Source organism: Aegilops tauschii, chromosome 1, assembly GCF_002575655.3.
Source record: "Aegilops tauschii subsp. strangulata cultivar AL8/78 chromosome 1, Aet v6.0, whole genome shotgun sequence".
NCBI classification, from domain to species: domain Eukaryota; kingdom Viridiplantae; phylum Streptophyta; class Magnoliopsida; order Poales; family Poaceae; genus Aegilops; species Aegilops tauschii.
The window spans coordinates 277,326,908-277,398,996 of NC_053035.3; the positions used below are offsets into that span (position 1 = coordinate 277,326,908).

At 43.3% G+C, this 72,089-nt stretch overlaps 2 protein-coding genes, 2 long non-coding RNA genes and 1 other non-coding gene across 16 annotated transcripts; 4 read left to right on the forward strand and 1 right to left on the reverse strand.

The window, feature by feature from the left end:
* Window positions 1–23,099: 23,099 nt before the first annotated feature.
* On the forward strand, window positions 23,100–24,604 carry LOC109770302 (protein SAR DEFICIENT 4). The gene has a single exon (XM_020329007.4). It carries the CDS (start codon window positions 23,220–23,222, stop codon window positions 24,216–24,218), a length of 999 nt encoding a protein of 332 aa, XP_020184596.1. The 5' UTR covers window positions 23,100–23,219; the 3' UTR covers window positions 24,219–24,604.
* Window positions 24,605–25,700: 1,096 nt separating this feature from the next.
* On the forward strand, window positions 25,701–25,772 carry TRNAH-GUG (transfer RNA histidin (anticodon GUG)). The gene has a single exon. It is a non-coding gene; the product is annotated as a tRNA-His (tRNA).
* A 145-nt stretch (window positions 25,773–25,917) lies between these two features.
* LOC109770303 (GDP-mannose transporter GONST3) lies at window positions 25,918–28,467 on the forward strand. The gene is made up of 2 exons (XM_020329009.3): window positions 25,918–26,134; window positions 26,955–28,467. The coding sequence occupies exon 2, from the start codon at window positions 26,955–26,957 to the stop codon at window positions 28,059–28,061; it is 1,107 nt and encodes a 368-aa protein (XP_020184598.1). The 5' UTR covers window positions 25,918–26,134; the 3' UTR covers window positions 28,062–28,467.
* Window positions 28,468–29,996: 1,529 nt separating this feature from the next.
* LOC109770304 (uncharacterized) lies at window positions 29,997–33,700 on the forward strand. 5 transcript variants are annotated; one of them, XR_006671745.2, is made up of 6 exons: window positions 29,997–30,360; window positions 30,436–30,502; window positions 30,792–31,008; window positions 32,082–32,136; window positions 32,420–32,543; window positions 33,224–33,700. It is a non-coding gene; the product is annotated as an uncharacterized lncRNA (long non-coding RNA). The 5 variants fall into 5 exon arrangements; XR_012181269.1 differs by having other exon boundaries at window positions 32,483–32,543; XR_012181258.1 differs by lacking the exon at window positions 32,082–32,136.
* Window positions 33,701–36,049: 2,349 nt separating this feature from the next.
* Window positions 36,050–41,975, reverse strand: LOC109770308 (uncharacterized). 8 transcript variants are annotated; one of them, XR_006671757.2, is made up of 9 exons: window positions 41,769–41,974; window positions 41,470–41,620; window positions 41,037–41,105; window positions 39,795–40,009; window positions 39,371–39,690; window positions 38,878–38,961; window positions 38,211–38,461; window positions 36,888–37,089; window positions 36,050–36,461 (listed from the first exon to the last, which is right to left on the reverse strand). It is a non-coding gene; the product is annotated as an uncharacterized lncRNA (long non-coding RNA). The 8 variants fall into 8 exon arrangements; XR_006671756.2 differs by having other exon boundaries at window positions 41,470–41,701; XR_005772056.3 differs by having other exon boundaries at window positions 39,371–39,467; window positions 39,596–39,680; window positions 41,470–41,972.
* Window positions 41,976–72,089: the final 30,114 nt, after the last annotated feature.

A 72,089-nucleotide genomic window follows, 5' to 3' on the forward strand; every position in this document is an offset into this window, starting at 1 on the left:
CCTCAGCAGTGGGATGAGTGGATGCCCGCTCCTCAGTACCCCAACTACCATCTAGGCTACCGACCTTTTACCAAGTTAGGCCAAAAGCCTAAGCTTGGGGGAGTACGTGTTTTCCACAGACATTACATTCATGTTCACATATTTCATTTCATTTGTCGGTGTTCACACTTTTTCATTGTATCATCCATGCTTAATTTTATTTTCTTGCTTTCTTCTTGTGTGTTTGAAAAACTTTAGAAAAACCAAAAAATTAGTTGTAGTTAGTTTACTTTCAATGCATGCTTAGTTGTAATATTAAAAATAAAACCCAAAAAGATTTCCTTGTTCTTCTTTTGCTTGTTGGGAGCTTTCCCGTGTAAATAGTTTTTCTCGTTTTTGCTTTTCCCTTTTATTTGTTTGTTCAGGAAAACCAAAAAATCCAAAAATATTTTAGTGTGTTTCTCTCAATTTCTTTTCTTTTTATTTGAGTCTTATCAAGGTGAAGACCACGATGAAAATGTTGATTGGCTCTCATATGAATAATTGTTGATCTAATAAAGAGCCCATTTTACCTTGTTTTCTCCTGTTGAATAAAATGTTTGCAGATTCCAACTTAGTCCACGGCACTCTTGCACTATTATTATTTTCATATCGTTCGGTCGTGCAAGTGAAAGGCAATAATGACGATATTCGATGAACTGGCCGTGGCAGAGAGAAACTGGTATGAAGTCCTGTTTGTGTAATATGTTTAACCTAGTATCCATGATTCAGCCCATTATGATTAAACATGTTTGTAATGACAATTAGATAATATAGTTTCTCATGCCATGCATAAGTAGCTAGGAGTGGATATTGATTTATCTTGGATATCAACATTGCATTAAAATGATTGTGATGTAGTATGATGATATGGCATCCTCCTCTGAATGTTCAAGTGGCTTGACTTGGCACATGTTTATGCATGTAGTTGAATCAAAACCAACATAGCCTCTATGATATTTATGTTAATGGTGGTCATATCTTACTCATGCTAGTGTCCAATGTTACTTATGCATAATGCATGTTTATGACCATTGTTGCTCTCTAGCTGGCCGTTTCTCAATCTAATTGCTAGCCTTCGCCTGTACTAAGTGGGAATTCTACTTGTACATCAAAAACCTCGAAACCAAAGTTATTCCAGATGAGTCCACCATACCTACCTATATGCGGTATTATCCTGCCGTCCTAAATAAATTTGCATGTGCCACCTCTAAAAACTTCTAATAAATATCCTTTTTGTGTGCTTGGTTCGTTCATGGAACAACAGGAGGTGGTCAGTATCTTCCATGCTAAGCGGGTTATTCTCAGGTCGAGTGTTTATTCACTCGCCATCGCACGAGAAAAGGGCGGTAATAGGGATTCCCAGTCCCAAAATGCAAACAGAAAAAGCTTACAAATAATCAAACAAAAACTCCCAATGGAGTCAAAACCTCTACTTTTATCACTTGGGAACCGCCACTAGCGTGCTTAGCATGGAAGATATTAATAACTGATAGTCGTGAAGTAAATGAGAAGGGTGCATGTCTCAAAATATCATTTACCTCTGTTTTAAAACTTGAGCTCTGGCACCTCTGCAAATCACTGCTTCCCTCTGCGAAGGGACTATCTATTTACATTTATGTTGTGTCATCACCTTCTAAAACAAGCGCTAGAACCTGAGAGCACAGTTTTCAAGACTTATGCATTGTGTGTAGCTAATGTTGGGTGCATCATGACTGGATCTTTTCTACCATGAACTACAATGTTTAGTCGTTGCTTGAACTTTGGAGGTGCTCTGCATTTATGTTTTGCGGTCTCAGAAAGGGCTAGCGAGATACCACTATTGTCATATTATATCATGGTTGTTTTGACAATGTGTTGTTGTTTGAGATATCTTATTATTGCTCGCTAGCTGATTATGTCATTGATATGAGTTAATATAATCTTTAAGAGTTATTGTCGGCATGGTTAGTTATAATGTTGGCTGAAAACCTGGGTGTTGTTTAAGCTTATTTATGCAAACAAGAGCAAAAGAGTTCGTAAAAGTTTTTCTTTTTCACTTTCAGTTTATCAACTGAATTGCTTGAGGACAAGCAAAGGTTTAAGCTTGGGGCAGTTGATACGTCTCCAACGTATCTACTTTTCCTAACGCTTTTCCTCTTGTTTTAGCCTCTGAATGAAACTAACCCCGGACTGACGCTGTTTTCAGCAGAACTACCATGGTGTTGTTTTTGTGCAGAAATAAAAGTTCTCGGAATGGAACGAAACTTTGTGAGGAATTTTATATAATAAACAAGAATTTCTGGAGCCAAGACCCACCGGAGGGGGCACCTGGGTGGGCACAACCCTGAAGGAAATATGCCCTAGAGGCAATAATAAAGTTATTATTTATTTCCTTATATCATGATAAATGTTTATTATTCATGCTAGAATTGTATTAACCGGAAACATAATACTTGTGTGAATACATAGACAAACAGAGTGTCACTAGTATGCCTCTACTTGACTAGCTCGTTGATCAAAGATGGTTATGTTTCCTAGCCATAGACATGAGTTGTCATTTGATTAACGGGATCACATCATTAGGAGAATGATGTGAATTACTTGACCCGTTCCGTTAGCTTAGCACTTGATCGTTTAGTATTCTGCTATTGCTTTCTTCATGACTTATACATGTTCCTATGACTATGAGATTATGCAACTCCCGTTTATCGGAGGAACACTTTGTGTGCTACCAAACGTCACAACGTAACTGGGTGATTATAAAGGAGCTCTATAGGTGTCTCCGAAGGTACTTGTTGGGTTGGCGTATTTCGAGATTAGGACTTGTCACTCCGATTGTCGGAGAGGTATCTCTGGGCCCACTCGGTAATGCAAATCACTATAAGCCTTGCAAGCATTGTAACTAATGAGTTAGTTGTGGGATGATGTATTACAGAACGAGTAAAGAGACTTGCCGGTAACGAGATCGAACTAGGTATTGAGATACCGACGATCGAATTTCAGGCAAGTAACATACCGATGACAAAGGGAACAATGTATGTTGTTATGCGGTTTGACCGATAAAGATCTTCGTAGAATATGTAGGAGCCAATATGAGCATCCAGGTTCCGCTATTGGTTATTGACCGGAGACGTGTCTCGGTCATGTCTACATAGTTCTCGAACCCGTAGGGTCCGCACGCTTAAAGTTCGATGACGATTGTATTATCATTTTTTGTGTTTTGATGTACCGAAGATAGTTCGGAGTCCCGGATGTGATCACGGACATGACGAGGAGTCTCGAAATGGTCGAGACGTAAAGATCGATATATTGGATGACTATGTTCGGACATCGGAATGGTTTCGGGGAGTTTCAGACATATACCGGAGTACCGGGGGGTTACCGGAACCCCCCGGGGAGTTTAATGGGCCAAGATGGGCCTTAGTGGAGAAGAGGAGGGGCGGCTAGGGCTGGCTGCGCGCCCCCTCCCCCTCTAGTCCGAATTGGACAAGGAGGGGGGGCGGCGCCCCCTTTCCTTCCTCCCCTCTCCTTCCCTTCCTTTCCCCCTCCTACTCCAACTAGGAAAAGAGGGAGTCCTACTCCCTATGGGAGTAGGACTCCTCCCTGGCGCGCCCTCCTCCTGGCCGGCGGCCTCCTCCCCCTGATCCTTTATATACGGGGGCAGGGGGCACCTCTAGACACACAAGTTGATCTATTGATCTATTCCAGCCGTGTGCGGTGCCCCCTCCACCATATTCCACCTCGGTCATATCGTAGCGGTGCTTAGGCGAAGCCCTGCATCGGTAGCAACATCATCACCGTCATCATGCCGTCGTGCTGACGAAACTCTCCCGTGAAACTCTGCTGGATCTGAGTTCGCGGGACGTCATCGAGTTGAACGTGTGCTGAACTCGGAGGTGACGTACGTTCGGTACTTGCATCGGACGGATCGTGAAGACGTACGACTACATCAACCGCGTTGTGCTAACGCTTCCACTTTCGGTCTACGAGGGTACGTGGACAACACTCTCCCCTCTCGTAGCTATGCATCACCATGATCCTGTGTGTGTAGGAATTTTTTTGAAATTACTACATTCCCCAACAGTGGCATCCGTGCCAGGTTTTATGCGTAGATGTTATATGCACGAGTAGAACACAAGTGAGTTGTGGGCGATACAAGTCATACTGCTTACTAGCATGTCATACTTTGGTTCAGCGGTATTGTTGGATGAAGCCGCCCGGACCGACATTACGCGTACGCTTACGCGAGACTGGTTCTACCGACGTGCTTTGCACATAGGTGGCTAGCGGGTGTCAGTTTCTCCAACTTTAGTTGAACTGAGTGTGGCTACGCCCGGTCCTTGAGAAGGTTAAAACAGCACTAACTTGACGAACTATCGTTGTGGTTTTGATGCATAGGTAAGAACGGTTCTTGCTCAGCCCGTAGCAGCCACGTAAAACTTGCAACAACAAAGTAGAGGACGTCTAACTTGTTTTTGCAGGGCATGTTGTGATGTGATATGGTCAAGGCATGATGCTATATTTTATTGTATGAGATGATCATGTTTTGTAACCGAGTTATCGGCAACTGGCAGGAGCCATATGGTTGTCGCTTTATTGTATGCAATGCAATCGCCCTGTAATTGCTTTACTTTATCACTAAGCGGTAGCGATAGTCGTAGAAGCAATAGTTGGCGAGACGACAACGATTCTACGATGGAGATCAAGGTGTCGCGCCGGTGACGATGGTGATCATGACGGTGCTTCGGAGATGGAAATCACAAGCACAAGATGATGATGGCCATATCATATCACTTATATTGATTGCATGTGATGTTTATCTTTTATGCATCTTATTTTGCTTAGATCGACGGTAGCATTATAAGATGATCTCTCACTAAATTTCAAGGTATAAGTGTTCTCCCTGAGTATGCACCGTTGCGAAAGTTCTTCGTGCTGAGACACCACGTGATGATCGGGTGTGATAGGCTCTACGTTCAAATACAACGGGTGCAAAACAGTTGCACACGCGGAATACTCAGGTTAAACTTGACGAGCCTAGCATATGCAGATATGGCCTCGGAACACTGAGACCGAAAGGTCGAGCGTGAATCATATAGTAGATATGATCAACATAGTGATGTTCACCATTGAAAACTACTCCATCTCACGTGATGATTGGACATGGTTTAGTTGATTTGGATCACGTGATCACTTAGATGATTAGAGGGATGTCTATCTAAGTGGGAGTTCTTAAGTAATATGATTAAATTGAACTTAAATTTACCATGAACTTAGTACCTGATAGTATTTTGCTTGTCTATGTTGTTGTAGATAGATGGCCCGTGCTGTTGTTCCGTTGAATTTTAATGTGTTCCTTGAGAAAGCAAAGTTGAAAGATGATGGTAGCAATTACACGGACTGGGTCCGTAACTTGAGGATTATCCTCATTGATGCACAGAAGAATTACGTCCTGGAAGCACCGCTAGGTGCCAGACCTGCTGTAGGAGCAACACCAGATGTTATGAACGTCTGGCCGAGCAAAGCTGATGACTACTCGATAGTTCAGTGTGTCATGCTTTACGGCTTAGAACCGGGACTTCAACGATGTTTTGAACGTCATGGAGCATATGAGATGTTCCAGGAGTTGAAGTTAATATTTCAAGCATATGCCCGGATTGAGAGATATGAAGTCTCCAATAAGTTCTATAGGTGCAAGATGGAAGAGAATAGTTCTGTCAGTGAGCATATACTCAGAATGTCTGGGTATAACAATCACTTGATTCAACTGGGAGTTAATCTTCCGGATGATAGCGTCATTGACAGAATTCTTCAATCACTGCCACCAAGCTATAAGAGCTTCGTGATGAACTATAACATGCAAGGGATGGATAAGACGATTCCCGAGCTCTTCGCAATGCTAAAGGCTGCGGAGGTAGAAATCAAGAAGGAGCATCAAGTGTTGATGGTCAACAAGACCACCAGTTTCAAGAAAAAGGGCGAAGGGAAGAAGAAGGGGAACTTCAAGCAGAACAGCAAACAAGTTGCTCCTCAGGAGAAGAAACCCAAGTCTGGACCTAAGCCTGAGACTGAGTGCTTCTACTGCAAACAGACTGGTCACTGGAAGCGGAACTGCCCCAAGTATTTGGCGGATAATAAGGATGGCAAAGTGAACAAAGGTATATGTGATATACATGTTATTAATGTGTACCTTACTAATGCTCGCAGTAGCACCTGCGTATTTGATACTGGTTCAGTTGCTAATATTTGCAACTCGAAACAGGGACTACGGATTAAGCGAAGATTGGCTAAGGACGAGGTGACGATGCGCGTGGGAAATGGTTCCAAAGTCGATGTGATCGCGGTCGGCACGCTACCTCTACATCTACCTTCGGGATTAGTTTTAGACCTGAATAATTGTTATTTGGTGCCAGCGTTGAGCATGAACATTATATCTGGATCTTGTTTGATGCGAGACGGTTATTCATTTAAATAAGAGAATAATGGTTGTTCTATTTATATGAGTAATATCTTTTATGGTCATGCACCCTTGAGGAGTGGTCTACTTATATTAAAGCTCGATAGTAGTGATACACATATTCATAATATTGAGGCCAAAAGATGCAGAGTTGATAATGATAGTGCAACTTATTTGTGGCACTGCCGTTTAGGTCATATTGGTGTAAAGCGCATGAAGAAACTCCATTCTGATGGACTTTTGGAATCACTTGATTATGAATCACTTGGTACTTGCGAACCATGCCTCATGGGCAAGATGACTAAAATGTCGTTCTCCGGAACTATGGAGCGAGCAACAGATTTGTTGGAAATCATACATACAAATGTGTGTGGTCCGATGAATGTTGAGGCTCGCGGCGGGTATCGTTATTTTCTCACCTTCACAGATGATTTAAGCAGATATGGGTATATCTACTTAATGAAACATAAGTCTGAAACATTTGAAAAGTTCAAAGAATTTCGGAGTGAAGTTGAAAATCATCGTAACAAGAAAATAAAGTTCCTACGATTTGATCATGGAGGAGAATATTTGAGTTACGAGTTTGGTCTACATTTGAAACAATGCGGAATAGTTTCGCAACTCACGCCACCTGGAACACCACAGCGTAATGGTGTGTCTGAATGTCGTAATCGTACTTTACTAGATATGGTGCGATCTATGATGTCTCTTACTGATTTACCGCTATCGTTTTGGGGTTATGCTCTAGAGACAGCTGCATTCACGTTAAATAGGCCACCATCGAAATCCATTGAGACGATGCCTTATGAACTATGGTTTGGTAAGAAACCAAAGTTGTCGTTTCTTAAAGTTTGGGGCTGCGATGCTTATGTGAAAAAGCTTCAACCTGATAAGCTCGAACCCAAATCGGAGAAATGTGTCTTCATAGGATACCCAAAAGAGACTGTTGGGTACACCTTCTATCACAGATCCGAAGGCAAGACTTTTGTTGCTAAATTTTGATCCTTTCTAGAGAAGGAGTTTCTCTCGAAAGAAGTGAGTGGGAGGAAAGCAGAACTTGATGAGGTAACTATACCTGCTCCCTTATTGGAAAGTAGTTCATCACATAAATCGGTTCCTGTGACGTCTATACCAATTAGTGAGCAAGCTAATGATGATGATCATGAAACTTCAGATCAAGTTGCTACTGAACCTCGTAGATCAACCAGAGTAAGATCCGCACCCGAGTGGTGCGGTAATCCTGTTCTGGAGGTTATGTTACTAGACCATGATGAACCTACGAACTATGAAGAAGCGATGGTGAGCCCAGATTCCGCGAAATGGCTTGAAGCCATGAAATCTGAGATGGGATCCATGTATGAGAACAAAGTGTGGACTTTGGTTGACTTGCCCGATGACCGGCAAGCCATTGAGAATAAATGGATCTTCAAGAAGAAGACTGACGCTGACGGTAATGTTACTGTTTATAAAGCTCGACTTGTTGCAAAAGGTTTTTGACAAGTTCAAGGGATTGACTACGATGAGACTTTCTCACCCGTAGCGATGCTTAAGTCTGTCCGAATCATGTTAGCAATTGCCGCATTTTATGATTATGAAATTTGGCAAATGGATGTCAAAACTGTATTCCTGAATGGATTTCTGGAAGAAGAGTTGTATATGATGGAACCGGAAGGTTTTGTTGATCCAAAGGGAGCTAACAAAGTGTGCAAGCTCCAGCGATCCATTTATGGACTGGTGCAAGCCTCTCAGAGTTGGAATAAACGTTTTGATAGTGTGATCAAAGCATATGGATTTATACAGACTTTTGGAGAAGCTTGTATTTACAAGAAAGTGAGTGGGAGCTCTGTAGCATTTCCGATATTATATGTGGATGACATATTGTTGATCGGAAATGATATAGAATTTCTGGATAGCATAAAGGGATATTTGAACAAGAGTTTTTCAATGAAGGACCTCGGTGAAGCTGCTTATATATTGGGCATCAAGATCTATTGAAAGAACATGCGGTGCCCCCATGTTTGGTTTTGGTAATTGATGACAATCTCTATGGACTAATGGTTGCCTTGAGTTATATTTGATGGATTTGTCCATAGGCATTTCTTGAAGTTCATGTGTTGGTTTCAAGGAGTTTATGTGGTGACCAAGGTGTTATTAAGGAATTATCCAAAGATTGGTCATGTGAGAGTTGAGCTTATTGCAAGCATGTCTTAGAGAAGAAGATTGTGTGATCATTCATGTATATCTTCAAGACATCATCCAAATGAAGAGAGTTGGAAAGATTCATGGTTGATCAAGACTAAGTCAAGAGTGAATCAACTTGATCAACTCACAAAGCGTAGAAGATGTACCGAGAGGGATCAAGCGATCCCATGGTGTGATCATTCATGTATATCTTCAAGACATCATCCAAATGAAGAGTGGAAAGATTCATGGTTGATCAAGACTAAGTCAAGAGTGAATCAACTGGATCAACTCACAAAGCGTAGAAGATGTACCGAGAGGGATCAAGCGATCCCATGGTGTGGTAAGCATTGTCAATTACGCTTTGTGTACTAACCCATGATCTTCGTGAGAGTTCTTTGTGGGGTTAGGTTGCGGTGTGCAAGTTCAAGTGAAGCATCATGAAGAGATCAAATGCTTGAAGCTTGCCATCCATTGTGTTGACAATGGACTTGTGAAGATGTGCGGAAGAGTGGCTCACCCATGGTGGAGCATGGGGGAGCAATCAACTAGTCTTCATCGAGCCAACACAAACAAGAAAGGTGATCCAACTTGAGGGAGTCAAGATCGTCATCATCTAGCTCAAGTGGACCATGTGCAAGGCAAAGGTTTGCTCTTGATAGGTTTTCTATTTTACCGGTCTCATGATGGTAGTTGGGAGACCGGGTTATAGGATCGATTGCCGTACTATCAAGGGGGGCTCTCGATGAGTAGCTTGATCGTATCGTTCATAGAGAGCTCAAACCATTGCATCCTTGCATCATCTTTATTGGTTCTTGTTTGGTTCTTCTCTTTGTGAGTTTTGGAGCTTATGGTCATCTTGATGACAAGCTCGAGTTCATCGAAAACGGAGTTCACTCGCATCTTCTATGATGTTTTCGATGTTGGAGGTTATGTCGGTTCTTCTCGGTTGGAGGTTTCACTCCTCTATTTGTTGGCATACCTCCCCTGCCTCTTCTTACTATGCTTTTTGATGCTACTCGTCTTCCTCTATCCAACAAGCTTGAGTTTGCTCAATTCGGAGCTCATATGCAGAAGTTATGGCAGTTTTGGTTTCCTAGCGGTAGTACCGCGGGCCGGAGCGGTAGTACCGCTTGGGTGCTACAAGCGGTAGTACCGCTCCAGAGCGGTAGTACCGCTGGTAGCCCCCAGCCGTAGTACCGCTGCGGTCTCGTGCTAGTACCGCCTCGATTCGAGGGGTCTTTTTCGTGTCGGGTTTTACGGTACTAGTCGCGGCAGTGGGGGCCGTAGTACCGCTCGTATGCGGTAGTATCGCCCTGACCACCGCGGTAGTACCGCTCTGGGCCCAGCGGCAGTACCGTGAGGGGGAGCGGTAGTACCGCTGGCCAAGCGGTAGTACCGCTCTCTGCGGGGCTGGTGTGGGGGGTAACGGTTGGATTGTTCCCCCCACTATATAAGGAGGTCTTCTTCCCCAATGAACCTTATCCGTTGAGCTCGTGTTCTTCCCCCATTGTTGACCTTCTTCGAGCTTGCTAACTCTCAATCCCTCCATGGATTCTTGCTAGTTTTTGAGGGAAAAGAGAGAGGAGATCTAGATCCACATTTCCACCAATCACTTACTCCTCTTTGTGCGGGGAACCCCTTGGATCTAGATCTTGGAGTTCTTTGTGTTCTCCTTCTTGTTCTTCCTCTCTTTTTCCTCCCTAGCATTAGTTGCTTCGGTGGGATTTGAGAAGGACTTGGGCACTCCGTGTGCCCTTGCCATTGCATTTGGTGCATCGGTTTGAGTTCTCCACGGTGATACGTGGAAGTTACAAGTTGAGAAGCTTTTTACTCTTGGGTGCTTGGTGCCCTTGAGCTTGTTCCTCTTGGGTGCTTGGGCGCCCTAGACGGTTGGTGGTGTTCGGAGCTCAATCATTGTGGTGTAAAGCTCCGGGCAAGCGTCGGGGTCTCCAATTAGGTTGTGGAGATCGCCCCGAGCAATTTGACGGGTTCCGGTGACCGCCCCCAAGGGTTGCCAAAGTGTACGGGTTCGGTGACCGCCCCCAAGGGTTGCCATTTGTACGGGTTCGATGACCGCCCTCAAGGGTCCCTTAGTGGAATCACGGCATCTTGCATTGTGCGAGGGCGTGAGGAGATTACGGTGGCCCTAGTGGCTTCTTGGGGAGCATTGTGCCTCCACACCGCTCCAAACGGAGATTAGCATCCGCAAGGGTGTGAACTTCGGGATACATCATCGTCTCCGCGTGCCTCGGTTATCTCTTACCCGAGCCCTTTACTTATGCACTTTACTTTGTGATAGCCATATTGTTTCTTGTTATATATCTTGCTATCACCTAGTTGTTTATCTTGCTTAGCATAAGTTGTTGGTGCACATAGGTGAGCCTAGTTGTTGTAGGTTTTGTGCTTGACAAATTAACCGCTAGGTTTATTCCGCATTTGTTCAAGCCTAAACCGTAATTATTTTAAAGCGCCTATTCACCCCCCCCCCTCTAGGCGTCATCCACGATCTTTCATCTATAGAGATAGATCAAGACGCTTAATTGGACTTTCACGAAGCACATACCTTGATAAAGTTTTGAAGAAGTTCAAAATGGATCAGGCAAAGAAGGGTTCTTGCATGTGTTCCAAGGTGTCAAGTTGAGTAAGACTCAATGCCCGACCACTGAAGAAGATAGAGAGAAGATGAAAGATGTTCCCTATGCTTCAGCCATAGGCTCTATCATGTATGCAATGATGTGTACCAGACCTGATGTGTGCCTTGAGTTTAGCAAGGAGGTACCAAAGTAATCCGGGAGTGGATCACTGGACAGCGGTCAAGAACATCCTGAAATACCTGAAAAGGACTAAGGATATGTTTCTCGTTTATGGAGGTGACAAAGAGGTAGTCATAAATGGTTACGTCGATGCAAGCTTTGACACTGATCCGGACGATTCTAAATCGCAAACCGGATACGTGTTTACATTGAACGGTGGAGCTGCCAGTTGGTGCAGTTCTAAACAAAGCGTCGTGGCGGGATCTACATGTGAAGCGGAGTACATAGCTGCTTCGGAAGCAGCAAATGAAGGAGTCTGGATGAAGTAGTTCATATCCGATCTAGGTGTTATACCTAGTGCATCGGGTCCAATGAAAATCTTTTGTGACAATACTGGTGCAATTGCTTTGGCAAAGGAATCCAGATTTCACAAGAGAACCAAGCACATCAAGAGACGCTTCAACTCCATCCAGGATCAAGTCCAGGTGGGAGAAATAGAGATTTGCAAGATACATACGGATCTGAATGTTGCAGACCCGTTGACTAAGCCTCTTCCACGAGCAAAACATGATCAGCACCAAGGCTCCATGGGTGTTAGAATCATTACTGTGTAATCTAGATTATTGACTCTAGTGCAAGTGGGAGACTAAAGGAAATATGCCCTAGAGGCAATAATAAAGTTATTATTTATTTCCTTATATCATGATAAATGTTTATTATTCATGCTAGAATTGTATTAACCGGAAACATAATACTTGTGTGAATACATAGACAAACAGAGTGTCACTAGTATGCCTCTACTTGACTAGCTCGTTGATCAAAGATGGTTATGTTTCCTATCCATAGACATGAGTTGTCATTTGATTAACGGGATCACATCATTAGGAGAATGATGTGATTGACTTCACCCATTCCGTTAGCTTAGCACTTGATCGTTTAGTATTCTGCTATTGCTATCTTCATGACTTATACATGTTCCTGTGACTATGAGATTATGCAACTCCCGTTTACCGGAGGAACACTTTGTGTGCTACCAAACGTCACAACATAACTGGGTGATTATAAAGGAGCTCTATAGGTGTCTCCGAAGGTACTTGTTGGGTTGGCGTATTTCGAGATTAGGATTTGTCACTCCGATTGTCGGAGAGGTATCTCTGGGCCCACTCAGTAATGCACATCACTATAAGCCTTGCAAGCATTGTAACTAATGAGTTAGTTGCGGGATGATGTATTACGGAATGAGTAAAGAGACTTGCCGGTCACGAGATTGAACTAGGTATTGAGATACCGACGATCGAATCTCGGGCAAGTAACATACCGATGACAAAGGGAACAACGTATGTTGTTATGCGGTTTGACCGATAAAGATCTTCGTAGAATATGTAGGAGCCAATATGAGCATCCAGGTTCCGCTATTGGTTATTGACCGGAGACGTGTCTCGGTCATGTCTACATAGTTCTCGAACCCGTAGGGTCCGCACGCTTAAAGTTCGATGACGATTGTATTATCATTTTTTGTGTTTTGATGTACCGAAGATAGTTCGGAGTCCCGGATGTGATCACGGACATGACGAGGAGTCTCGAAATGGTCGAGACGTAAAGATCGATATATTGGATGACTATGTTCGGACATCGGAATGGTTTCGGGGAGTTTCAGACATATACCGGAGTACCGGGGGGTTACCGGAACCCCCCGGGGAGTTTAATGGGCCAAGATGGGCCTTAGTGGAGAAGAGGAGGGGCGGCTAGGGCTGGCTGCGCGCCCCCTCCCCCTCTAGTCCGAATTGGACAAGGAGGGGGGCGGCGCCCCCTTTCCTTCCTCCCCTCTCCTTCCCTTCCTTTCCCCCTCCTACTCCAACTAGGAAAAGAGGGAGTCCTACTCCCTATGGGAGTAGGACTCCTCCCTGGCGCGCCCTCCTCCTGGCTGGCGTCCTCCTCCCCCTGATCCTTTATATACGGGGGCAGGGGGGCACCTCTAGACACACAAGTTGATCTGTTGATCTATTCCAGCCGTGTGCAGTGCCCCCTCCACCATATTCCACCTCGGTCATATCGTAGCGGTGCTTAGGCGAAGCCCTGCGTCGGTAGCAACATCATCACCGTCATCACGCCGTCGTGCTGACGGAACTCTCCCGTGAAGCTCTGTGGATCGGAGTTTGCGGGACGTCATCGAGCTGAACGTGTGCTGAACTCGGAGGTGCCGTACATTCGGTACTTGGATCGGTTGGATCGTGAAGACGTACGACTACATCAACCGCGTTGTGCTAACGCTTCCGCTTTCGGTCTACGAGGGTACGTGGATAACACTCTCCCCTCTCATTGCTATGCATCACCATGATCCTGTGTGTGCGTAGGAAATTTTTTGAAATTACTATGTTCCCCAACAAACCCACCAGGGCGCGCCCCCCTCCTGGCGCGACCAGGTGGGTTGTCCCCACCTGGTGGCCCCGCAGACCCAAAAACCGATGCTATAAAATCCTATTTTTCCAGAAAAAAATCAGGGATAAAGAATTATCGCGATCCACGAGACGGAGCCGCCGTCACCTCCTGTTCTTCATCGGGAGGCCAGATCTGGAGTCCGTTTGGGGCTCCGAAGAGGGGGATCTTCGTTCTTCATCATCACCAACCTTTCTCCATCGCCAATTCCATGATGCTCCCCACCCGGAGTGAGTAATTCCTTCGTAGGCTCGCTGGTCGGTGAGGAGTTGGATGAGATTCATCATGTAATCGAGTTAGTTTTGTTAGGGCTTGATCCCTAGTATCCACTATGTTCTAAGATTGATGTTGCTATGACTTTGCCATGCTTAATGCTTGTCACTTTGGGCCCGGGTGCCATGAACTCAGATCTGAACCATTTATGTTATCATCATTATACCCATGTTTTAGATTCGATCTTGCAAGTTATAGTCACCTACTACGTGTTATGGTCCGGCAACCCCGGAGTGACAATAGTCGGACCACTCCCGGTGATGACCGTAGTTTGAGGAGTTCATGTATTCACTATGTGTTAATGCTTTGTTCCGGTTCTCTATTAAAAGGAGGCCTTAATACCCCTTAGTTTCCAATAGGACCCCGCTGCCACGGGAGGGTAGGACAAAAGATGCCATGCAAGTTCTTTCCATAAGCACGTATGACTATTTACGGAATACATGCCTACATTATATTGATGAACTGGAGCTAGTGCCGTATCGCCCTAGGTTATAATTGTCTCATGATGAATATCATCCAACAAGTCACCGATCCAATGCCTACGAATTTATCTTATATTGTTCTTGCTAAGTTACTACTGTTGCTGTCACTGTTGCACTTGCTACAAAATCACTGCTATCACTGTTACTGTTACCATTGCTACTGTTACTATTATCAAAACTATCAAACTACTTTGCTACTGATCACTTTGCTGCAGATAATTAATCGCCAGGTGTGGTTGAATTGACAACTCAGCTGCTAATACCTTCAAATATTCTTTGGCTCCCCTTGTGTCGAATGTATAAATTTGGGTTGAATATTCCACCCTCGAAAACTTTTGCGATCCCCTATACTTGTGGGTTATCAGCTCTTTCTCAAAGTTTCGACCCCAGGGCTCAACATATAAATAGAGGGGTAGGGCTAGCACCCGTAACACATCAAGATACACCAAGCCGTTTGTAGGCAACCACGTCCCTCTAGTTTATCCTCCATCATAGTTTCTGCTGCGCTTAGCGAAGCCCTGCGGAGATCGTTCTTCACCAACACCATCACCACACTGTCGTGCTGCCGGAACGCATCTACTACTTCGCCCCTCTTGCTGGATCAAAAAGGCGAGGATGTCATTGAGCTGAACGTGTGCTAAACGCGGAGTTGCCGTACGTTCGGTACTTGATCGGGGCGGATCGTGAAGGTGTACGACTACATCAACCACGTTAATAAACGCTTCCGCTTAGCGACTTGCCTTCAAGGGTATGAAGATGCCCTCCCCCTCTCATAGCTATGCATCTCCATGGATAGATCTTGCGTGTGCGTAGAGAATTTTGGTTTTCCATGCAACGTTTCCCAACAGTGGCATCATGAGCCAGGCCTATGCGTAGATGATATGCATGAGTAGAACACAAAGAGTTGTGGGCGGTGATAGTCATACTGCTTACCACCAACGTCTTATTTTGATTCGGCGGTATTGTGGGATGAAGCGGCCCGGACCAACCTTACATGTCCACGTACATGAGACCGGTTCCACCGACAGACATGCAACTAGTTTTGCATAAAGGTGGCTGGCGGGTGTCTGTTTCTCGTACTTTAGTTGAATCGAATTTGACTACGACCGGTCATTGAAGAAGGTTAAAACAGCAAACTTGACGAATCACCGTTGTGGTTTTTGCCGTAGGTAAGGACGGTTCTTGCTAGAAGCCCGTAGCAGCCACGTAAAACTTGCAACAACAAAGTAGAGGACGCCCAACTTGTTTTTGCATGGTATGTTGTGATGTGATATGGTCAAGACATGATGTTATATACGTTATTGTATGAGATGATCATGTTTTGTAAGTTATCGACAACCAGCAGGAGCCTTATGGTTGTCTCTTAATTTACTGTATGAAATGCAAACACCATGTAATTGCTTTACTTTATCACTATGCCTTAGCGATAGTTGTAGAAGCAATAGTTGGCGAGACGCACAACGATGCAGATCAAGGTGTCGAGCCGGTGATGATGGAGATCATGACGATGCTTTGGAGATGGAGATAAAAAGCACAAGATGATGATGGCCATATCATATCACATATTTTGATTGCATGTGATGTTTATCTTTTATGCATCTTATTTTGCTTAGAACAACGGTAGCATTATAAGATTATCCCTTCACTAAATTTCAAGGTAAAAGTGTTCTCCCTGAGTATGCACCATTGTTACAGTTCGTCATGTCGAGACACCACGTGATGATCGGGTGTGATAGACTCTACGTTCACATACAACGGGTGCAAGACAGTTTTGCACATGCGGAATACTTGGATTAAACTTGACGAGCCTAGCATTTATAGACATGTCCTCGAAACACTAGAGACCGAAAGGTCAAACGTCAATCATATAGTAGATATGATCAACATAGAGATGTTCACCATTGATGACTACCCCATCTCACATGATGATCGGACATGGGATAGTTGATTTGGATCACGTATCACTTAGATGACTTGAGGGATGTCTATTTAAGTGGGAGTTCTTTAGTAATTTGATTAATTGAACTTAATTTATCATGAACTTAGTCTTATGGTTTTGCATATCTATGTGTAGATCAATAGCTCGCGATTTAGCTCCCTTATATTATTTGATATGTTCCTAGAGAAAACTAAGTTGAAAGATGATAGTAGCAATGATGCAGACTGGGTCTGTGATTTGAGGATTATCCTCATTGATGCACGGAAGAATTATGTCCTTAATGCACCTCTAGGTGATAGACCTATTGCAGGAGCAGATGCAGACATTACGAACGTTGGTCAAGCTCGATATGATGACTACTTAATAGTTTAGTGCGCCATGCTTTACGGCTTAGAACCGGGACTTCAAAAACATTTTGAACGCCATGGAGCATATGAGATGTTCCAAGAGGTGAAATTGGTATTTCAGATTCATGCCCGTGTCAAGAGGTATGAGACCTCTGAGAAGTACTTTGCCTACAAGATGGAGGAGAATAGCTCACCGTGTGAGCATGTGTTCAGAATGTCTGGGTACTACAATCACTTGAATCAAGTGGGAGTTAATATTCCAGATAAGATAGTGACTGACAGAGTTCTCTAGTCACTTTCACCAAGCTACTAGAACTTCGTGATGAACTATAATAAGCAAGGGATGACAAAAACAATTCCCGAGCTCTTTGCGATGATGAAATCGGCGAAGGTAGAAATCAAGAAAGAGCATCAAGTGTTGATGGTTAACAAGACCACTAGTTTCAAGAAAAAGGGCAAAGGGAAAGAAAGGGAACTTCAAGAAGAAAGGCAAGCAAGTTGCCACTTCCGTGAAGAAGCCCAAAAACTGGACCCAAGCCTGGAACTGAGTGCTTCTACTGCAAAGGAAATGATCACTGGAAGAGGAACTACCCCAAATACTTGGCGGATAAGAAGGACGGCAAAGTGAACAAAGGTATATTTGATATACATGTTATTGATGTGTACCTTACTAGTGTTCGTAGTAGCCCCTGGGTATTTGATACCGGTTCAGTTGCTAAGATTAGTAACTCGAAACAGAAGTTGCAGAATGAATAGAGACTAGTTAAGGTCGAGGTAATGATGTGTGTTGGAAGTGATTCCGAGGTTGATACGATCACCATCGCACACCCCCTCTACCTTCGAGATTAGTGTTGAACCTAAATAAATGTTATTTGGTGTTTGCGTTGAGCATGGATATGATTAGATCATGTTTATTGCAATACAGTTATTCATTTAAGTTAGAGAATAATTGTTATTCTTTTTACATGAAAAAAACCTTATGTGGTCATACACCCAAGGTGAATGGTTTATTGAATCTCGATCGTAGTGATACACATATTCATAATATTGATGCCAAAAGATGCAAAGTTGATAATGATAGTGCAACATATTTGTGGCACTGCCGTTTAGGTTATATTGTTGTAAAGCGCATGAAGAAACTCCATGCGGATGGACTTTTGGAATCACTTGATTATGAATCATTTGATACTTGTGAACCATGCCTCATGGGCAAGATGGCTAAAACTCTGTTCTCCGGAACAATGGAGCGAGCTAATGACTTATTGGAAATAATACATACCCATGTATGCGGTCTGATGAGTGTTGAGGCACGCGATGGGTATCATTATTTTCTGACCTTCACATATGATTTGAGCAGATATGGGCATATCTACTTAATAAAACACAAATCTAAAACATTTGAAAATTTTCAAAGAATTTCATAGTGAAGTGGAGAATCATTGTAACAAGAAAATAAAGTTTCTACGATCTGATCGCAAAGGTGACTATTTGAGTTATGAGATTGGCCTTCATTTAAAACAATGTGGAATGGTTTCACAACTCACGCCACCTGGAACACCACAGCATAATGGTGTGTCCGAACGTTGTAGCCATACTTTATTAGATATGGTGCGGTCTATGATGTCTCTTACCGATTTATCACTATCGTTTTGGGTTATGCATCAGAGACATCCACATTCACGTTAAATAGGGCATCGTCTAAATCCGTTGAGATAACATCGTATGAACTATGGTTTGGCAAGAAACCTAAGCTATCGTTTCTTAAAGTTTGAGGTTGCGACACTTATGTCAAAAGGCTTCAGCCTGGTAAGCTCGAACCCAAATCGGAGAAGTGCGTCTTCATAGGATACCCTAAGAAAAAATTGGGTACACCTTCTACCACAGATCCGAAGGCAAGATCTTTTGTTGCCAAAGATGGAACATTTCTAGAGAAGGAGTTTCTCTCGAAAGAAGTGAGTGGGAGGAAAGTATAATTTGATGAGGTAATTGTACCTTCTCTCAAGTTGGAAAGTAGCACATCAGAGAAATTCGTTCCCGTGATGCCTGCACCAATTAGAGAGGAAGCTAATGATGATGATCATGAAACTTTAGATCAAGTTCTATTGGACCTCGTAGGTCGAATAGAGCATGTTCCGCACCAGAGTGGTATGGTAATCCTGTCCTGGAAGTCATGTTACTAGACCATGGCGAACCTACGAACTATGAAGAAGCTATGATGAGCCCAGATTCCGATGAATGGCTTGAGGCCATGAAATCTGAGATAGGATCCATGTATGAGAACAAAGTGTGGACTTTGGTGGATTTTCCCGATGATCGGCAAGCCATTGAGAATAAATGGATCTTCAAGAAGAAGACAGACGCTGATGGTAATGTCACCATCTACAAAGCTCGACTTGTCGCGAAACGTTTTCAACAAGTTCAAGGGGTTGACTACAATGAGACCTTCTCACCCGTAGTGATCCTTAAGTCAGTCCGAATCATGTTAGCAATTTTCGCATTTTATAATTATGAAATCTGGCAAATGGACGTCAAAACTGCATTCCTTAATGGATTTCTTAAAGAAGAGTTGTATATGATGCAACCAGAAGGTTTTGTCGATCCTAAAGGTGCTAACAAAGTGTGCAAACTCCAGCGATCCATCTATGGACTGGTGCCAGCATCTCGGAGTTGGAATATACGCTTTGATGAGGTGATCAAAGCATATGGTTTTATACAAACTTATGGTGAAGCCTGTATTTACAAGAAAGTGAGTGGGAGCTCTGTAACATTTCTGATATTATATGTGGATGACATATTGCTTATTGGAAATGATATAGAATTTCTAGATAGCATAAAAGGATACTTCAATAATAATTTTTCAATAAAAGACCTCGGTGAAGATGCTTATATATTAGGCATCAAGATCTATAAAGATAGATCAAGACGCCTGATAAGATTTTTCAATGAGTACATACCTTGACAAGATTTTGAAGGAGTTCAAAATGGATCAGTCAAAAAAATAGTTTTTGCCTGTATTGTAAGGTGTGAAGTTGAGTAAGACTCAAAGCCCGACCACGGCATAAGATAGAGAGAGAATGAAAGTCATTTCCTATGCCTCGGCCATAGGTTCTATAAAGTGTGTCATGCTGTGTACCAGACCTATTGTGTACTTTGCCATGAGTTTGGCAAGGGGGTACAATAGTGATCCAGGAGTAGATCACTGGACAATGGTCAAAATTATCCTTAGACTATGGAAATATTGCTCGGTTATGGAGGTGATAAAGAGTCCGTCATAAAGAGTTATGTCGATATAAGCTTTGACACCGATCTGGATGACTCTGGGTCTCTATCTGGATACACATTGAAAGTGGGAGCAATTAGCTAGAGTAGCTCCATGCAGAGCATTGTAGACATAGAAATTTGCAAAATACATACGGATCTGAATGTGGCAGACCCGTTGACTAAACTTCTCTCACAAGCAAAACATGATCACACCTTATTACACTTTGGGTGTTAATCACATGACGATGTGAACTAGATTATTGACTCTAATAAACCCTTTGGGTGTTGGTCACATGGCAATGTGAACTATAAGTGTTAATCACATGGTGATGTGAACTATAGGTGTTATTCACATGGCGATGTGAACTAGATTATTGACTCTAGTGCAAAGTGGGAGACTGAATGAAATATGTCCTATAGGCAATAATAAAGTTGTTATTTTATATTTCCTTATATCATGATAAATGTTTATTATTCATTCTAGAATTGTATTAACCGTAAACTTGATACATGTGTGGATACATAGACAAAACACCGCGTCCCTAGTAAGCCTCTACTAGACTAGCTCGTTAATCAAAGATGGTTAAGTTTCCTAACCATAGACATGTGTTGTCATTTGATGAATAGGATCACATCATTAGGAGAATGATGTGATGGACAAGACCCATCCGTTAGCTTAGCATATTGATCGTTCAGTTTTATTGCTATTGCTTTCTTCATGTCATATACATATTTCTTTGACTATGAGATTATGCAACTCCCGAATACCGAAGGAATACCTTGTGTGCTATCAAACGTCACAACGTAACTGGGTGATTATAAAGATGCTCTACAGGTATCTCCGAAGGTGTTTGTTGGGTTGGCATAGATCGAGATTAGGATTTGTCACTCCGAGTATCGGAGAGGTTTCTCTGGGCCCTCTAGGTAATACACATCATAAGAAGCCTTGCAAACAATGTGACTAATGAGTTAGTTGTGGGATGATGTATTACGGAACGAGTAAAGAGACTTGCCGGTAACGAGATTGAACTAGGTATGAAGATACCGACGATCGAATCTCGGGCAAGTAACATACCGATGACAAAGGAAATAACGTGTGTTGTCATTACGGTACGACCAATAAAGATCTTCGTAGAATATGTGGGAACCAATATGAGCATCCAGGTTCCGCTGTTGGTTATTGACCAGAGAGGTGTCTCGGTCATGTCTACATAGTTCTCGAACCCGTAGGGTCTGCATGCTTAACAGATGATTTTGTATTATATGAGTTATGTGAATTGGTGACCGAATGTTGTTTGGAGTCCCGGATGAGATCACGGACATGATGAGGAGTCTCAAAATGGCCGAGAGGTAAAGATTGATATATAGGACGATAGTATTCGGACACCGGAAGTGTTCTGGAGAGTACCGGGTACATATAGAGTCACTGGAAGGGGTTTCGGGCACCCCCGACAAAGATATGGGCCTAATGGGCCAAGAGGGAAAATGCAGCAGCCAGCAGGGGCTGCTGCGCCCCCCATATGGGCCGCACCTGAGGGGAAGGGAAAGAGGGGAAGAGATAAGGAAGGGGAGGGATTCAGCCTACCCCTTCCTTCCCTCCTCCCTCCTCTTCCCCCCCCCCTCCTCAAGTGGATATGGCAGGGGGGGCGAATTGGACAAGGCCCCTACTTGGGGCGCCCCAAGGCTGTCCTCCTCCCCCTCCCACCTATATATACGTGTGGAGGGGGCGCCTAGAACACACACCAATAATTGTTAGTCGTGTGTGGCGCCCCCCATCCACAGTTTACACCTCCGGTCATATTGTCGTAGTGCTTAGGCAAAGCCCTGCGTGGATCACTTCACATCACCGTCACGACGCCGTCGTGCTGACAGAACTCTCCGTCGACACTTTGCTGGATCAAGAGCTCGAGGGACGTCATCGAGCTGAACGTGTGCAGAACTCGGAGGTGCCGTACGTTCGGTGCTTAATTGGTCGGAGCAAGAAGTTCGACTACATCAACCGCGTTGTCAAACGTTTCCACTTTAGGTCTAAAGGGTACGCCCCCTCTCGTTGCTATGCATCTCCTTGATAGATCTTGCGTGAGCGTAGGAATTTTTTTTGAAATTGCATGCAACGTTTCCCAACATCTTCTCCCTTTGATTGAGCCCTAGAAGTTGAGAATATGCTCCACTTGCCGGTCCATTTTCTCTTGCATGCTCATGAGCATGATCATGTCCACTTCTTCGCCCGAATCCGACGAATCGAAGAAATCATCTTGAATCATTTGATCAAGCTCCGTCGGTCCATACTCCTTGTTCGACGAAGCATCGGAATCCATCATTTACCTAACAAAATCATAATAATTTCGGTCGGTCAATGTGTCGAACACATCAAGTGCAAGGCGGAGCGGAGAGTTGCCGGACGTACCACGGTGGCGTTCGGGCCGGCGACGACGTCCCCCGCAGCGAGGACGGGAGCGCTCTTCCGGAGCTGGCGGCGGCGAGCCTGGGAACAGCTGCGGAGTGGGCGCGGCGGTGGTGCGACGGACGACACGGAGGAGAAAGAAGAGAGGAGATAGCAAATGGATCCTGCTGGTCTTCGGGGTGGATTTGGTGCAATTTAGGGTGGGGTCTGGCTGTCGAGTCCGACGTGGCGGGTGTGCCCGGGTGCCCCATAACCGCCACATATTTAGGCTGGATATGCGGGATGCCGGTCAGCCCGGGCGTTTGAGGGCCGTTTTAAGCGGCTCGTCTGGATCAAAAATCATAATCGGCAGTGACCGGATAGCCCGCCCGGACGTATGAGGCGGATTTGAGAGGTATGGTGGTTGTAGATGCTCTTATACAACTCGAAGGAATATCTAAAAAGTGCCTTAAACCATAGTTTCTTTTATCTGTTAAAGCACGTTTTTGCATCAAATGCCGTAGACGATAATTGTTTGGCATTAGCCCTAGATGCTCTAACAAGTGTGTGGCTGACAAAGCAGGGGCGGAGAGAATCGACCAACCCTGTGTACGACTAGGACTCGCTAGTCAACGCAATCCCCATTCCCAAACACGCAATCGCGAACGCCGCGAGCAGAGCGGGAGCAGCCCCACCGCGGCAGCATGGCAGCGCCGCCGTCCCACCCGTTCGTCTACATCGACGCCGAGGCGCTCCACGCCGTCCTCCCCTTCCCGTCCCTGATCTCCCACCTCCGCGCGGGCCTCCCCGCCTTCTCCGGTGACATCCACTGCCCCCACCGCGTCTCCTTCCCGGTCCCGACCTCGCCCTCCGCGGCGTTGCTCCTCATGCCCTCATGGTGCGCCCACCCCTCGCTCCCCTACCTCGCCCTCAAGGCCGTCACCTCCTTCCCCGCCAACTCCCCGCACCGCCCCTCCATCCACGCCACCGTCTCCCTCTTCAGCTCCGCCTCCGGCGTGCCCCTCGCGTCCGTCGACGGCTCCGCGCTCACCCTCCTCCGCACCGCCGTGGTCTCCGCCCTCGCCGCCTCCCTCCTTGTCTCCCCCTCCCGGCCCCCCTCCACCCTCGCGCTCGCGGGCGCCGGGGCCCTCGCGCCCTACCTCGCCGAAGCGCACCTGTCCGCCCTTCCCTCGCTCTCCCGCATCTTGGTATGGAACCGCACCAAGGCCAAATCTGCCGCGCTCGTCGCCAAGCTCCGGGACGCGCACCCGGGAGTGACCGTCGAGGAGGTCGACGGCATGGACGAGGCGGTGTCCGCGGCGGACATCGTGAGCTGCGCGACGGGGTCGCAGGAGCCGATCGTGCGGGGGGAGCTGCTGAGGCCCGGGGCGCACCTTGACCTGGTGGGGTCGTTCACGCCGGCGATGCGGGAGTGCGACGACGAGGCGCTCCGTCGGGGCAGGGTGTTCATTGACTTCGAGGCGGCGCTGGAGGAGGCCGGGGAGCTTGTGGGCGCGCTGCAGCGCGGCGTGCTGCGGAGGGAGGATGTGGCCGGGACGCTCGCGGAGCTGGCCGCCGGGACCGTGGCCGGGCGGCGCAGCGACGATGAGATCACCGTGTTTAAGTCCGTTGGCACGGCCGTGGTCGATCTCTTGGCGGCACAATTGGCCTACGAGAACTACACTGCAACCAAGAACGCGTGAGGTCCATCGATGCATGGATCTCATGGATTGCGCGAAGGCTCTTCTTCAGTTCTTCTTGCAGGCAGATTGCACAGGCTGTTCCTTTCACAGAGTCATCATCAGCGAAATACAAATAAATAAACTGATCAGATTAGCACCTGTGCTTCTGATCATCAGCTGTGGCATATTCACTTGTTGTTAGGCCGATTCGAATAAGAATGTGTTGTCGTCTCATGATACCTTGTCTCTGTATCCGATTCTAATAACATGGTGTGGTATTTATCAAGGAGAATACAGTGTAATGGCTTATCTGTGAACTCAAATCTTTTGTATTGTTGGCATTGTTGCTGAGTGTGTTGCAATGTCAGGACTCAGGTCCCAGGACCATCATGATTGCCAATATGGCTGCACATCTGGATGCTCTCTCGGGTGAGGATGAGCTCATACCTTAATACAAGTGTTTTCAGATAATGGGAGAGACCCTAATAAGTGGGAGGAAGAAGATGTAAAAGCATCACCGGATGGTTGTAGTTGAGCCATTTTTAGCTTCAAAGCAAGTGATCCCACATCACCTGTTGCTTGGTTTTCAATATTATTAGCGTATATCTTTTTTTTGCGGGGAATATTATTAGCCTATATCGAGTAGATAGATATTCGTCTGGACCTGTGACGGCCTGGTTAGCTCAGTTCTCTGCAAGGAAAACTCATGTTGAGTGACTGACATGTCCTGGAGGACCTGAAATTTGTTGAAGGGAAACCGAGCGTAACAGCGAAAAGTGGCTGCAGAGGCCGAGCTCCATTGAGCACTATATACATTTCTCAGCCAAAATACCTTTTCCATAACTCAAAAAAATCTGAAAAAATGTTTTCATGTAGACATATACTTGAAGTATACGTGTACAAATTTTCATAAACATATGTATTCATATGTGATGTATACAAAAAAGACAAATACACATATTGAAATAGGCTTTTTCATTGTTGTATTTGTGTCAGATATTTGTCTTTTTTGTGTAGCATGCAAATGATCAAATTAGTTACTGAAAATTTATACATACTTAAAGAATATGCATATGCATTTGTACAAAAAAAATTGGCATTTTTTGAAATTTTTAAATATATTTTGGTTTTTTTTTGCAAAACGAGCTCCATGGAGCCCGGTCTTTGCAACGCCACACTCAGCGTAACAGCTCCATGAGTGCCATAAAGAGCTTAGAATGTGTCTTGTCTATATTGAATGGCATTTTGGGGCTAAGATAAATCATGAGGACATTCATGGCTTGCTGTAATACAAAATCATGTGGTCTGACAGATATTATGCTTCCTTCACTTATCTCATGTACGTTTTGAGGACGTAGCCTTTATCGTCGCATTTACAACAGCAGAGATTGAGTTCCCAAATGATCCAGATTCTTTATACTGAGTTTCCTGCTGTTATGGTGTAGACAGATGCTCTTACAAATGTCCGTCTAAGTTAGCTATACATGGGATTCGAACATCAAAGTGGCTGTAGTTTAGTGGTGAGAATTCCACGTTGTGGCCGTGGAGACCTGGGCTCGAATCCCAGCAGCCACACTTCCTTTTTCTTTTTGTGCTAGAAGATGTCTGAACCTTTTGTCTGGACTTGTTTAAGCTCGCATCGGTAAACTGGGCCTGGCCCAAAAATAGGGACAGGCGAAAACGGGCCCCCTCTCTTCCTCCGTGTCTCTCTCTGTCTGTCATTCTAAACAAACCCAACCTCACCACCGACCTCCTCAACTCAAACTCCTACCCTTGCCACAATGGCGCAGTCCGACAGCCCATGCCCCGCAGCGCCGGCGCTGTTCCACCCCGCTCCCTAGCGCCCGTCGCCCCGGTGAGGATCACGAGCCCTCGACGACTCCCCGCCCGTAGATTTTGCTCCAATTCCAAATCCCAGCCAGCAGAAAGCCGTCCAGGTATATGCTTCGATTCTTCTTCGGATTTGATCTAGGGTTCGGGGCGGCTGCGGGGCGCATTTCGTCATTTGTGTCGCCTAAGTTTGTTCTCCGGTTCGATTAGAGTGAACAATCGCAGGAGGCACTATCTATCTTCTGCTCATGCTCCGTGTTACCTTGGCAAGCAGATTTTGATTTACTCTGAGGAAACGTTGGGGGTGCATCCCTTCCTACAAAATTTGCAGCATTTCGTGTGTGTTAATTAAGCATACTGCATGTTTATATGTGCCACCCTTTGAAATTTTGAATCCCTGAACTTGCATGTGTTGTTGCATAGTCATTACTTCAGAGAATCTGCATCACTGCAGATAATGATAAACTCTTTAACTAGTACTGCCTCTGAACTTAACTATGGTTACTCTTGCATGCTATGTTTATGCCCTGTGACCCCTGTCCATGTAGGATACTTGACTTATGTGATCATACAAGGCTTAATTGTTTCTTTTAACATCAAGAAAGTGTTGCTCTTTTACTAGACGGACTAGTACGGAAACAATGTTGTAATTCCCTAATGTTGGTTATCTTGCTTAATACCACTACTTTGTCAGTTTTATTATCTTGGTTGGCACTTTCGAAATGTTGGTTCATATATTTCTCATCAGATTTTCAACGCTCATCAAATATCATGTGTATAGAATTTTGAACTGAGAGTTTTGTTTATGTCATATGTTACAGTAGGCTCCTGGTTACTTATTCCAATAAGATGAGTAGGATCCATCGTGAATTTTAACAGTTCGTTTATTTATTCCGAGCACTTAAAATATAATTTTGGATGCTGCAGATGTCTGATTCCTCAGAGCCCTCGAAAGAAGGTTCTTCAGCCAATGGTTCCAGTGCTCTCCAAAAAACTGGAGCCTGGAGTAGCATATTGAGCACTCTTGTCCAGCAAGCTTCAGTGTATGGCTTGGCTGCTGGTTATTGCCTGTCAGCATCTTTGCTCTCCATTATCAACAAATGGGCAATCATGAAATTTCCGTACCCTGGGGCACTGACAGCTCTACAGTACTTGACCAGTGTTGTTGGAGTTCTCCTATGTGGACAAGCAAAGCTTATTGAGCATGATGGCCTTAATTTCGCAACCATGTGGAAGTTCTTACCTGCTGCTGTGATGTTCTACATCTCCATCTTCACAAACAGCGAACTCTTGCTGCATGCCAATGTGGACACTTTCATTGTGTTTCGCTCTGCTGTGCCAATATTTGTGGCCATCGGAGAGACGTTGTACCTTCACCAACCATGGCCGTCATTGAAGACATGGCTTTCACTATCCACCATACTTGGTGGAAGTGTGATCTACGTTTTCACAGACAACCAGTTCACTATGACTGCTTATAGCTGGGCAGTGGCCTACCTAGTGAGTATGTCCATTGATTTCGTATACATCAAGCACGTTGTCATGACCATTGGCCTGAATACATGGGGCCTTGTGCTTTACAACAATCTTGAGGCCTTGATGCTGTTCCCCATTGAGCTCCTTGTAATGGGAGAGTTCAGTCAGATGAAGGTCGACAGCTCTAAGATGACAAACTGGCTGACATTCGACGTGATTCTTCCGGTTGCTTTGTCGTGCCTTTTTGGGTTAGCAATATCCTTCTTTGGGTTCTCCTGCAGACGGGCTATCTCAGCTACTGGATTTACGGTCCTTGGTATAGTAAACAAGCTCCTCACTGTCGTGATTAATCTGCTTATCTGGGACAAGCATTCATCCCTTGTGGGAACAATTGGGCTGTTGATCTGCATGTCTGGTGGTGTTCTGTACCAGCAATCCACCACAAAGCCCAAGGCACCAAATGTTGAGCCGAAGGAAGAGAATGATGAGGAGGAACAGAAGTTGCTTGAGATGCAGCATGGGCGTGACATCAGTTCAACTGAAGAGCATTCCTCATAAGCCTCATCGCTGAAGTTGGTTATTGATACTTCTCACTTCTGGCAACAGCTTGCGTGGACCATTGGAAAGAAATGTTTATCTACAGGGCATAGTTGAGATTAGAACCTTGCAGTACTGCAAGCATTAGGAAATGCAGAGGAACCTCAGTATCGTTCTATGATTATTTTTTGTTATTGTTTATCGTTTTCGTTTGTTAGAGAGAATTGCTGAGCTCTAGGGCCTGATCCCTGAATGCAGATCATATACAGTAGACATTTTCTTATTTAGTTATTTTTATCATTTTTCTTTCTTTTCTCTTTAGTTGTTAGCAGTAGCGGTGGCACATTGAGTGGAACACATATTATATGTTCGTACTGTAATGTACTACTCCCTCCGTTCCAAAATAGATGATCCAACTTTGTACTAACTACCTTTTTGGCGAGCCATCACCCCATGCACTGTCTTTTTGGGTTCATATAGCAAACCACGCTAGATGGAAAAATACCCTTAACAATATACTTTATAAGGGTTAAATATACGTAAATTGCTATTGGAGCTCGGGCTCCATGGAGCCCTTTTCTGAAAAATTCAAAAATCATTTTATGAAGTTTCAAGTGTGTGAATTTTCCTGAAAAATTCAAGAATTCAAAAATCATTTTTTGAAGTTTCCTGATTTACGTTAGGGCATCTACAATGCTAGGAGCTTACATAGGCGCTTACAAAAAAAACAATAAATATAATAAAATCTGAAAAACACCTAAGCGCCTCATCCCTCAACGCTAGACGCTAATTAACTAAACAACATAGACACTAAGTGCTGGAAGAAAAATGGCCAAGCGCTGGGTGCGCGATTTGGTGTCGATGCCAGGGTTGACACCAGGATTACAACCGGCAACCGCTAATCTGTTGGGATTACGAACCTGGCGCCGGGGCTAAGCGCCCAGCGATGAAGATGCCCTTAAGATGTCCCAACATGCGGCTCATGCCATTTGAGGTGAGATAAAATATCATTTCGTAGATGTAAATTGCGCATTGTAACAGAATTTTTGTGTGTGTAATTGTGCTACAGATTGTGTAATATCATTCTGGATCAAGCCCAGAAATCTAGCAATGAGCCAATGAGCAACACCTGTATCCTCTGAACAACATATGGCAAAAATGAATTGATCTAGAAAACCGATCTAGAAACAGCAGCAACAAATTATGTCATGGTCTTTTTATAAGCAAAGCACATCTTAAGTTCTTAACAGCCATGGTGAGCCGCCAGGGACATTTTCAGCTCATGACAGCAGTCGTGCTACAAACTGCGACCGACGGTAATGCCCAGAAATCAAACAACGAAAAGTCACAAAAGGAACGAGAGAAGGGGTGAATCATACAAGCCAGGAAGCATTAAAAAAGAAAGATGAACATTCATACGATGTTCTAAGTCCAGCTGCAACGTCAGTAGTTTCACATACCACCGGTAGGCAAATCTAAACCTAGGAAATTGCAGAATTTACAAAGCTTATGGAGGACAATAGGGCATGACATATATTGAACAATTCAGTTGCAACTTGCAAGGCTAAGTTCGGAAAAGGATAGAGAAAAGGTGAGCTAATATTATTTACTACTCCCTCCGTTCACAAATATAAGATGTTTTGGATATTTTAATATGGACTATGTACGGACCGAAATGAGTGAACAAACACGCTAAATACGTCTACATATATCCTAATCAAAAATAGGTTAGAACATCCTGATATAAGTATCTTGGAAGAACATGGGGCTTCTCAGAGCTCAGCCACTCTCGGCCGTCGGATCTCGCTCCTGGTCGATATCAGCGGTTGGATCAAAAAAGTTACCCGTCTCGTTCCTGCCGTCGCCTGTAATTACGCTGCCCCGCCGAGGGCATTTCCGTCATTTCACACACAAGGGTATAAATCATAGAGGCTCCTCTGAGATGACCTAGCCGCCTCCTCCTCCCCCGCACTCCCGCCGCCCCGTCTTCTCTTCGTCCCGCCTCGCCCCTCTCTCTCCCTCCAAACCCTACCCCGCGCACGCCTCCCTACCCCGCCGCCATCTCCTTCGCCGCCGGGAGCTCGCCCGGGATGACTGCCGCGGGGTTCCTGGTGGGCTTCCTCCTCGGCCTGCTCGCGCTCACGGAGGCCGAGGCGGCCGCGCTGCTCTGGTTCGTGCTCCGCCTCCGCCGCCGGCGAGGCTCCGGTGGACTCGGACGGCTCCTCTCCGTCTCCTCCCTCGCCCCCACGTGTGGTTCCGCTTCCCGCTGGCCACGAGGTGCAGCCTTGCAGGGGCGCATCGGGCTGGGCCTCTGTTTCCGGTTAGTTCATCCCCCTCCTCCTCCTCTCCGTTCTGCTCTGGTTCTCACCCTCTCCTCTTCTTCCTTCTCTCTCAGATATGGTGCAGCAGCTGCTGTGGGGTTGAGGTGTTCTGGCAACGGTAGGAGCTCCGGGCCCGTCCAGGTTAACCTCTCTCTCTCTCTCCCTCTCTCTCTCCTGATTTCGTAGCCCTCATGTGCTTGCTTGCTTTTTGCTCTGAGTTGTGGCCGTCCAGATTAGCTAGGGTTCAAGCTTTGGCAGCCTATATGGTGGTCACTATTCTTGTCATGTGCTTTAACTCTACAACCTAGCTTGGGTTCCCTCATGTGCTTGCTGGTCTGCCTGTCTAATTAGGCTTAGGTACCACAACCTACAGATTCCTTCTTGTTTGCCAAGTGCTGCAATATCAAAGAATTTGCTTGATTTGCTGCAGGTCTGGTGCTCCATCTATGCTGATTTTCAGAAACTGTTGCCCAGAGAGATCTCCATGAAGCATTGCGCCTGATGCAGATGTCAAAGTATTCAATCTACTCTGATGACCACCAGCGGTGTAGTCTTGGTACATATACTGCATCCTGAGAGATAAAGCAGCAAGGACTAGCAGCATGGATGTGAAATATGGTCATGCTCTTAACCTGATCTCCAGAAAGGTATAATCTGTACCTACATCTACATTAATTGGTACCACTATTGCTGGACATTGATTGCTGACATAATTTCTCTCCAGCTAGAATGTTTGTATACACCGTAGCAATTCTCTCCTGTAATAGCTACATCAATTTTGAGATTGCTAACAGAAATTCTCTCCTAATAAATATTAACCAAATTTAATTTAAGAAATGAGTGAATCTCAATACTATGGTACAACTTTGCTGAAAAAACCATTATTTGCAGTACTAACAAATTATAGCAATAGGATGCGCTGACATCAGTTTACTGCTCTGGATTAATTATTATTCGATGACTGTCTAAAGATAGATTTTCAAATACCGAAGGCGAGTTAGTCTATGCATTCATCTGTATCGTACAATATATGTCTCATAATGTTTGCTGAGTAGCAAAGCTGACTCCTTACAATATTTCTTTTGTTATCATTTAGCATTACCGTAGTACTGCTATGATACTTGCGGCAAAGTTCATACCATGCTCCCAGTTCCCTATTATCATTTTCATAATTTTGGAGATTTAGTTTAGTTACAAATAAGCATGTCGTCCAACATTTACTGTTTGTCTGGACTAGAAATGAAATGCAAATATACCTTTTAAGTTGACATGATAATTGGAAGTAGATAAATGTTATAACCTTTGTACTTATCAATGGAAGTTATCAATGATTTCTCCCTTTTATGGGTATAGTCAGCATAACGGGTATTTTCTCACAATTTTCGTTTCTCCTGTCTCTTCAACATCATTCCACACTGCACTTAATGAAAACTTATCTTTGAGCAAGTTATATTCTCCATGTTAACATAGTTCCAGTAGCATGCGTATCAGTGGTGAGTTTTTTTATTCATTGATTTTGTGTGTTCCCATTTTGGCTTGGTTTCACTGCTCAAACCATATATGTTAGTAAGAGGAAACAGAGTGTCACATTTTTGTTGATAAAATACATATAAGAACAGATTCATTGTCCCGTCTGTGTAGCATGGGTGTTTGTTCGTTAACGCAAGCGCTTATTGTCACATCTGTTGCTTCTAATGATTTTTAGTGTAATACTAATCAGATTTCTATATCTCCTGAAGCAAGAAAAGTATTTTGATGGAGCACAATTGATGTAGGTAAGCTTACTTGCGTAATTCAAAAACCTGAAACTTCTTAACAGTAACTCAATTATTACATAACTCGATTTTCTTCATCTTCAACTGTGTTCCGTTTTTGACACTGGTGTTCCGTTTTTCTTATTCATGCTTGCAATATTTTTAGTTTTTTATGATTTTGTATAGCCAATGTGCATACTGTCCAGTGTAGGCATCTACTACCTTTGCAGTTGCCTCCTCATTTTCCTTTTATTACTACATGTGATTTTTATTAGCTGATCTGTGGCTTGATTTTCATTTGTAGATTCAAACTACTCTCCTGTGAGGATTTGTTCTGCTATACATTTTCCTTTCATTTCCCATCCAGGTTGTGTTCAAATGATAGGTGGCATTGCAAATTATGACCAGTTTAAATGTTGTTTAGTGAGGTATGATTTGCTCATTAACTTTTATTGCTCATTTCATTAACCCGTACATTGCTGGCGGTTACTATCTTATACCCAATATAGATATGTAACGGACTAGGTTTTGTTTGAACGTGATACAGTTGGGTTAAGCTTCTCAAATGCCTAGCATCAACTAAGCTTGACCACCAAACTGAAACTGAAGAATATAAAAGGTTCAGTTAAGCATCCGAAGCTTTTGGACGGAAATTTTTAATGCAGTACACTATATAGTTAACCAAGGGAAACTTCTATTTTTGCTACTTCCTGTTCCTGAATTTTTTTGAAATCACTTTAGTGTGCTTATTGCCCATCACTGAACTAACAGGAGCCTGTTGCCATGTGTTTTTTTACTAATCAGACTACTTGGAGAACCATCTGTTAAAACTGGTCTAACTAAGAAAATGCTTTCTTCTGTCTCTACTAGACACCGACAATGAGAACGCCATTTCTATGTAGCTGAACCAAGTGACTGAAAATTTATGTTACGTGGTACAACTTTACGAGAGGATTATCTCTGTAGACGAAGAACACAGTTGCATCTATGCCTTCTAAGTCTTTAGTTATTTTAAAAGATAACTTAATAATAGATGGATAAATGAGCTTGGCTTTCAAACCTACGAGGTTTAGAATTTCCTGTTGACTTTACTTCTGTGTTTCGCCAGCCTCCATCTGCCAATTGGAAATAAACTGAGGGACCTGAAGTTTCATCTATTAGGAGAAGCCGGTGCTTGTGCGGGTTGCCGGATTAATCAAGATGGAAGCTGGTGCAATAAGAGTCCCATCGGTACCATTGCCTGTGACCATGATGCAGACATTCACTCTAGGATTTGAGATTTTCTTTTCTCATCCCCTACGATAGATTATAGTTCAAGGAGTGAATTCATCCACGTCTACATATTTTCATCTTTTGTTGTGTTTTGGCATAACCATTATCTGATTTGAGTTTTTGTAAGCGTGCTGAAGTCTTATTGATTGTGTTCCTGCAAATAAACATGATCACCAAATGGGCGTCTTCTGAAAATTAAGAGAATTAACTAATTGTATATGCTATTTATTTGTGTTCTTTTTGTAAGATTCAGATGATGCACACTTGAATATGAATGAAGGATGTGTCCTTGGCTATTGGGCCCTAATGAAAACTTTGTATTGTATTATTGGTAAATTTGCTTCTTTTGAGAAGGTTCTCTTAAGATAGGTCATGATCATGTATAGGGGGCTGGATGAGTTTGGGCTGGGGGGTGCGTCAAGCCGCACTTCCTATCTAGTCTTATAATAATGAGCGAAGGGAGTATAAGATAGCAGCAAGCTTAAATACAACCTAGAGTCGGCCGCAATTCTAACAACCATCGGGTCAGAAGATACAAACTTGGCATGATATATTGCACCCACAACTAAGCCATGACTAGTAAAATGCCCGTGCGTTGCTACGGGCTACATTGCTACTAAATGAACCAATCAAATAATTAAGGTTGTCTTCAAAGTTAAAACTTATTTCTTTCTCATACGCCCAGATGTGTCCGGACATCAAACACGCGTCCGACGGGACTTCTTAAAATTCAATTATGTGACAGTCAAGACTCTTCTAAATCCAGTCCATATATGATTGAGAAATGTAGTTTTCCGGACTATTTATCTTGTTATCTTGAACATGAGGTCCAACACAAAAATCTACCACCATGTTACCTTCACCACGCTGTCCAACAAAAACCCTACCCCATGGCGCACCCTTTCCTTTTTCTGCAGGACATTTCTCGCTGAAGCCCTCTCCTTTAAAACCAGATGGGCCCACATCACATTCGTCATAGTGCCATCTCTCCTTCACACTATACTTCCCTACGGACCGCTAAGGATGAGTCCCCCACCAACCAACCCACTCTCTGCTCTAATCCCCGTGTTCGTGCTGATTCGCCACCGCCGTCAAGGAGGAGAAGGCGCGCACTGATCATGACGCCCCTGAGCCAAGAAGGCACAACCGTTTGTTTCCTGACAATTGCCACGTTGTAACATACAGTTGAATGTCATGCATTACCACGATACGCCAGCGAGTCCATTATTAACTCTTGAGAAAACAACCGATGCATTTACCCTTCTATCCAAACCAAAAATTGTATTACTCGATGAAAAAAAATGAACAGCTCACTCATGCAATTTTCTGTGAAGCCATTTCTAATGAAATGCAATTGGCCACATTTTCTAAAGTAGAAAAATTATTCCGGTCATATAGCGTGAGACCTACCCCAACCCCCATCCCGCTCACTCTCAACCCTCAACGCAATTACAATATCCATTAACTTGTGTTCTAAGTGGGCCAGTGCACGCCAACAGCAAGGGAAAAGGGCGACAACCGCCTTCAGATGTTATTCGCTATAGGCCTATAGCAAATTTGCTAGACAACAAAGATAATGCTAGATCAACATGCATTTAATAAAAAAATGAATTACAAATCACAATGAAAAAGTATTTGACGACTTAAAGCAAATAAATACTAATCTTTGTTGTTTTCTTTTCCATTTCAGTAAGAAACAAAATGAGTACATGAATCATCCCCATGAAATGCATCAACAAAGCAGGCAGGAGCAACAAAAATAAAGCAAACTTCTTAGAAATACATGGATGAAAGGGAGTAGCACAAGGTACACCAGTATATGAAAGAACTTGAATTAAAAAAAAGTAGCACCTGTTGTGTGCTTCAAGAATGAATAAATTTCTTCTATGAATGTTGCAGCTCTTATGTACCCCTAATGAGATACAGTATAATTATCCCTATTATTCTCCAAACAGATTACAAAATCTTTGGAATTCTTGAACAAGCCCCAACAAACAAATCATCAAAAAATAGACCTACAGCGATATAAAAGGGAGCAGACATTAACTTAAGAGTTCAATACATACCATATATGAAGGAGACAATAATCCTAGACGCACGGACCCTTACGAGAGTTTTAGAAAATCTCCTTCTAACTAATCTTTCTCCCCCTGATTTTCAGCTGGGGTTGGCCCCATCCTTCCCTGATCTTAAATCCTGTTGGTCCACAGTCGATAGTCCGTTGAACCCGTAAAAGAACGTAAAGTAGATGTAGCATTACTCTGAAGGAGAAATATGGACTATCCGACTGTTATCACCAACACGTGGTCTCAACACAAAAACCCCCACCACACAACGCACTCTCTTTTTTCTGCCGGACCCTTTTGTTACTACTCGTTTTCCTGCCATAGCGAGATATTTCTTTTTTTGTTGGAACCCTTTCCTTTAAAAACATGTCTAACATGTAACGTTAGGATCGTCGTGCATGTCATGTGACCTTTTTTATGGTAGATAACTTTTCTTCTTCCTATTATCTCTGCCATTGAAGCCCCCTTCTCCAATAAAAAATAATACAATTTTAATAGAAGGATAAACATATTGCGCCATAAAGCAAATGCAATCAGTGCATGTCATGTGACATTGTTGTCTTTTATGGTAGATAACTTTTCTTCTACTCACTATCTCTGCCTTGAAACCCCCCTTCTTCAATAAAAAATAATACATTTTTTGTAGCAGGATAAACGTATTGCGCCATGAAGCAAGTGCAATCGGTACATGCACACCGATATGTTCTCTGTAGCAAAAATTTACTGGATTTTTTTTTTAAAAATCCATCATATCTCCACATCTCGACTCAATTTTTTCAGATTCGTCTCGACTAATATTACAACCACCACCGTGGCATCTGGTCCTTCTTGAATCCTTGTCGATAGCTACCGTCTTGTCCTCCTCAAATCCTTGTCGCTAGCAATCTTGGCATTGCACGGTCGTAACGGTCGCTGCTAAGAATTGTGACGCACACATCAGGTCTTGTGGTGGTGTGTCTGATACAACTGCAGAGTGTCCATTTGTGTTTGTGCTTCTGTTAGGCAATTCTGGTCAGTATGCATGTAAGTGTAGTCAATTCATAGCTGAACTATCATGTATAGCAAAGAACAGTGTAGTAATAAAGATAAGAGGGTTGTAAATATGCAGGTATGGCCAAAAAAAATGACATCAATAATTAAACTTTGTTTTTCATGTAATTATATTTCTATACCGAACGTCAATAATTTCTCATTACCAAACGTCAATAATTTCTCACCGTCCAAGAGTGTCAGCTCCTTACTGACATGTAGTACTTTACATGTATTAAAATTTAAAAGGGATAGGAGTTTCTTTGCTTCACATAGCCTCTGTAGAAACGTAATGACTAAAATACTAATAAATCTAATGGTTCCAATAAATAGAAATTCAGGGATAGGAGTTTCTACAGCTTGGACGAATGGTGGTACCATCCATATAATTCATCTGAGCAGTACCTAGTGACTTGTTTCACAATCAAGTAGTTCTGGAAGCCCCTTAAAGCATAGAAGTAAGTCACCATACTCTTCCTACTCCCGGCGAAAATCAATCCTTGTTCCCTCCCCATGGAGCATGGAACATATACATCAGCAGTTCATGTTCACTCCTTAAATGGTCATTCAGAGAAGCATGTAGCCTGCTGCAAAAATATAGTAAATCCTGTCCAAAGCAACAATCTCTAAGATACAACCATATCTAGTTCAAATGCAATAAAAAATTTAGTGCTTGTGTTTCCAAAAACAAATGTTAACATCTCTGGCTATATTACTTTGAATCGAGATATCTGCTATGGAGTTCATGAAGTATATTTTGTAGATAATGGCTCATCCAAGTTAAGTACATGTATAGACATGAACAAAGCAATGTAAAGGCCATACTGTAATAATCACAAATCTTCAGCATATCACCTTGATAAAGTATTAGTATAAAACTATAAATACTCTAAAGGAACGTCTTTTACTCAATGATAAGCAACTCAATTTCTATTAATAACTTAACTGGCAATATAACTTGTTCATATGCGATAAAACTTATCATGGAAATTAGCACAAGCTATGTAGTCTGTTGCTTGTGTGCTCTCCTATATAACTACTTGGTAAACGCACAAGCAGCACATTTACCTACTCATCATGTGAAACTCTGCAGGAAGCTTCACAAATGCACTCACCTTTCTGAAAAGCATAGTAGACACCACGATTGTTCAAACTATACGAGATTAAAAAAAACTAACACGAGAACCTCGTATCAGCCGGCGAGGGACGTGCTCGCCAATTTTTTGGCGACCGATTTCGGCGATGCGCCCACGAGTTGGCAGAAGTAACACTGAGCCTTCGGGGCGAGCCAATATTTTGGCGATGGTCCAAACAGGGTCCAAATCGTAGGGGCGTGCCAAAAAATTGATAGGATCGGCGTTGGTGCTAATCCAAATGGCCCCTAAGCCTCATGTGGATGGAAAAGGATGACAGGCTTGCTACCGAGAATATACTGATTACAGAAAAAGGATGTCAGGCTTGCTTCTAGTTCTTGAGTTTTTGGTCAGATATCACCTCATCAACCAAGATTCTTAAATGCAGCCTCAATAACCTCATTTCAGTTCCTGCTTTGTCAACTATTTCATCAATGCAGGCTCAATAACTGTCCAGATCTAAACCCGTTATCAAAATACTCAGGATATTAGCTACCGATGAGCATTCACAAGCGAGATATCTAAAACATTTAATAAATATCACGAGGTGAACACTTACTTGGAAATATTTTGGAAGAGTGTTGTATTTACAGACCTCTTGAAATGCCAGTAGGGTCATTACATGCCGCAGATGTAGAACATATGCCGGGCATATTGTGCTTAAGCCACCAAAGACTTAAAGTCTCGGGAATAAGTAGGTGGTCGCGTCCAACATTGTGATTGATCATTAAAATAGTATTCCAACTAAAAATATTCAATTCTTAGGTGGTCGTGTCCAACATTGTGATCTCCTTTTATTCATTTTGATGACAAGTATTTTCGGACGGAGGGCATTTCATCAAACACCTGAAAGGTATAGTTTAGTTAGTATCAGTACGTAGTGCTTCTTGCTACCATGAATTTAGATATATATATAGAGAGAGAGGGAGGGATCATAGTATGCATCGTCCTTCGCTTATCTAGTGCGAGGAACTACAGATAGAAAGGAGAAATATGCTTGGCACTGATGGATATAGAATGCAGTGCATCATAACCAAATATATAACCAAATATGGACAAAGCGGCAATGGCTGTAAAAGCAATCACGTGATGAAAATTTGCAAATGGGAACATGGAACAATAACAGCAAAAGTTTTCATGGAAATAATGTACAGTAGTAAAGGAACCCTGAAAATGGCTGTAAAAGCAATCACGTGACCGATTAGATACTCCCTGTCGTAAAGGAACCCTAACATATAAAGTTGTACTATTTCATCAGATACCTTATTAGCGCAATAGTACGTCTTTCCAGATGCCTAGACCCTGCGACCGATAGCATACTCCCTGTCGTTGCAGAAGAATGGAAACTGCACAGGCAAGGCAAGCAGTGACGGCAAAACTTATATAGTTTGTAATGGTTTCCAGAAATATTGCCAGGGATATCACGCAGATAGTGGCAATGCAGTACTGCAGCGGGCATTCTAGAATGAAACAAAGCGACCAATTTTTTTAATCCTAAGCTATAGTATAGTATCTTGTATGTCTAAACACTGAATTACTGAACCAAATTTCATTGCAATTAGTATCACAAATCTACATCTCTCATCAACAATCCAAAAACAGTACAGTAATTGATATAATTTTGAAACGTTCAGACACCGTTGCTCTTGAATTGTAAGGCTATGTCTGAATCAACTTTGAAAGACTACACACACAAAATTCTTCAGTTATGCAGTCGCTTAACTAAAAAACTAACTAAGAAGGCTTCATGCATACCTCGGGATCTCTTCTCCAGGCCTGGTACCGCATCGTCGGCAATGTGTGTTCCATCATGTGTAGGCCGGGCCGCCGTCCTTCTCTTCGACGACCCTCCCTGCATCAAGTCAATGTGCTCACTGAAATTGTTGCTCCAGCGCCACAGAAGCCGCCTTTGCTCTACACGATTTACAATCAAATCAGGCGACCACAACACTGTCCACAACACGCACACACAGGCCGCACCCTCTGCCTGTAGCCGCCGACTCGCGTGCACCCTCAAGCACAAACCTGCATGCACCTCTGCCGACTGGCCTCTGACGCATACGCTCTGCAATACACTGAGTTTGAGGGGATGATTACATAATTCTGAAAAGGTTCAAGAATTGTATATCTTTTAAAAGCCTAAACAACATAATTCAGAATCTACTGGTGCAAAACTTACAGATTCACAACTTTCCCTTTAGTAGTTTTTTAAATGCATAAAGGACATCATATTTCTCATGGGCGACCTGCTGGTTGCACAAATACTCCAGGAAAATCATAGCTGATTAGTTTCACTTCTTTCTAGATTTCCATTTTGCGCTAGTCCACCAAGTCCTCCACCAATATCCGCGACAACCCCGTGGCACGGTAAGTGAAGGATACATCACAAATACTCTGAAAAAGGATGAAAAATAAACATAATTGTTAAATGAAGATATGGAACAACCGGAGAGGCTTACGTTCAAGCTCAAAGAGCCATGATCCCACAGGTCTTAATCCGTCCCTTCATGTAAATATCAATGGAATTGATACAATACATTAATATAGCATTTGACAAACAATAAGCAAGAAGAGGATTGATGCTTCATTCTCTAATACATGTCTTTAGTTCCTGCATACACACTGGACGGATTTAATTCAGATGAAGATAAGGAAAAACGGGTGCACCCTTCCTATGCACATGGCATATCCATTAGAGAATTAGTGGCAGTGGTTAACCTAAAGAGTCTGGAATTACATTACACAAAAAGAGAACAGGGAAATGTGTAGACATCATATCATACAGCTAGAATGCTAAACATTGCTCCTAACTGAACTGAACTAAGATGGCAGCCAAATCTGAACTTGAACTCAACTAAATGGCAACTTGAGCTAATATAATTGGTCCAAAAAGATCATTTTAAAACTGCATCGGAGATAACCATGGAAATAATTTATAGAACATAAAAAAGAAAAAAACGTTTAGCTTCTTGTAACCGTACAAGTTGCAGGAATATACAACCAGAATTATTTTTGGGTGCCCAAAACAACTTCACTTCAATTACTCACTATACAATTTGGTTCTGTAAAATGGTAGATCGGAAGTTTCTTTCTGGTTGATACAATAACTATGCATGAGGTGCTAGCTCCAGTAAAGTAGTATATGTTAGTTCTACCAGATTGCAATAATATCGGATAAGCCTCCAAATAGGTGCATGTTGACAAGAAAATATGACTGGTATACTAAGTATTCACTATAACATGCATGCTTTCTTAATGGTAATATTTGTTGATTTCCATATTCTGCAAATACGAACGACTGATGTTTTCCCACCACGAATACATTTTTACTACCCCACACTAAAGTATTGGAGTACTATGCAACCCCACACCAAAGTATTGGAGTAGTACTGACAACAACACACTAACAATAGCACCGTACCTACAGAGTCTCTCGAGGTCTTTCTTTAACTCAGGAGCGTACTTCAGCCCTGACATATCGAACCTGAACCTGAAAACAACGATTGTCGGTTTAATAGATAGTGCATATGCACAACCAAGTGATAGTTTAACTGGACATCAAAATCCCATTGTCCACAGGCGTAATTTAAACCCTGCCGGGCATGAAGATCATGGCACACACCATTCTAAGAAAACTAAGAAATTTTATTTGTCGTGGATGTGGTGGTGAGAACACAAAACAGCAGGGGCACACCAAGCAGACGTGCACAGCAGCAGCAACCAGCAACATCCACACACGCACATTAGCAAGCAAGCATTGAGATCTGCCAAGGCCGTATGGGGCAAGATAAGCGATACATGCTTGACCATACGTGCACGGGAGTAGGGAATATGTCGAGGGCGCGGCGGCGTACCTGTCTTGTTAGCGTGGCCGCGAGTGGAGACGGAGGCTGGTAGCGGCTCCCCAGGAAGAAGACCTTCTTCCGCCACAATGCCATCACCGCACACGGGCGCCAGCATCCTCATGACGGCACCCATCCTCGACGACCCCTCTTGCTCTTCCTTCTGCCATCATGGTGGTGGTGTCCGTGGAGGGCATCCGGTGGCGGGTAGCAGCAGGGAAGCGGCGGCGGGTGAGAACCCTAGCTGGATGAGGGGAAGAAATTGGGAGGGGCATGGCCAGGGAAGGAACAAGATGGAGGCGATCTCGTACCTCGGCGGCGGCGGAGGCGATGGAGGGGATCGAGGGGAGCGGCCACCATGTAGAAAGACATCGGTGTTTCTCCTTGGCGCTCGTTCAGTGGGGAAGCACCGGCTGTGACGGCTGCGAGGCATGGATGGCTGGCGGCGTGACGGCTACAGCCGGCGTCGGCGTTCGTGGTTGGGAGTGCGCGGCGATCGTGATCTGGGCGTCAGGGCGAGGTGGGGGGCGATCGTGATCGGCTCGGTGGGGTTCGGTGGGTCGGCGTGGGGTGGGGGTAATTTGATGAAAAAACCGATTGAAAAAAAACCGGTTGAAAAAAAACCTGTCGAAAATAAACCAGTCGAAAGTGGGGGACTATTCAACCAACTCAGACATTAGGAGTAGAGATATATGTAGAGTATCTCTACTCCTAATGAACGAGTTGGTGAATAGTCTCCGCGGTTTATTTTCGCTGGTTTTTTTTCCGTCTCTCCTCCCACCTCCCTCGCATCCAAGCACGATGCCCCCTCGCGCGAGAAAAAAAACGGACGACGACCGCCCTCGCGAAAAAGAACCGTACGACGACCTCTCACACGAAGAAAAAAACTAACGATCTCTCCCTGCGCCTGGGAACTCGATCTGGATCACGGCGGCGGCGGCGGCGGCGACGACTCCTCTCTCTCCCTCCGCGCACCGACGCATCCCCCGGAGCCCTGCCCACCTCCTCCCTTTTCAGCGCCCACATCGTGACCCCTGTGGCTACTCCACTCTTGAGGCGTCGTGGAGGTTACGGAAACCCGATGGCGTTGGCTTGCCGGAGATGAAGAAGACAGCCAGGTGATGCGGTACTCGGGAGGTGGAATTGGCAACGGAGGTGGCTCCATATGGATGCCGCGGACCTCCCACTGGATGGAATCGAAGTGGGACGATGTGCTTCGGTCGTCAACGACGGCTGCGCGGGATGCAGTATGGTATGGATCGGGCATCTCGAGGATGGGCTCTCTTCGCAAGGCCTCCTCCACGCCAGTACGCTCTCTGATCTGAACCTTCTTCTCTTTGCTCACGCACGCACAGACACAGACGTACCTGACCCGTCGTTGAACAGCAGCGGAGGTGTTTGAGGAGTCTGTCCCGGGGCTGCTCGTGAAGCATGTCGACGTCTCCGTCTTGCCATTGCTCAAAACACCGCCCTGCCGGCCGGGGTCCTTATTTGCCATCGAGGCCTTCCGCAACAGGGTCCATGATGCCTGATTGCTTCCTCTTCGGCTGGATCGGGTCCAACCACACAGTAAGCTATGCCTCATCTTCCGTCTTCTTTCTTAAATTTTTTATGGTTCTTGGTCTGATTCTCAATAAAGAGCTCAAACTCGTCTTGAGTTTTTGGTTATGACCTGCCCTATATTGTTGGTACAGATTATTGTACTACTGTCTTGAGTGGCAAATATTTACTGAGATGGGATAATAGGTATACTATTTTTCTATTTCAAGACTGAAATATGATTTCTTCCTGCTCTATGTCAATTTAATTTTTTCCTGAATAATTTACCAACACAGTGCAGGTTGATGTGTGTAGCACGTGTTAACAAAATCTCAATTATCTGCATGGTATATATATCTCTAATAATTGTCTTTTCCAGAATGAAGAGAAGGTTTGAGAAAGATAATACTAATATTCCCGATACATTTGACATTTAACTTTTACCAGATTCTTGGATTCCTCAAAATCATGTCTATTAGCGTTTCTTCTATATATATATGCATGATCTTTCCTTTTGAAATTCTCATCATGTACATGATTTTTGCTACTGCTGGCCTTGAATTGGCACTGATTTGGGCCACCTTGTTGAATGATTCGTGCACTGATGTGTTTCGTTGGTCTTTTGCGGCATGTGGGGAGCGTAAACTGGAAGAACGTGTGCAGCAGGCATCGCTGCTGCGCTGGACGACGTTGTGCGAGGCCATGGCCATGGACGATGTGCTGTTGGAGAACGACGCATGACTAAGGTAGTCGATGTGAACGACCACTGGGTATGTAATGGTTTAGTCCTCCTGAATTTGCACTCTGTTTTTTAGTCCTCTGTAGTGTTGTTCAATTTGGGCAGGGCTTACATTCTCTCATAGGATCAGAATTCAGACCAAACAAGGTCTCATAAGCTTTGCCGTTGTTTTGTTCGAAACATAAAAACAGCCATTATCGAGGAAAGAGTCATTCTCACATAGCGATTTGTTTGCCTCCTTGCAGAATTCCAATTGCTTATGGATTTGTATGATGCAGCCTACATGTTCCCATCATCCAGTAAAATATAGACATCAATTATTGCATCTGGGTTTATATTATGCATCCCCGCTGCCAGTTTCATTGTTAAGTAGGAACGCAGATTACATTTATAAATGATATATGTATGTAATTGTGTGCTGCATTCTTGCTGCTTCCAGTAGATGTACTATCTTTTCAGCGTTGACTTTTAAAGCGTTTTTGCTGACAAGAAGCTTATCAGTCGTAATGTTCAGCACCTACATTACCTGATGGTCATGTAGTGCTAGGGAAATAGATATTAATGTGGGAAATAGATATACAATATGTTATAAAGGATAAGACAAATAATTATTGGGTGTGAAAGATCAGGATGGAAGCATTTTTTTTGCTATCATATGAATTATTGAATACAATCTCGTATGCAACCCCTCAAAATTAGATTTAATTCATGCTCGTACACCATCACTTAAGTAGGAAAAGAGAAGTATTTCTAAGGCTACTCTATATCTTATTTTTCTTTCACAACATATATATTATTAGTTATATGTTTGCTTGGGTAGGAAAGTAACAATCAATCCCTCAAAATAAAAGGAAACTAATGATCAAGACCTTAGCTGGCTGACGGTAACTCCATTCATTCTCTTCCAATTATTATTATTTTAGTTATTTTTCTATTCTCATGGGTAGGTTTCTTCTGTGTTGTTTTGCTTTAGTTTCGTAGTTGTCACTCCCATGTATCTCTTCGACGAGGAGACGTGGACACGAGGCCTAACTATCCGGTATAAATTGGTTTTCCCACTGTCGCTGTGAGATTGGATTGTTGTTCCCTTTTCTGCACATGATTGTTCCACTTGTGATTTATCATATATGAATTGCTACTTGACATCCTTTTGATCCAGCGTGATTTCTTGCTTCTTCTCATCTTGTTGACTACTGGTTGTGTTTGTTCTCTCGCCAAAGGCCGGGACTTTGAGTTGCCTGCCATGGTGGAGCTCGGGATGTTGGCAGATCTGACCGGACTGGTGAGCACTCTGCCCACACCTGCCGAGGTCGCCCTGCTCTGTGCCATGCTCGGTAACTCACCCTCGCTGATGGGAATGTTATGCACAAAATGCTGATGAAGTTGTGTACTGATTCAATGAACTGAATTTTAATTAGCTGATGGTGATGATATATTTTTTGTGAACTAAAAAAAGCGTATCCCCATATTGGTGCTTTTAGGAAATGGCGAATTTACGTATCCTTATCAGCCTTATACTAATACATGTATCTGTATCGGTGCATTCTTGGATTTCATGTATAAGCCGCTCAAGAGAAATTTAAATAAGGTTGTTATGTTTCAGCATACTATACATGCTTTCCCGTAGACAATGCTGCAATACTGTCATGTGATAACTGGTACTGATATAAGGACCCTTATCTTTAGTGCCATTTGGAGTAACAGTCTACAATGCCACAACACTTTGTTGGACCTATTTTTGGCGTTTCTTCTGCCAGGTATCTCTATGATTTAAGTAGATAGAAGTTATTAATTACACGTTCATTGTGGTAGACCGATTGTCTCTCTTCTACAATAGGAAATCTATTATGTTCTGATGAGATGCTATCGTATGACTAATATGTAACTGGTGATGTTTTATGTCTCATAGTTAAATTTTGTTTCATATTTTGAATTGGTTATTGAACATTTTTGTTTCCATGACAGTAGATCTATATCGGGATTTATAGCATATGCTCTATGTGCAGCTGATGAGTCTTTCAGGGATGCAAATTGTCTGCCTTCGGAAAATCAGAAGAATGAAAGAATGGGATTTATAGCATATATGCTCTATGTGCAGCTGATGAAGCTTTGAGAGATGAAATTGGTTGCCTTCGGAAAATAAGAAGAAGGAAAGAACGGTACCAATTGCTTTTAGTGGAAGCCCTTTTCCTTTTTTGTCTTTTTGCCGAGTCGCTGGATCTGATTAGAGCTTTTATCAGGGTGTTTCAATTGGTGGGGGAATCGGAAGCATCTCAGACATTTTAAATGCATGACTGCTGATTGCTGAAAATGTTCGTACCCACAGTCACTACAATTTGTTTTATTCTCATTCTTTTCCTTTTCGTTGATGAAGATAAGATCGATGGTCTATCATGCATGCATGTAGGAGCAGATTTCCTAATCTGTTGGGCTAATATTGTTAGTTCAGATTTGGAGACCCATATTTTTTGCTCACAGCGATGTCTAGAACATTATTGTATCTAGCAGATATGAATAATTTTATCTCCAGAGTAAAGCCATATATACAATATGGCTATGCTAATTAAACATTATTTGATGAATTTATTAGGAAATATGCAGTTATGGATCCATTCTATAGTTGGAATATGAGACTCCATATATGTGTGTATGTTTATTCTTGCTTGAATCTGGAGCTGAAGGTGTGAACAGGTGAGTCCTGCTTACAAGTTCGTCTAAAGAATTTTCATGTTTTAAAGCCATTGAGACATTTATCCCTCCACCATCTATATCTATTTATCGTCAATTAGTGCAATAGTGGTCTCTGGTGTATTACCCATTCCACACTAGCTTGTTTCCTTTTCGTTTTGGGGGTTATTTGCAGTGGAAACTATTGTTTGTGCTTGCCACTCATTAAATCGTCTTTGAAAATCTAACGAGCGGAAGCAGAATAGCTCATTTTATACCATTGGTTGCAGTTTTACATCCACATTGCCAATTTGTATTTTTTTAAGCACAAGCAATAGTTATGTGCATCAATCGCATATTCTTCTGATAATACTAAATTCAATATGCGGATCAATCTTTATATATGTATAAGAAACCAATTGGTGATCCTTTGTACATAGAATAATCAGGGTCCGATTCACTTGGATGTACCTCAATTTGCTGTTATATGATTTACTGTTTTAGGTTGTAGTGTTAGCACAAAAAGTCATAATAGGGAATTAATGAGTAACAGTTGACTCAGATAGTGTTTGAGTATGTTTCTCCTAAAGCTAATTGATTTTATTAAGCATTCATAAGTTCTTAGAAATTCAGATAGCCATTTTCTCTAGGCTGCAATATGTGTGGATCAGTTGATGCTCAATATTTTCTGGATATTACATGAACTCTGAAATACATTTTTTTCTCTCTTAGGTTTTAACCTTTGGGTGGGGGTATTTTTTGTAACATGGAATAGTGATGAAAATCATTTCTAGAATTTATAATGAGCAATTATGTTCTAACTTTCTCTGGCTGTAGAATTACTGGAGATGGGTTAGTAGTTTTACCCTTTCAATTAGCATGAATTTATATAGAAGGTTGGTTTTGAACTAAATTGATGCCCTCTTGTTCACTTCTATGAACTGAAATGATGTCCGGCTATAGTACATTGGTCTTTCATATGTTGGTTGTGCATACATGGCCTTAGCTTATCCTTCTCTACTTTCATTTCACTAAAAATGGAAATATCGCCTGAAACTTTTATGCATGTGCTACTGCTACCTTTGATCTTTGGTTCCTTGATATATCTTGTTCAGCATGCCTTCAAAGGTTATCATAAACTATAACTATCTAACATGCATTGTACTATGACCTGATGATGTAGCAATTTGCAACGTCGTGGCAAGGTTCAGTTCGGCAAGGAGACCAATGAGGCAGCTACTTGTACAATGTCCAAGCCGATTGTACTCTGGCCTGTCAAACAAGAAGACTCTGATGCAACTAGCTGCTGAAAAGGAGATGAATGTGGTCATGTTGACAACCAAGACAAAGAAGCAGGAGACCAAGCCTTCTGCGTTCCCCATTGGCATGCACAAGGAGTTCCGCAAGATGGACAATGTTGTCCAGAATTAGGTCACTAGCAGCTACTACATGACCGACTTGACCAAGCCCACTCTTCCAAGACTATCAATTTACCGCAACCTCCAAGTTACGGCGACGCATGGGCGGGGCAGCCACCCCCCAGATCCCGTTAGCACAGTGTCATAAAAATATATTTATACTGATTGTTGCGCAAAGTAGAAGGCTATTGTTTGTAGTTATTAGTTTATTTCCTCTATATACAATGACACGGTTTACTGTGTGTCCAAGAGGAAGGAAAAATAGATTTATAGGTGTTATGTGACTTACCTTTTAAAAGGAATAACTTCATGCTATTGAGTCTTCACTATTTGCTTCACAGAATTATGGCCATAATAAGGAAGTCCATCATGGAGTATATATAACATCGTTTTCTATTATTCTGCAACTCTATCTACCCCTAATAAGAAGTCCATCTATTTTAGATGGTGAGTTGATGAAATTTGTTCCCTAAAATGTATGCGGTAATTTGGGTTGTGCCCAAATATCTCCTTTTCCTTCAAATAAATTATCCCCGGAACTATCTGTTTTGAGTAAACATTTCTTAAACGTAGGCACGTTTCAACCGCTAACCAAGCCCGGTCACCATCACATGTTTAGTGCGTGGATTCTGCCAGTGTCATAATAATTTTTTTGAGGTTTGCCAATGTCATAATATTGGCATAATCACCACGTGTGCGGGGGAATATCATATATCCATAAACCTCATATGTTTTTTCCAGTGAAACATTATCATGACAAACTAGTCAATTTTTTAAAATGCCCGTGGCAATGCACGGGCATTCTACTAGTAATGGTTAGTGTTTGTTTTTAGCAAACAATAATCGTAACATAATGGCTAGTTTAACTAAAGTGATATAGTCGAAGAGGTATGATGAGATCTGAGTCATTGAGAGGAGTCACTGTCGGCCCTTGGGTAGTTGAAGAAATTGGTAGGGGTGTAGGATCGAAAGTAGGTCTAGAGGGGGGAGGGGGAGGGGTGATTAGACTACTTGACCAAATAAAAATCTAGCCTTTCCCCAATTTTAAGTCTTGGCAGATTTTAACAACTTAGCACAAGTCAAGCAATCAACCTACACATGCAATTCTAGGAGTATAGCAGCAGAATGTAAATCATTGCATATGAAGGTAAAGGGAGGGGTTTGGAGTGGCAAACGCAATGTAGACACGGAGATTTTTGGCGTGGTTTCGATAGGTGGTGCTATCGTACATCCACGTTGGTGGAGACTTCAACCCACGAAGGGTAACGGTTGCGCGAGTCCACGGAGGGCTCCACCCACGAAGGGTTCACGAAGAAGCAACCTTGTCTATCCCACCATGGCCATCGCCCATGAAGGACTTGCCTCACTTGGGTAGATCTTCATGAAGTAGGCGATCTCCTTGCCCATACAAACTCCTTGGTTCAACCCCACAATCTTGACGGAGGCTCCCGAGTGACACCTAACCAATCTAGGAGACACCACTCTCCAAAAGGTAATAGATGGTGTGTTGATGATGAACTCCTTGCTCTTGTGTTTCAAATGATAGTCTCCCCAACACTCAACTCTCTCTCATAGATTTGGTTATGGTGGAAAGATGATTTGAGTGGAAAGCAACTTGGGGAAGGCTAGAGATAAAGATTCTTGTGGTTGGATTGGAATGTCTTGGTCTCAACACATGAGTAGGTGGTTCTCTCTCAGAAAATGAATGCTGTAAGTGTAGGCACGTTCTGATGGCTCTCTCTCTAATGGAGAGGAGGGTGGAGGGGTATATATAGCCTCCACACAAAATCTAGCCGTTACACACAAAAGAGCCAACTCGGTCAGACCGAATGTATGAACTCGGTGAGACCGATTTAGTCCAAAATGTGAACGTTAGGATTTTCGGTGGGACCGACATGATCAACTCGGTAGGACTGATGCGCTAGGGTTAGGGCAAAACTTGATCTCGGTTTGACCGATCACTTCAACTCGGTGAGATCGATTTCAGTAACAAGAAAACAGAGAGTTGGTCAGGCAAACTCGGTGGGACCGATCGCTCCTTTCGGTGAGACCGAAACGTTACGAAAGAGAAACAGAGAGTTTGCATTGCCAACTCGGTGGGACCGATCGCTCATTTCGGTCAGACCGAAACGTTATGAAGGGAAACAGAGAGTTTGCAATCCCATCTCGGTGAGACCGAGATCCCTATCGGTGAGACCGAACTGATTAGGGTTTGTGGCTATGGCTATGTCAAGTGAACTCGGTGGCGCCGGATGGATCAAATCGGTGGGGCCGAGTTTGACTTTAGGTTTAGGATATATTTGGATATGAGAAAGTGGTTGAGGATTTTGGAGCATATCACTAAGCATTTTGAGCAAGTAGGCCATTAAGCAACACCTCATCCCTTTTAATAGTATTGGCTTTCCTATGGACTCAATGTGATCTTGGATCACTAAAATAGAAAAGAAGAGTCTTGAGCTTTTGCCAATATTTGTCCTTAGCATTTTGAGGGGTCCGCATTTCTTAGTCCATGCCATGCCAAACATTGAACTTTCTGAAATAATTATATTGAAAGAATATTAGTTCAATGAGCTATATGTTGTTAAGAATTACCAAAACCACCCAGGGATTAGTTGCACTTTCAATTTCCCCCTTTTTGGTAATTGATGACAACATATAGATCAAAGCTTCGACAAATGATAATATGAATGAAATGCATCGCCGCTTTGAGAAGTATGTGATAAGCAAGAGCTCCCCCTAAATTTGTGCATTATTTTTGGTTTGCTTTTGAATGCAAATGTACAATCGATTAGGATTATGGGCTACTCTTCCATGTCACATACATCTTGATGGAGCGCTCAAAATGATAGAACATATATGACATGCACTCATCACCAAGACAAATATGATAGATCATACACAAGATTTAAGAGATATCATCATTCAAGCATAGCATAATAAAGCATGGTATGATCGACCACATGATCATAGAAGTATCTCACACACAAACACAAATATTGTAGCGAACACAAGCAAAGTGAGCAAATAAGTAGCAAGAGAGACCAATAGACAACAAAACACACACACACACACTCTCTCTCGAAGCCTATGATCTATACACTTTCTCCCCCTTTGGTAGCAAGTTACCAAAAAGCTCAAAAATGCATAGTGCTATACGACACTCTAAGTAAGATCTCTGGGAGCTCCGGAGTGCGAAGATGGCGTGGAGAGAACAACATCTGCGAAGACTTCTGCTGACGTCTGAGGAACTGGAGGAGTTGCCACTGGAGGGGCAAATGAGGTTGTGGCTGCAGGAGCTGAAGTTGTAGTCCTAGTGTCAATCACTGGCACTGCTGCAGACCTTTGTGCTCTAGGCACCCTCTGATAAGCATCTGTGGTTGTCCTGTCATTCCTGTCCTCAAGGTCTTCTTGTATCTTCTCAACTGAAGACTGAATCTCAGTGACGTTGACATCCAAGTCATGTAGCTTTGTCTCAAAGATCCTCTCAAGGCTCTCTTGATTTCGAGTCAGGGTAGCTAGTCCTTTCTCTATTCTCACAGTGGCCTCAAGAAGATAGCTGAGCTGGTCCTGCTTGGTCTTGAGATTGACTGCAGATGGGTCTGGGATCTTTGAAGCTTTTTCTACCTGTGGCTTCTCTCTCTTCTCTTGAGCCTCAACAAAAGTTGGATGTGAAGCATCCATCACAATAGTGTTATCATCAAAATCAGGCCTCAAGGGAAGGTGCTCTCTGTCCAACAAATATGTGCTTGTGCCCATCTTGGAATTTATGAGCATCTGAATATGTGGAGCATAGCCACATGATCTCTTCTGGTCAGCTGCAATTCTCTTAACAGTCTCAACAATCAAACTCATCACTTTGAATTTCTCTGGCACATCAAACATGTGTAGCAAGTTGATGGAGTGCCCTCTGATCATCTTGTGATCTCCAGACTTGGGCAACAAAGTGTGCCAGAGAATGGTGTTGATTGTTGGCAGCCCTGACAGAAGGTAATACACATAGCCAAACTTATGTGTTTCCAAGGCATTATCTGGAATTTCCTTATACATGTGTGCCATAGAGTTGTGATCTTTTCTGGGCTTGGCATACACATCAATATCATCATCTGCCTCTTCTGGAGTATTTATCAGCTTTGCCCACTCAGCAATGGAAGATTGGTACCTAGTACCCTCAGTCATCCAGACAATCTTTCCATCTGGGTAGAAGTGAGCTGTGGAGTAGAACTGCATGATCAACTCATCGTTCCATTTTGTTAGCTTCTGGCCCACAAACTTGTCAACTCCATTCATTCTGAAGCTCTCATTAACTCCAGGAAAATGATCTTCATTGATGTCAATGAACTTCCAATACACCCATTTCATGTCACAAATGATAGTCTTCTTGTCCAGGAGGACAGTCTCATAGAAATCCTGTTGTTCCTTAGTATGAATCTTGTAGTCTACAACAGTCCTTCTTCTTGTGGCATAGGGATCTGACTGTCTCCATAATCTGAGACCTGCATCCTTTCTCTCTTTCATGTTATCAGCAACTGGATGAGTGTCATCATGATCTGGAATTTTGGGCTTGAGCTTTCTAAGCACTTGGGCTTCTTCATCTTCTTCAATTTCAGGCACTGGGGCCTTGTTCTTCTCAGTAGCAGGGATGTTTCTGGTCCTTCTCTTGGGTGCAGATTTCTTGGGAGCTGACTTGGGAGCAGTCTTGGGCTTAGATGGGGCAGCCCCTGACTTGATTGCATCTCCCATGAGCTTCTGAGCTTTGGGAGCTGGTGCAACATCCTCTTCTTCATCATCCTCTTCCTCATCCTTAGCTGGGTCTCTCATCATTGAGGATCCGCCAATGACCCTGGCAATGGTCTTTCTGACCCTTTCCTTCCTCTTCTTGCCTTCGGCAGCTTCTTCTTCTCTTGGTTCAAGAGAGAATTCCATTGTTTCCTGAGTTGAAGCTCTGGCTTTTGACATGGGCATCCTCTAAGCAAGAGCCTTCACTTTCATGCCTAGCTTGATGCCAGCAGCAACTGTAGCAGCTTGCTCTTTCTTGACCAGCTTCTTCTTTGAAGTGACATGTTCATCAGCAACATAATATTCATCCTCAGAATCTGAGTTTCTCTTTACTCTCTACCTAGTTGTAGCCTTAGGCAGGTTGCTTGGGGTGCTTCTGCTACCCTCATCATAGCTGCTTGAGGGACTAGTGCCCTCAATGAGGTTTTGGTGCTCTTCAGACTTGTTCTGGCTGTCACTCTGGTCTGACATCTCTGACACTGAAAGCTGACCCTGTGAATAGATAGGTTGAGATGGAGTAGATGAGTATAACAAAGCACAACCATTTTGTAAAACAAATGAGTCAAAAACTTAGTTTTAGTTTTCTACAGAAAGCATTTCGGAGCTACCGATATTACAAACTCGGTGACACTGAAGCAGCTTTAGAGTCTAAACTGATGAAATCGGTCAGACCGAGACACAGTTCGGTGACTCCGAGATGCTAGGGTTTCACTAAGAAAGTAAAGTTAGTCACACCAATTCGTACACTTCGGTCAGACCGAGTAGTGCATGTGCAATGGCCTGAGCCAAATCGGTGAGACCGAAATCCTAATATCGGTCGGTCCAAGATGAGTTCAGCGGAAACCTAAACCTAAATTTTTGCATCAAATCTAATCTAATGGAGTTTTGCAGTGGATAGAGTCATTTCAATCGTGGCAAGAATATTGACATTGATATTTGTGCTAAGAATCGGAGTTGGGAAAGCACAAATGGTCGAGTTCATACCCTATCTTGGTGATGAACTCGCTACGGTGGCAACGGCGGTGAAGATTCCCGTTGACGACGGAGGACACCAGCGGCAGGAGGTCGCGGGCGATGAGGCGATGATCCGGAGACCACGAGACGGCAGAGCTGGACATGCGCGGGCGAAGGGGTTTGGAGGAATTTCCAAATTTTCAACCCAGGTATATATATCCAGACCCTTTCGGTGTGACCAAGTGGAACAACTCGTTGGCACCGAGATGCAGAATCGCAAGCGGTTGCTGCAACTCGGTGTGACCGAAGGGTTCTAATCGGTTGCACTGAGATAAAAAAAATCTAGATCAACTTAATGAACTCGGTATGACCGAATGGAGTGGGTTGGTCTGACCGAAATACACTAAGAGGCTTTGGAAGTATAAGCCCTTTGACGGATCGGTGACTCCGAGTGCTCCTCACCCGGAGGGTCCGAATTCGACTTGTTCAAACTTTGTGATATAGCATGAATAGAGTTTTAGACGAGAAAACCATAGATAGCTAGAGGGTGTACTTACGCATTCTTGTCCATCCATTTGGTCAAAAGAAAAAGGACCAAACAAGCAAAGCAACAAATGGATGTCCTCGAATGAGAAAAATATGCACTCAACATGCTCACACAATAAGATAACAAATGAAATATGTGACAAAGCATGCACAAACACTCTAGCATCTATCAAGCAATTGGCGATGCCTAGGTCATCTATATATGAGTATATTGACTGAGGAGTCAAATGAGAACATTTGATCGTAGGTCATACTCATCGTTTAAGCACAAGTGGGGTTACCACTTTTACATAAAGCATTGTTGTGTTCACATCATTAGAGTTGCTTTAGCTCAATTCTTTAGAGCAAAGCTCCCCTTAGATGTGATATCCCCCCTAAGAGGGATGAACTAACCTTGGGTTTTTGTCAATGATGACTTCATGTAGGTGCTGAAGATGTAGATGCTCAATGTTGATGTAGATCATTTGGAGCAATCCATTGGAGTGAGTTGCACTTTCAATACCTACATGGGTTAGTCCCACAAGGAACATGCAAGGATATCCGTAGACATAGAGTGAAACTCACACATGATGTTGTCCATGAAAGCATTAGGTTACCTTGTCCCTTGTCTTACCAACAAGAGGGTTTGTGATTCCTTGAACTTGTGTAAGATGTGAAAGTTGATTGCACTTGTCCTTGCCAAAAGAATATGAGTGAAGTATGTTGGCGGAGTCACCCTCAAGAACTTTCTAGTTCTTCCTCGGGATCCACATCATCTTGATGGGAATCCTTGGAGTTGTAGTCATACTTGATGAAGTATAACTTGATGTAGTCTTGGGAACCCACTTGACCAAGGCTCTACGAGCTTCTTCAAATGCATCAATCTCCTCTTGAAGCTTGTCCTTGCCTTTTAGCTTGTGGTCTTGTGGTGGAAGATCATCTTGAGCTTGTGTTCCTTTGAAAGAAGTGGGATCATACTTCTCTTGTTAAGTAACAAACTTCGTCTTGGGGTATTGATCTTCTTCCCACTCAACTCCGTTGGCATTGAACTTGCGTTCAAAACCAACACCTTGATTCTTCCGGTGCCTTCCTTGCTTGCGTACAATTTCCTCAAATTGCTTACTTCTGGCAAGGCTCTTGTAAACACCTTTCTCTATAATTCCCTTCAATAAGCTATTTTGTTGCTCAAGTGTAACTTGGCTAAGAGAATCATTACTGGAATCAAGAGAACTACTAGGAGGAACAATATTGGATTTAACATGGTTATTGTTACTACTAGAAGAAGAATCTTTCTTACTCTTGTTGCTAGATTTTACTTGTGGCATGTAAGTAGACAAGAGTAAGCGCTTGGCAATGCAAGAAGAACTTTTCTTACGAAGATCAACATTGATTGCTTTTAAGAACCCAGGCTCTTGCTCTAGATTGAGTTTTTCAAAGTGTAGCTTCTCGTGAGTCTTTAAAAGCTCTCGATGATCTTCTAAAGTAGTTTCATGAGCTAACTTAAGAGTGTTTAGTTCTTTAGTTAGACGCTCAATCTCCTTCTTATCATCGTCATTTGTTTTATCTTGATTAGCATGATTAATAGCAAGTTCATCATAGTTTTCATCACTAGAGTTGTCAACAAGTAAATCATCACCACCTAGCAAATCATCTTCATCACTATTGAAATCAACATACTTGGGGTGTGATACCTTTGGGCCTTTAGCCACGAAGCATCTTCCAATCCCTTCATTTGGTGAATCAAAAATGTAGTGGGAGTTGGATGACACAAGTGCGAGACCTCCAACACCTTCATCTTGAGTATATTCAGAGTCGGAGTGATAACTTCTCTCGGAGTGGTTGTCGTAGTCGGAACCGGATACCCATTCACCAACATGAGCTTGATGTCTTCGTCTTGCGTAGCTCTTTGATGACTTGTCTTTCCTTTCTGAATCCTTGCTTCTGCGAGAGGATCTTCGTTCATAACAATCATCTCTACCCCTTCTTTCTCTTGGTGGTGATTCTTCCCTTTTGCTTCTCCTTTTAGGCGAGTCTTCTCTTCTTTTGTAGGGAGCCATACACTCACTTGAGTAGTGTCCGGGTCTTCCACAATTGTAGCAATTGCGATCATGACTAGAAGATCTTCTGTCATTGTAGGACCTAGACTTGGAACTTCTTTCTTTGCTTCTACTCTTGTAGAACTTGTTGAAGTTCTTCACCATTAGGCTTAATTCCTCATTGAAGACTTGTTTCTCACTTGATGATGTAGGAGCATCACATGAAGCTTTGTAAGCACCACTAGACTTGTTGTGAAGCTGTTCTTTATCCTTGAGTGACATCTCATGAGCAACAATTCTACCAATGACTTCCGTTGGCTTGAGATCTTTGTAATTGGGCATCATTTGGATCAATGTGCACATGGTGTCATACTTTCCATCCAAGGCTCTTAGGATCTTCTTGATGATGAATATGTCGGTCATCTCTTCACTTCCTAAGCCGGCAATCTCATTTGTGATGAGAGCAAGCCTAGAGTACATTTCAGCGACACCTTCACCATCCTTCATTTTGAACTTGTCAAGTTGACTTTGAAGCACATCCAATTTGGATTCCTTGACGAAGTCGGTACCTTCGTGCATATCAATCAAAGTATCCCAGATTTCCTTTGCATTCTCAAGATGACTGATTTTTTTGAATTCTTTGGGGCATAATTCATTGAAGAGGATATCACAAGCTTGAGCATTGTATTGCAACATCTTCAATTCTTTGGCGGTAGCTTCACGATTCGGTTCCCTTCCATCGAAGAATTCACCTTGCAAGCCAATACACACTATTGCCCAAACGGCGGGGTTATGTCCAAGAATATGCATTTTCATCTTATGCTTCCAACTAGCAAAGTTAGTACCATCAAAGTAAGGACCTCTACGGTGGTAATTTCCCTCACTAGACGCCATACTCTCCTAGGTTGCGAAACCAAGGCTATGATCACCAAACTTGTGGAAATTAAGGCAAATGGAGACCAAAGCTCGGATACCTCTTGTAGGATCGAAGTAGGTCTAGAGCGGGGGTGATTAGACTACTTTATCAAATAAAAATCTAGCCTTTTCCCAATTTTAAGTCTTGGCGGATTTTAACAACTTAGCACAAGTCAAGCAATCAACCGACACATGCAATTCTAGGAGTATAGCAGAGGAATGTAAATCAGTGCATATGAAGGTAAAGGGAGGGGTTTGGAGTGGCAAACGCAATGTAGACACGAAGATTTTTGGCGTGGTTCCGGTAGGTGGTGCTATCATACATCCACGTTGGTGGAGACTTCAACCCACGAAGGGTTTCGGTTGTGCGAGTCCACGGAGGGCTTCACCCACGAAGGGTCCACAAAGAAGCAACCTTGTCTATCCCACCATGGCCATCGCCCATGAAGGACTTGCCTCACTTGGGTAGATCTTCACGAAGTAGGCGATCTCCTTGCCCTTACAAACTCCTTGGTTCAACTCCACAATCTTGATGGAGGCTCCCTAGTGACACCTAACCAATCTAGGAGACACCACTCTCCAAAAGGTAATAGATGGTGTGTTGATGATGAACTCCTTGCTCTTGTGCTTCAAATGATAGTCTCCCCAACACTCAAGTCTCTCTCACATGTTTGGCTATGGTGGAAAGATGATTTGAGTGGAAAGCAATTTGGGGAAGGCTAGAGATCAAGATTCTTGTGGTTGGATTGGAATGTCTTGGTCTCAACACATGAGTAGGTGGTTCTCCCTCAGAAAATGAATGTTGGAAGTGTAGGCACGTTCTGATGGCTCTCTCTCTAATGGAGAGGAGGGTGGAGGGGTATATATATCCTCCACACAAAATCTAACCGTTACACACAAAAGAGCCAACTCGGTCAGACCGAATGTATGAACTCGGTGAGACCGATTTAGTACAAAATGTGAACATTAGGATTTTCAATGTGACCGACATGATCAACTCGGTAGGACTGATGCACTAGGGTTAGGGCAAAACTTGATCTCAGTTTGACCGATCACTTCTACTCGGTGAGACCGATTTCAGTAACAAGAAAACAGAGAGTTGGTCAGGCAAACTCGGTGGGACCGATCGCTCCTTTCGGTGAGACCAAAACGTTATGAAAGAGAAACAGAGAGTTTGCATTGCAACTCGGTTGGACTGATCGCTCATTTCGGTGAGACCGAAACGTTACTAAGGGAAACAGAGACTTTGCAACCCATCTCGGTGAGACCGAGATCCCTATCAGTGAGACCGAACTGATATGAGTTTGTGGCTATGGCTATGGCTATGTCAAGTGAACTCGGTGGCGCCGGATGGATCAAATCGGTGGGGTCGATTTTGACTTTAGGTTTAGGACATATTTGGATATGAGAAAGTGGTTGAGGATTTTGGAGCATATCACTAAGCATTTTGAGCAAGTAGGCCATTAAGCAACACCTCATCCCCTTTTAATAGTATTGGCTTTCCTATCGACTCAATGTGATCTTGGATCACTAAAATAGAAAAGAAGAGTCTTGAGCTTTTGCCAATATTTGTCCTTAGCATTTTGAGGGGTCCACATCTCTTACTCCATGCCATGCCAATCATTGAACTTTCTGAAATAATTATCTTGAAAGAATATTAGTTCAATGAGCTATATGTTGTTAAGAATTGCCAAAACTACCCAGGGATTAGTTGCACTTTCAAGGGGCACTCGAATTAGCACGGGAGATGTGGCAAGTCGCATATGAGAGTTTGGAAACTAACTTGGCTTGGTAGAACAACTCACGAAGTCTTCGATTAGTTAATCATATATGTAGGCCCTTCATGTTTGGTATGATACAAGAACAAGATTTGGTCATTTGGAATGTATAGGGTAGCTTTTCTTTTGAGGAAATATGGTCCTTTGCTCTGAACTAGAATGACTAGTTCCCCTCTAGCTTATCATTTTTAGCATTGGGATCATTAGAAATAGCATGAGCATGATCAAGGTCTTTAGTTAATTTGGGAGTCTCCACAATATGTGCCACTTCAAGAGACAACCTAAGACCTTGCTCTTCCCCAAGAGCTAGAAATTGATCCGCGATCTCATCGGCATACTCATGACTATGCCCTTCTATCCTCATGATGGTCTCATCTTGAGATTCAATAATTGCATTTCCTTCTCCAAGTTGTTCCAAGAGCGCCTCAAAATTCCTCGTGGTTTCTCCCTTGATTTTGGACATGAATTTGCCCAACTCATTTTCTTCTTCCTTAGTCTCCACACTTTCCGCCACACAATTCATCGGAGATGGGTTAGTTGAGATGAATAATGGTTTGGTGGGAGGAGGTAGTTGTGGGTGGTGATCTTGTTACCATTGGGGGAGTCGAAGAGTGACGTTGATAGAGAGGAAGTGGTGGCAATGGAGGCCAATCCCACAACTTCACCACTTGGTTCATCATCATCATCATCATCATTGAGGAGGCACTCTTCTTGCACCACCAACACCCTTTGAGGCTTCTTCTTCGCGAAGTTCTTGTTTTGGAAAGACTTGGACTTGTCCTTGCGGATAAGCTTGCCTCCGTTGTCTTCCCTCTTCTCATATGGGCAATCCATGATGAAGTGACTCATGTTCCCACAATTGTAGCAAGTCCTAACTCTTTGAACTTTTGGCTTGAAACTATTTGAGTTTTCCTTTGAATTGTTGGAGTTGAAGTTCCTCTTGTTGCCCCAAAAAATCTCTTGAAGCTAGAGCCATGTGCTCATTGAAAGCATATTTGGTCTGCTCGAGGCAAAACTCCTCCTCCTATTCTTATTCTCTAGCATCTTTAACTTGGACCATTTTGGTCTTCAAAGCAAGGTTGAGCTTCTTGACCCCAAGAGCACAAGCAAGATCATTGTCGATGGCCTTGCTCAAGATTCCTAGGGAGATGAACTCATCCAGCACATTATTGAGGACATGGAATGAAAGTCCGATCTTTGGCGGCTCACCAAAGAAGTGGTCTTGTCAAAACGCATGATCGCCTTAAGAAACTAGTGCTTGATCCAACTGTCATCCGAGTTCTCACTACCATGATCCCTCAACGAAACCGCAAGATCCTCAATCTATGGTAGAGCTCTTCGAAGGTCTCATCTTCGTGCATGACAAACTCATCAACTTCATCTTGAACAACGTCAAATATAGAACGTTGAATGCTTGCGCTGCCTTGAACAAAGTGTTGAGATGATTCCAAGCATCCTTAGCAGTTACAAAGGGACAGATGTGAGGAAGGTGCTCGGCAGACAAAGACTTTTGAATGATGAACGAGGCAGATGCATTGAGTTGCTCGTCCACCACTTCTCTTGGTGTCAGGTTTCTTATACAGGGATTGAACCCTTCATCAATGATTCTCCACAATTGATTCGAAGAGCTATTAATGTGAGACTTCATAAGAAACACCCTATTAGTAAAATTAGAAGTACTAATTGACGAGGAGGGCCAAGATGCATTATATGAGGCATGGCGAAGGTGGGAGGACCAAAAGTCATAGGTGGAGGCACTGCGGGATTAGCATCCAACCCATTCTTCCCTTGGATAGGGTTAGGTGACAAACCACTAGCTCGCTCTTTGGTAGAGTTAGCATCCGCTTTGGAGGTAAGAGTTTTCGCCATTACCTCGGGGTCGGTGTTGGGTGATAACCCACAAGTGTAGGGGCTCTATTGTAGCATTTTTGATAAGTAAGAGTGTCGAACCCAACGAGGAGCTAAAGATAGGATTAGTATTCTCTCAAGTTATATCAAGCACTGATACAACTCTACGCACACCGAACGTTTGCTTTACCTAGAAACAAGAAATAAATCGACTTTGTGGCTATGAAAAGATAGGTTTGCAAGATAATAAAGAACTTGTAAATTAATGTAAGTTGCTGGTTTGTAAAAGAACAATAAATTAAAGGATTGTCCCTAGGAAATTGGACATGAAACTAAAGTGATAATAGTCTATTAGCAAAAGCCATTGACTACTCAAACCATTCCAACCCATGGAATGAGAACTGAATCAGGGACCATGTTAGGGTCCCAATCAAAGCAATCATCTTTTTTTTTGCCGGGAAAAGCAATCACCCATTGGCGTCTTCCTCGTCGTCTCCACTGCTGGTGCCGATGATGATGCTCGCCCTCACCATGGCACGTCCATGCTCCAGCATGGACCCGATCGGGCGTGTACTGCGCCAAGAATGGTGCCAGTGCAGAGACACAAACCAGCATCGACCAGGTTCTCGATAGTGTCCTCATCCGGCACGCCTCTGAAGGAAATATGCCCTAGAGGCAATAATAAAGTTGTTATTTATATTTCCTTATATCATGATAAATGTTTATTATTTATGCTAGAATTGTATTAACCGGAAACTTAGTACATGTGTGAATATATAGACAAACAGAGTGTCCCTAGTATGCCTCTACTTGACTAGCTCGTTAATAAAAGATGGTTAAGTTTCCTAGCCATAGACATGTGTTGTCATTTGATGAACGGGATCACATCATTAGAGAATGATGTGATGGACAAGACCCATCCGTTAGCTTAGCACTATGATCGTTTAGTTTATTGCTATTGCTTTCTTCATGACTTATACATGTTCCTATGACTATGAGATTATGCAACTCCCGAATAGCGGAGGAACACTTTATGTGCTATCAAATGTCACAACGTAACTGGGTGATTATAAACATGCTCTACAGGTGTCTCCGATGGTGTTTGTTGAGTTCGCATAGATCAAGATTAGGATTTGTCACTTCGATTGTCGGAGAGGTACCTCTGGGCCCTCTCGGTAATGCACATCACTATAAGCCTTGCAAGCAATGTGACTAATGAGTTAGTTGCGGGATGATGCATTAAGGAATGAGTAAAGAGACTTGCCGGTAACAAGATTGAACTAGGTATGATGATACCGACGATTGAATCTCGGGCAAGTAACATACCGATGACAAAGGGAACAACGTATGTTGTTATGCGGTTTGACCGATAAAGATCTCCGTAGAATATGTAGGAGCCAATATGAGCATCCAGGTTCCGCTATTGGTTATTGACCGGAGATATTTCTCTGTCATGTCTACATAGTTTTCAAACCCATAGGGTCCACATGCTTAACGTTCGATGACAATTTTATTATGAGTTTATGTGATTTGATGACCGAAGGTTGTTCGGAGTCCCAGATGAGATCACGGACATAAAGATTGATATATTGGACCATGTTATTCGGACACCGGAAGTATTCTGAATGGTTTCGGGTAAAACTGGAGTGCCGGAGGGGTTACCGGAAACCCCAGGGGAACTAATGGGCCACCATGGGCCTTAGTGGAGAGAGAGGAGGGCAGCCAGGGCAGGCCGCGCCCCCCTTGCAGTCCGAATTGGACAAGGGAAGGGGGGCAGCACCCCCTTTCCTTCTCCCTCTCCCTCTCCTTCCTTCCCCCTCTCCCCCTCTTGGTGGAATCCTACTAGGACTTGGAGTCCTAGTAGGACTCCCCTCTTTGGGCGCGCCCCCTAGGGCTGGCCGGCCTCCCCCTCCCTCCTTTATATACGTGGGGAGGGGGGCACCCTAGAACACACAAGTTGATCTTTTAGCCGTGTGCGGTGCCCCCCTCCATAGTTTCACACCTCGGTCATATCGTCGTAGTGCTTAGGTGAAGCCCTGCGCTGGTAACTTCATCATCACCGTCACCACGCCGTCGTGTGGACGGAACTCTCCCTCGGCCTCAGCTGGATCAAGAGTTCGAGGGATGTCACCGAGCTGAACGTGTTCAGATCGCGGAGGTGCCATGCGTTCAGTACTTGATCAGTTGGATCGCGAAGACGTTTGACTACACCAACCGCGTTACTAAACGCTTCCGCTTTCGGTCTACGAGGGTACGTGGACACACTCTCCCCGCTCGTTGCTATGCTTCTCCTAGATAGATCTTGCGTGATCGTAGGCAATTTTTTTGAAATACTATGTTCCCCAACAGTGGCATATGAGCCAGGTCTATGCGTAGATGTTATATGCACGAGTAGAACACAAAGAGTTGTGGGCGATAATAGTCATACTGCTTACCAGCATGTCAGACTTTGATTCGGCGGTATTGTTGGATGAAGCGGCCCAGACCGACATTACATGACCGCGTTCATGAGACTGGTTCTACCACCGTGCTTCGCACACAGGTGGCTAGTGGGTGTCTGTTTCTCTAACTTTAGTTGAATCAAGTGTGACTACGCTCGGTCCTTGTTAAAGGTTAAAACAACACACTTGACGAAAAATCGTGTGGTTTTGATGCGTAGGTAAGAACGGTTCTTGCTAGAAGCCCGTAGCAGCCACATAAAACTTGCAACAACAAAGTAGAGGATGTCTAACTTGTTTTTGCAGGGCTTGCTGTGATGTGATATGGTCAAGACGCGATGATATATAAATTGTTGTATGAGATGATCATGTTTTGTAACAGTTATCGGCAACTGGCAGGAGCCATACGGTTTTCGCTTTATTGTATGAAATGCAATCGCCATGTAATTGCTTTACTTTATCACTAAACGGTAGCGATAGTCGTAGAAGCAATAGTTGGCGAGACGACAATGATGCTATGATGGAGATCAAGGTGTCAAGCCAGTGACGATGGTGATCATGACGGTGCTTTGGAGATGGAGATCAAAGGCACAAGATGATGATGGCCATATCATATCACTTATTTGATTGCATGTGATGTTTATCTTTTTATGCATCTTATTCTGCTTAGTACGGCGGTAGCATTATAAGATGATCTCTCACTAAATTTCAAGGTATAAGTGTTCTCCCTGAGTATGCACCGTTGTGACAGTTTGTCGTGCCGAGACACCACGTGATGATCGGGTGTGATAAGCTCTACGTTCACATACAATGGGTGCAAGCCAGTTTTGCACACGCAGAATAATCGGGTTAAACTTGACGAGCCTAGCATATGCAGATATGGCCTCGGAACACTGAGACCGAAAGGTCGAGCGTGAATCATATAGTAGATATGATCAACATAGTGATGTTCACCATTGAAAACTACTCCATCTCACGTGATGATCGGACATGGTTTAGTTGATATGGATCACGTGATCACTTAGATGATTAGAGGGATGTCTATCTAAGTGGGAGTTCTTAAGAAATATGATTAATTGAACTTTAATTTATCATGAACTTAGTACCTGATAGTATTTTGCATGTCTATGTTGTTGTAGATAAATGGCCAGTGCTACTGTTCCATTGAATTTTAATGTGTTCCTAGAGAAAGCTAAGTTGAAATATGATGGTAGCAACTACACGGACTGGGTCCGTAACTTGAGGATTATCCTCATTGCTGCACAGAAGAATTACGTCCTGGAAGCACCGCTAGGTGCAAGACCCGCTGCAGTAGCAACGTCGGACGTTATGAACGTCTGGCAGAGCAAAGCTGATGACTACTCGATAGTTCAGTGTGCCATGCTTTACGGCTTTGAACCGGGACTTCAAGGACGTTTTGAACGTCATGGAGCATATGAGATGTTCTAGGAGTTGAAGTTAATATTTCAAGCAAATGCCCGGATTGAGAGATATGAAGTCTCCAATAAGTTCTACAGCTGCAAAATGGAGGAGAATAGTTCTATCAGTGAACATATACTCAGAATGTCTGGGTACCACAATCACTTGACTCAGCTGGGAGTTAATCTTCCGGTTGATAGTGTCATTGACAGAGTTCTTCAATCACTGCCACCAAGCTACAAAAGCTTCGTGATGAACTATAATATGCAAGGGATGGATAAGACAATTCCCGAGCTCTTCGCAATGCTAAAGGCTGCGGAGGTTGAAATCAAGAAGGAGCATCAAGTGTTAATGGTTAACAAGACCACTAGTTTCACGAAAAAGGGCAAATGGAAGAAGGGGAACTTCAAGAAGAACGGCAAGCAAGTTGCTGCTCAAGTGAAGAAGCTCAAGTCTAGACCTAAGCCTGAGACTGAGTGCTTCTACTGCAAAGGGACTGGTCACTGGAAGCAGAACTGCCCCAAGTATTTGGCAGATAAGAAGGATGACAAAGTGAAAGGTATATTTGGTATAGATGTTATTAATGTGTACCTTACTAATGCTCGTAGTAGCTCCTGGGTATTTGATACTGGTTCTATTGCTCATATTTGCAAATCGAAACAGGGGCTATGGATTAAACGAAGATTGGCTAAGGACAAGGTGATGATGCGCGTGGGAAATGGTTCCAAAGTCGATGTGATCGCTGTCGGCACGCTACCTCTACATCTACCCTCGGGATTAGTTTTAGACCTGAATAATTGTTATTTGGTGCCAGCGTTAAGCATGAACATTATATCTAGATCTTGTTTGATTCGAGACGGTTATTCATTTAATCAGAGAATAATTGTTGTTCTATTTATATGAGTAATATCTTTTATGGTCATGCACCCTTGATGAGTGGTCTATTTTTATTGAATCTCGATAGTAGTGATACACATATTCATAGTATTGAAGCCAAAAGATATAAGTTTAATAATGATAGTGCAACTTATTTGTGGCACTGCCGTTTAGGTCATATTGGGGTAAAGCACATGAAGAAACTTCATACTGATGGGCTTTTGGAATCACTTGATTATGAATCACTTGATGCTTGCGAACCATGCCTCATGGGCAAGATGACTAAGACTCCATTCTCCGGAACAATGGAGCGAGCAACAGACTTGTTGGAAATAATACTTACTGATGTATGCTGTCCGATGAGTGTTGATGCTCGCGGCGGGTATCATTATTTTCTAACCTTCACAGATGATTTGAGCAGATATGGGTATATCTACTTGATGAAACATAAGTCTGAAACATTTGAAAAGTTCAAAGAATTTCAGATTGAAGTGGAAAATCATCATAACAAGAAAATAAAGTTTCTACGATCTGATCGTGGAGGTGAGTATTTGAGTTACGAGTTTGGTCTTCATTAGAAACAATGTCGAATAGTTTCGCAACTCACGCCACCCGGAATACAACACTGTAATGGTGTGTCCGAACGTCGTAACCGCACTTTATTAGATATGGTGCGATCTATGATGTCTCTTACTGATTTACCGCTATCGTTTTGGGGTTATGCTTTAGAGGCGGCTGCATTCACGTTAAATAGGGCACCATCTAAATCTGTTGAGACAACACCATATGAACTATGGTTTGGCAAGAAACCCAAGTTGTCGTTTCTTAAAGTTTAGGGCTGGGATGCTTATGTGAAAAAGCTTCAACCTGATAAGCTCGAACCCAAATCGAAGAAATGTGTCTTCATAGGATATCCAAAAGGAGACTGTTGGGTACACCTTCTATCACAGATCTAAAGGCAAGATATTCGTTGCTAAGAATGGATCCTTTCTAGAGAAGGAGTTTCTCTCGAAAGAAGTGAGTGGGAGGAAAGTAGAACTTGATGAGGTAATTGTACCTGCTCCCTTATTGGAAAGTTGTTCATCACAGAAATCAGTTCCAGTGATTCCTACACCAATTAGTGAGGAAGCTGTTTATGGTGATCATGAAACTTATGATCAAGTTACTACCGAACCTCGTAGGTCAACCAGAGTAAGATCGGCACCAGAGTGGTACGGTAATCCTGTTTTGGAGGTCATGTTACTTGACCATGACGAACCTATGAACTATGAGGAAGCGATTATGAGCCCACATTCCGCAAAATGGCTTGAGGCCATGAAATCTGAGATGGGATCCATGTATGAGAACAAAGTGTGGACTTTGGTTGACTTGCCCGATGATCGGCAAGCCATAGAGAATAAATGGATCTTCAAGAAGAAGACTGACATTGACGGTAATGTTACTGTCTAGAAAGCTCGACTTGTTGTGAATGGTTTTCGACAAGTACAAGGAGTTGACTACGATGAGACCTTCTCACCCGTAGCGATGCTTAAGTTTGTCCGAATCATGTTAGCAATTGCCGCATTTTATGATTATGAAATTTGGCAAATGGATGTCAAAACTGCATTCCTTAATGGATATCTAAAATAAGAGTTGTATATGATGCAACCAGAAGGTTTTGTCGATCCAAAAGGTGCTAACAAAGTGTGCAAGCTCCAGCGATCCATTTATGGACTGGTGCAAGCATCTCGGAGTTGGAATATACGCTTTGGTAGTGTGATCAAAGCATATGGTTTTATACAGACTTTTGGAGAAGCCTGTATTTACAAGAAAGTGAGTGGGAGCTCTGTAGCATTTCTGATATTATATGTGCATGACATATTGTTGATCAAAAATGATACTGAATTTCTAAATAGCATAAAAGGATACTTGAATAAGATTTTTTCAATGAAAGAACTCGGTGAAGCTGCTTATATATTGGTCATCAAGATCTATAGAGATAGATCAAGACGCTTAATTGGACTTTCACAAAGCACATACCTTGATAAAGTTTTGAAGTTCAAAATGGATCAAGCAAAGAAAGGGTTCTTGCCTGTGTTACAAGGTGTGAAGTTGAGTCAGACTCAATGCCCGACCACTGCAGAAGATAGAGAGAAAATGAAAGTCATTCCCTATGCTTCGGCCATAGGTTCTATCATGTATGCAATGCTGTGTACCAGACCTGATGTGTGCCTTGCTATTAGTTTAGCAGGAGGTACCAAAGTAATCCAGGAGTGGATCACTGGACAACGGTCAAGAACATCCTGAAATACCTGAAAAGGACTAAGGATATGTTTCTCGTTTATGGAGGTGACAAAGAGCTTGTTGTAAATGGTTACGTCGATGCAAGTTTTGACACTGATCCAGATAACTCTAAGTCACAAACCGGATACGTATTTATATTGAATGGATGAGCTGTAAGTTGGTGCAGTTCCAAACAGAGCGTCGTGGTGGGATCTATGTGTGAAGCAGAGTACATAGCTACTTCGGAAGCAGCAAATGAAGGAGTCTGGATGAAGGAGTTCATATCCGATCTAGGTGTCATACCTAGTGCATCGGGTCCAATGAAAATCTTTTCTGACAATACTGTTGCAATTGCCTTGGCAAAGGAATCCAGATTTCACAAGAGAACCAAACACATCAAGAGACGCTTCAATTCCATCCGCGATCAAGTCAAGGAGGGAGACATAGAGATTTGCAAGATACATACCGATCTGAATGTTGTAGACCCGTTGACTAAGCCTCTCTCACGAGTAGAACATGATCAGCACCAAGAATCCATGGGTGTTAGAATCATTACAATATAATCTAGATTATTGACTCTAGTGCAAGTGGGAGACTGAAGGAAATATGCCCTAGAGGCAATAATAAAGTTGTTATTTATATTTCCTTATATATTATAAATGTTTATTATTCACGCTAGAATTGAATTAACCGGAAACTTAGTACATGTGTGAATACATAGACAAACAGAGTGTCCCTAGTATGCCTCTACTTGACTAGCTCGTTAATAAAAGATGGTTAAGTTTCCTAGCCATAGACATGTGTTGTCATTTGATGAACGGGATCACATCATTAGAGAATGATGTGATGGACAAGACCCATCCGTTAGCTTAGCACTATGATCGTTTAGTTTATTGCTATTGCTTTCTTCATGACTTATACATGTTCCTATGACTATGAGATTATGCAACTCCCGAATACCGGACGAACACTTTGTGTGATACCAAACGTCACAACATAACTGGGTGATTATAAAGATGCTCTACAGGTGTCTCCGATGGTGTTTGTTGAGTTGGCATAGATCAAGATTAGGATTTGTCACTCCGATTGTCGAAGAGGTATCTCTGGGCCCTCTCGGTAATGCACATCACTATAAGCCTTGCAAGCAATGTGACTAATGAGTTAGTTGCGAGATGATGCATTACGGAACGAGTAAAGAGACTTGCCGGTAACGAGATTGAACTAGTTATGATGATACCGACGATCGAATCTCGGGCAACTAACATATCGATGACAAAGGGAACAACGTATGTTGTTATGCGGTTTGACCGATAAAGATCTTCGTAGAATATGTAGGAGCCAATATGAGCATCCAGGTTCCGCTATTGGTTATTGACCAGAGATATTTCTCGGTCATGTTTACATAGTTCTCGAACCCGTAGGGTCTGCACGCTTAACGTTCAATGACGATTTGTATTATGAGTTTATGTGCTTTGATGACAGAAGGTTGTTCCGAGTCCCGGATGAGATCACGGACATGACGAGGAGTCTCAAAATGGTCGAGACATAAATATTGATATATTGGACCATGTTATTCGGACACCGGAAGTGTTCCGGATGGTTTCGGGTAAAACCGGAGTGCCGGACGGGTTACCGAAAACCCCGGGGGAACTAATGGGCCACCATGGGCCTTAGTGGAGAGAGAGGAGGGCAGTCAGGGCAGGCCCCCCCTTTGCAGTCCGAATTGGACAAGGGAGGGGGGGCGCCCCCCTTTCCTTCTCCCTCTCTCCCTCTCCTTCCTCCCCCCTCTCTCCCTCTTGGTGGAATCCTACTAGGACTTGGAGTCCTAGTAGGACTCCCCTCTTTGGGCGCGCCCCTAGGGCCGGCCGGCCTCCCCCTCCCTCCTTTATATACGTGGGGAGGGGGGCACCCTAGGCCTCCCCCTCCCTCCTTTATATACGTGGGGAGGGGGGCACCCTAGAACACACAAATTGATCTTTTAGCCGTGTGCGGTGCCCCCTCCACATTTTCCACCTCGGTCATATCGTCGTAGTGCTTAGGCGAAGCCCTGCGCCGGTAACTTCATCATCACCATCACCATGTCGTCATATTGACGGAACTCTCCCTCGGCCTCAGCTGGATCAAGAGTTTGAGGGACGTCACTGAGCTGAACGTGTGCAAATCGCGGAGGTGCCGTGCGTTCGGTACTTGATCGGTTGGATCGCGAAGACGTTCGACTACTTCAACCGTGTTACTAAACGATTCCACTTTCAGTCTACGAGGGTACATGGACACACTCTCCCCGCTCGTTTCTATGCTTCTCCTAGACAGATCTTGCGTGATCGTAGGATTTTTTTGAAATACTACGTTCCCCAACAGCCTCCGCCTGCTACGCCACGACCACCGCCGGCCGCTCCCCCTCGGCAATATGGGGCCTTGCACAGTGCCGCGGCGACGTCCCATGGTAGGACTGCATGCTCTGGTTGGCCGCGGCAGTACGGACATGGCCTACACGCTCATCCTTCTCAACATCCAGAATGCCACCGGCATGGACTGGTGTATCTGGTCGCGTTCAATCGAGTGCAATGAAGCTCATGTCCAACGACTTCGGCGACGGTGCGAACAAGGGGATTGCGATGGACACTCGGTGGCGGTAGCAGTGGTGGACTGCGGGCGGGTGGCTGATGACCCACAAGAAAATCAGTAGGGTATTCTATTTTCCGACACAAGACTTCAACATCTCTAACAATCCCAATAGGTGATATAGTGTCTCTATTAGGAAGTTTAATAGTAACATCTATGTCTTCTATCTCTGCGGGTGTTATGTCATTCATAATTTCTTGATATAAGGTGTAAGGGATAGCACTCACACTAGCACCTATGTCATATAAACCATGATAACATCGATCTCCTACTTTAACTAAGATGATGGGCATGCCAACAACAGGTCTATGTTTATCTTTTTATCAGGTTTGGCAATTCTAGCAGCTTCTTCACAGAAGTAAATAGCATGCCCATCCATGTCTTCTTCCAAGAGATCTTTAACCATAGCAATACTAGGTTCTACTTTGATTTGTTCATCAGGTTTAGGTGTTCTAATATAGCTTTTGTTAACCACAGTTGAAACTTTAGCATGTTCCTTTATCCTAACAGGAAATGTGGTTTCTCAATATAAAGAGAAGGAACAACTAGAACAACATTGTAAAGTATAGTTTCTTCTTTAACTGGTACCGGTTCTTTGATTTCTTCTTTAATAGGTGGGTGATATTTAAACCACTTATCTTTAGGGAGATCAACATGAGTAGCAAATGATTCACAGAAGGAAGCTACTATCTCAGAGTCAAGTCCATATTTAGTGCTAAACTTTTGAAAAGCATCGGTATTCGTAAAAGATTTAACACAATCATACTTAACCTTAATACCTGACTCTTTACCTTCGCCGAGTTCCCAATCTTCAGAGTTGCATTTAATTCTTTCCAAAAGATCCCACCGGAATTCAATAGCCTTCTTCATAAAAGAACCAGCACAAGAAGTATCAAGCATGGTTTGATCATTACGAGAAAGTCGAGCATAACAATTCTGGATAATAATTTCTCTTGAGAGCTCATGATTGGGGCATGAATATAACATTGACTTAAGCCTCCCCACAAGCTAGAGCGATACTTTCTCCTTCACAAGGACAAAAATATATATATATAATTCCGATCACGATGAACTAGATGCATAGGATAAATTTTTTGGTGGAACTCCAATTTCAGACGATTCCAATTCCAAGAGCCAATATCATCGCATAGCCTATACCATTCCAATGCTTTTACCTTGAAAGATAAAGGGAAAAACTTTTTCATAACTTCATCCCTGGGTAAACCTGCAAGCTTGAACAATCCACAAATTTGTCCTACATATATCAAGTGCATATCAGGATGTTCGGTTCCATCTCCTGCATAAGGATTAGCTAGCAGTTGTTCTATCATACCCGAAGGAATTTCATATTCAATATTTTTAGTAGGTGCAGTAGGTTGAGGGGTAGCTTATTGTGGTTCCGGTCGAGGTGAAGATACCCCGAACAAACCCCTCAAAAGATTGTTTTCCATTGTAACAAGTGACAATAAATTTCAGCACACTATATAAATGTTTCCTTACCAAATTCCACTTACCAAAGGCGCTTCACTCCCCGGCAACGGCGCCAGAAATTGCCTTCATGACCCACAAGTATAGGGGATCAATTTTAGCTCTATTTTTTAAGTAAGAGTGTCGAACCCAATGAGGAGCAGAAGGAAATGACAAGTGGTTTTCAGCAAGGTAATGTCTGCAAGTGCTGAAATTGTAAGTAGCGGAGTAGTTTGATAGCAAGATAATTTGTAACGAGCAAGTAATGATAGTAATAAAAAAAGTGCAGCAAGGTAGCCCAATCCTTTTGAGGCAAAGGACAGGCCAAAACAGTCTCTTATGATAAGCAAAGC

Excerpts from the sequence above, each read along its gene's own strand:
- LOC109770302 (XM_020329007.4), top strand. The coding sequence starts at position 23,220 with ATGGCAGCGCCGCCGTCCCACCCGTTCGTCTACATCGACGCCGAGGCG.
- LOC109770303 (XM_020329009.3), top strand. The coding sequence starts at position 26,955 with ATGTCTGATTCCTCAGAGCCCTCGAAAGAAGGTTCTTCAGCCAATGGT.